General features: G+C 35.9%; 8 protein-coding genes across 9 annotated transcripts; 3 read left to right on the forward strand and 5 right to left on the reverse strand.

Moving 5' to 3' along the window:
* Positions 1-14,379: 14,379 nt before the first annotated feature.
* On the forward strand, positions 14,380-15,093 carry LOC110724477 (glutathione S-transferase T2-like). The gene has a single exon (XM_021903897.1). It carries the CDS (start codon positions 14,380-14,382, stop codon positions 15,091-15,093), a length of 714 nt encoding a protein of 237 aa, XP_021759589.1.
* A 2,146-nt stretch (positions 15,094-17,239) lies between these two features.
* Positions 17,240-19,909, reverse strand: LOC110724585. The gene is made up of 3 exons (XM_021904001.1): positions 19,511-19,909; positions 18,993-19,048; positions 17,240-18,545 (listed from the first exon to the last, which is right to left on the reverse strand). Exons 1-3 carry the CDS (start codon positions 19,515-19,517, stop codon positions 18,225-18,227), a joined length of 384 nt encoding a protein of 127 aa, XP_021759693.1. The 5' UTR covers positions 19,518-19,909; the 3' UTR covers positions 17,240-18,224.
* A 1,604-nt stretch (positions 19,910-21,513) lies between these two features.
* LOC110724478 (protein FAR1-RELATED SEQUENCE 12-like) lies at positions 21,514-24,642 on the forward strand. Its single transcript, XM_021903898.1, has 7 exons — positions 21,514-21,637; positions 22,208-22,580; positions 22,714-22,938; positions 23,065-24,067; positions 24,141-24,230; positions 24,316-24,387; positions 24,483-24,642. The coding sequence occupies exons 1-7, from the start codon at positions 21,514-21,516 to the stop codon at positions 24,558-24,560; spliced, it is 1,965 nt and encodes a 654-aa protein (XP_021759590.1). The 3' UTR covers positions 24,561-24,642.
* Positions 24,643-27,898: 3,256 nt separating this feature from the next.
* On the reverse strand, positions 27,899-29,095 carry LOC110724524. The gene is made up of 4 exons (XM_021903946.1): positions 28,933-29,095; positions 28,500-28,839; positions 28,330-28,401; positions 27,899-28,178 (listed from the first exon to the last, which is right to left on the reverse strand). The coding sequence occupies exons 1-4, from the start codon at positions 29,026-29,028 to the stop codon at positions 28,081-28,083; spliced, it is 606 nt and encodes a 201-aa protein (XP_021759638.1). The 5' UTR covers positions 29,029-29,095; the 3' UTR covers positions 27,899-28,080.
* LOC110724479 lies at positions 29,096-30,462 on the reverse strand. The gene is made up of 4 exons (XM_021903899.1): positions 30,368-30,462; positions 29,480-30,261; positions 29,279-29,345; positions 29,096-29,127 (listed from the first exon to the last, which is right to left on the reverse strand). Exons 2-4 carry the CDS (start codon positions 30,023-30,025, stop codon positions 29,096-29,098), a joined length of 645 nt encoding a protein of 214 aa, XP_021759591.1. The 5' UTR covers positions 30,026-30,261; positions 30,368-30,462.
* LOC110724480 lies at positions 30,377-33,484 on the reverse strand. Its single transcript, XM_021903900.1, has 12 exons — positions 33,414-33,484; positions 33,280-33,318; positions 32,469-32,639; positions 32,298-32,366; positions 32,160-32,210; positions 32,005-32,082; positions 31,862-31,927; positions 31,614-31,781; positions 31,292-31,536; positions 31,088-31,189; positions 30,628-30,810; positions 30,377-30,534 (listed from the first exon to the last, which is right to left on the reverse strand). The coding sequence occupies exons 1-12, from the start codon at positions 33,482-33,484 to the stop codon at positions 30,377-30,379; spliced, it is 1,401 nt and encodes a 466-aa protein (XP_021759592.1).
* Positions 33,485-50,641: 17,157 nt separating this feature from the next.
* Positions 50,642-56,046, forward strand: LOC110724586 (probable inactive leucine-rich repeat receptor-like protein kinase At3g03770). The gene is made up of 7 exons (XM_021904002.1): positions 50,642-52,434; positions 53,057-53,190; positions 53,353-53,593; positions 53,692-53,885; positions 53,999-54,045; positions 54,350-54,461; positions 54,751-56,046. The coding sequence occupies exons 1-7, from the start codon at positions 51,114-51,116 to the stop codon at positions 55,003-55,005; spliced, it is 2,304 nt and encodes a 767-aa protein (XP_021759694.1). The 5' UTR covers positions 50,642-51,113; the 3' UTR covers positions 55,006-56,046.
* Positions 56,047-56,252: 206 nt separating this feature from the next.
* LOC110724588 (cyclic dof factor 4-like) lies at positions 56,253-59,542 on the reverse strand. 2 transcript variants are annotated; one of them, XM_021904004.1, is made up of 4 exons: positions 58,925-59,542; positions 57,724-57,845; positions 57,115-57,457; positions 56,253-57,011 (listed from the first exon to the last, which is right to left on the reverse strand). In XM_021904004.1, the coding sequence occupies exons 2-4, from the start codon at positions 57,739-57,741 to the stop codon at positions 56,974-56,976; spliced, it is 399 nt and encodes a 132-aa protein (XP_021759696.1). In that variant the 5' UTR covers positions 57,742-57,845; positions 58,925-59,542; the 3' UTR covers positions 56,253-56,973. The 2 variants fall into 2 exon arrangements, with proteins under 2 accessions (XP_021759696.1, XP_021759695.1); XM_021904003.1 differs by having other exon boundaries at positions 56,253-57,457.
* Between the last annotated feature and the right edge of the window lie 7,468 nt (positions 59,543-67,010).

Here is a 67,010-nt window from a genome sequence, read left to right on the forward strand (position 1 = left end):
CACCAGGAGTCTCCGTTGTTTTGCAGGTACAGGCGTCCGGTTCCAGTCTCGGAATTGTAACTCTCCCGCAGGACATCAGAAAACCCCGAAACAGCCACCACTACCACCACAACCGCGAGCAATGTTTGACGAATATGATCAAGAAGGCATAATCTATCCTCATGATGACCCTTTGGTAGTCACGGTGAGAATTGCGAATTGGGAAGTGGATAGAGTACTAATAGATGGTGGAATTTCAGCTAACATGATCTACATCAGTCCATTCAAGGATTTGAAATTAGATAGAAAAGACCTGAAAAGGGTGAGTTATGAAATCACCGGGTTCAACGGATCAGGCCTCATCCCAAAGGGCATAATAGAGCTATCAGTCCGTGTGGGGGAAGGATCTCGGCGACGTGATTTCCGGACTGAGTTCTTAGTAATAGACTCACCCTCACCCTACAATGTGATCATGGGAAGACCGCTAATTCATAAGATAGGTGGAGTGGTCTCCACCTACCATCTAGCTATGGTCTACACCGCCAATGATGGAAGATTTGCCAAGCTCAGAGGAAGCCAAAAGACAGCACAACAGTGCTACATTACAGCCCTAAAGAAGCCATATAAAGCAAAGCCGCAATCTAGCTCGAAGCCAAAGCAAGAGGGCTAGGGTGAAAGAAAATCAAGAAAGAGAAAACGAGAAGAATATCCCAGAGAAAAAGATAAACAAAAGCTGGCAATGGAAAATTTTGAGCCCGCAAAAGAAGAGGGAGCTAAGCCATTACCCAGTGGTGAGCATGAAGTGATTGAGCTCACAGCGGGAGATAACTCTAAAACGGTGAAAATTGGAAAGGACATTGAGCCTGAAGTAAGGGTAAATCTCGTAGAATTTCTAATGAGGAGAAACAAAAGCATCTTTGCATTTTTAGTAGATGAAATGCCTGGAATTGACCCGGAAGTCATGGTTCACAGGCTAAATGTGAAAGAAGAAATCAGGCCAATCAAGCAGAAGAATCGAAGCTTCCATACAGAAAAGATCCAGGACATACAGGAAGAAGTAGACAAACTGTTAGAGGCCGAATTCATCGAGCCATGTGATTATCCGGAATGACTAGCAAATGTGGTCATGGTCAAGAAAGAAAACGGTCAGTGGTGGATGTGCGTTGATTTCACAGATCTCAACAAAGCCTATCCAAAAGACTGTTACCCGCTGCCACGAACTGATCAATTAGTGGACGCAACAAGTGGGTACGCATTGCTAAGTTTCATGGATGCTTTCTCAGGGTACCACCAAATCAGCCTGCACAATCCAAACAAGTAGAAAACCGCATTCATCACTGAAGGGGGAGTGTACAATTACATAGCTATGCCCTTCGGGTTGAAGAATGCAGGGGCAACATTCCAGAAAACAATGGATAGGATGTTCATTCATCAAAAAGGGAGAAATGTAGAGGTATATGTTGACAACTCGATTGTCAAAAGCATCACTCAGGTAGGACACATCTTGAATCTAGAGGAAACATTTGCCACGCTGAACAAGTATCATATCAAGCTGAACCCAAAGAAATGTGTTTTCGGGGTGAGCTCCGGAAAATTCTTAGGTTTCATCGTAAGCAAAAGAGGAATTGATGCCAACCCCGAGAAGGTAGAAGCAGTTCTCAGCCTCCCGGAGCCTAAATGCACTAAAGACATTATGCTCCTAACAGGGAGAATGGCAGGGCTGACCCGCTTCATCAGCAAGTCAGCAGAAAAAGCATTACCATTTTACTAGTTGCTGAAGGGAAACAGAGAATTCAAATAGGGTGAGGTAGAAAAGAAAGCTTTCGCTGGAATCAAGGAGCACTTAACCAAGCTCCCCACTATGATCAGTCCGGAGCAGGGTGAGAAACTTCAGTTGTACATTTCAGCCTCAGCATAAACAATAGGATCAGTCCTCATGGTTGAGAAGAACAAATAGCAAAAGCTGGTATACTTTGTGATTCATGTGCTGACTGACGCTGAACAGAGATACCCACTGGTGGAAAAGTTAGCTCTAGCAGTAGTAACAACGGCAAGAAAGCTAAAGCCCTACTTCGACACACATGTGATCCAGATTCTTATAAATCACCCGTTGGAGAAAGTCTTGTAGAAAATGGACGCTTCGGGAGTACGAATTCGCAGTCAAGCCAAGAGCATCCATAAAAGCCCAAGCTCTGGCTGATTTCATAGTGGAAGCCTCATATGAGGAAAGAGAAAATGAAATAGGAGTATGGAAGGTAGCAATGGATGGATCATCAGCATAAACAGGCAGCGGTGTCAGAACAATCCTTACCTCACCCGAAAGCAATGTGTATGAATATACCATTAAATTTAAGTTCAAGGCTTCAAAGAATGAGGTCGAATACGAGATAACCCTGGCTGGATTGAGAATTAGTATCGCAGCTGGAGCAAAGAAAGTACACTTGCAGACTGACTCCCAACTGGTAGCTGGCCAGTTGAAGGGGGAGTACGAGGCTAGAGAGCCTACGATGCTGAAACAACTAGAGTGAAAGAATTAGCAGCCCAATTGATGCACTTTCAAGTGGACTTGGTCCCCAAGGCAGAAAACTCTCAGGCTGACGCATTGTCAAAATTAGCCAGCTTCACTCTCTAAAGTCCACGTGGACAGTCATGGTGGTAGTCCTAGAGGAGAGTAGTATCGCAGAAAGTAAATAGGTGAATTGTACCACGCAACAACAAGCGTGGTTCTCAGACATATTAGCATATAAGATGCACGGTGTGCTGCCGAATGACACAGTGAAGGCCAAAAATGTCAAGAAGGATGCCAATTGGTACGTTGTGATGAATGGAGAGTTAAACAAGAAAGGTTTTTCCAAACCACTCTTGAGATGCATTCCAGAGTGGGAACAAGAGGGAATCATGGAAGAAGCACACTCAGGAATTTGCGCAAACCATATTGGTGGAAAAGCTCTAGGAGTCGAAGTACTCCGAAGAGGAGCATACTGGCCAACATTAATGCTGGATACTTCAGCATATGTCAAGAAATGTGAAAAGTGGCAAAAATATTCCCCAGTTATCAATCAGCCAGCTAACGACCTGACTCCGATCCTCAACCCGATCCCGTTTTCTCAGTGGAGAATGGACATATTGGGACCCTTCACCACTAGATCAGCGGGCAGGAAGTATCTCATAGTGGCAGTGGATTGTTTACCAAGTGGATTGAGGCTGAACCCACAAGGTGCATAAAGGCATCCCAAGTCAGAACATTCATATGGAAGAATATCATCACAAGATTTGGGGTGCCACAGTGCATAGTCTTTGACCATGGTTTCCAGTTTGACTGTGACACCATCAAGGACTACTTTGAAGAAATGAACATCAAGTATGCAAGTGCTTCAGTCTGCCATCCGCAGAGCAATGGCCAAGCAGAAGCAGCAAACAAGCTGATATTAACAGCCTTGTAGAGAAAGCTGGAAGAGCACAAGGGCCTTTGGGCCGACCTAGTGCCAGAAGTATTGTGGGCAAATAGGACAACGGAGAAGGAGGCTATTGTTAAGAGCTCGGTTACCTTAGCCTATGGAGAAGACGATGTTGTCCTAGTAGAAGTGCAAATTCCCAGCCTGAGATTCAACACTATGACCAACATGGAAATGACAAGGGCTTGCTGGAGGAGCTAGATTTCCTTCCAGAGATGTGACTGAAACCAGCTGGAAGCCTAGAAGAGCAGAATCTTGAAGGCTTTCAACAAGAGAGTTAAGCATCGAGATTTACTGCCAAGAGACTTGGTTCTCAGAAGAACCGCAGCAGTGGGAAGAGGAAATCAGCACGGAAAATTGTCAGCCAACTAGGAAGGCCCTTTCCTCATCCCCGAGAAAGTAGGACCAGGTGCTTTCCTCCTCACTGACCAAGAAGGTCAAGTCTTAAGGAACAGTTTCAATGCGGATGTGTTAAAGAAATATTTTGATTAAAGACATACGACCAAGTAAAAACACGGAAATAACTTTGTTTAAATTATGCAATGTTAATCAAGGCAATTTAAGCCATTTAAATTCAATGAAATACGAGCATCTACGTGAGGAGTGACCTACATAAACTTGTCTAAAAATGTTTATTTATTACATTATGCTTTAAGCATTATACACTAACATGAAGGAAATTTAGAATAAACTTAAAGTCACCATGTCAACGCTAAAAATAGCAAGGCAAGAAGACACATTGACACAAAGGGTTGAACTCAAAAATCACCCGGGCTCAAGAAGCAAACGTCATCACTGCCTAATTCAACCTGCCAGCTCAAAGTAAAACAGGGCACCACCTCGAGGACGCTTGAGGGGGACGCCTGGCACATTCAACTTGAGAAGGCAGGGGAGAATGAAAGACGAAAACAAAATTGAGTGGGCAACACCAAGGTACTCTTTGTCTCACCCAATTCGTTTTCGTGGGGAGTAGAAGGGATATAACACTGATAAGCTCTCAGAAAAACTAAGTGAGAAGCATAAGCAGAAATGTCATAGCCAACAGGCTGAATGACACGATAACAAGTCCTTACAAACTAAATAGGTGACATATACGCAAGCCCTCATCACAAAAGATGAGCAGCATAAACCTAAGTCCTCACCCAGGAAAGTGAGTGACAAGGTTAAAAGAGTCCTCAGAAAAACGAGAGACAAAACACAAGTAACGCCATGCAGAGCCAAAAGCTCAGCAATAAAGCCCCATAGAAATAAGTAGGGGAGCAAAAAGGTTAAACGTAGCGGAATACGCCAGAAAAGAATACACGTTTCCCAACTAGTGCAGAAACCCAACCTAAGTGGTTTCACTTGGAAGGAGTAGGGGAATGTTGAGTTAAGGTTTAGGTACTGCTATGCCGCAACTTAACAAAAACCTCGGCAAGGAGGCAGACATTATGAAACAAACAATAAACAAGGTAACAGTAGAAGTTATCAAAGTACGTACATATTATCAAGCTGAACCTCCACCCACTAGGGTGAAGAAACATTCAGCCAAGAGTTAAAGTATTCACAAACTGAACCCTCACCCATAAAGATGAGGAAACATTCAGTCAAAAGTTAAAGACATACGGAAACCAAGTTAAGCTGGACAGACCCAGCAAAGAAGGAAATAAAAAGTGTTAACTACAAACACGCTGACAACATAATCTTTGGCGGCTATACACCCCAAAGACAGAAGCAAGCACTACCTAGTAACTCCGAAGAACCAATAAAGGATGGGGGAGACAGTCGCCAAAACCTTTATTGTTCATCAACCAACATCTCCACTCCAATGGCTGCAGTAGCGTCAGGGTAGAAAGGCACCTCCAAATTCAGCACGACATGGGTAGGAACCTTGTAGTTGACAATGCGGGGGTGATTAGCAGGAAAGTTGTGACGGTCAGCATGCCTAACAAGGTCAACCTTGGCCCAAAAGGCATTAAAACGAGTCTGCTGCTCTTCACTTTCCCCATACAAGCTGCTAACACAGCGGGCTGCCACTTCCCAGCCCCCATCATGGCGGTAAGTAAGCAACCTGGCAATGTTTTGTGAAAGCACAAAAGACTTAAGTGCTTCCTTCCTAGTCGCTGCAAGTTCACCCTCGCGCCCAGCCTGTAGTCGGGCTACCTCAGCTTCCAAAGACTAGACCCTGACATGAGAAAATCCCAGCTCCCTGTCACAGCCTTCCAGTTTAGTCCTAAGGGGCTGGAGTTCCTCCAGCTGAATTTATAGGGCATCCGCTCTCTCCTTCAGGGGAGTCACCTCACCTGCAAGCGAATCCCTCTCAGAGCTGATCCGCTGAATTTCCTTGTCCTTCTCAATAAGAGCAGCACTCTGATTCTGATACCATTTCTCCACTATAAGCAAGGCATTAGCCAAGTCACCAATAGACTTGGTATGCTACAAAATGGCAGAAAGCAGGAAAAAACAACAAGTTAGAGAAAAAGGCATTTATAGGAGTTGCAAACTAGAATTACACATTACATAAATCCTTTTTATTTATTTTTTTGAAAGGACACACTACATAAATCTTAGTCATACTTTATCACGATTTTTTTTTAAAGTATACTTTATCACGAGTTTACATGTAATGTAACTACGAAGTACTGATTTTGTTTCCTTACGTCTTTAAATTCCTAGCTTTTTGGAGCCCCTTTAGATATATGTATACTTGTTTTTTATGCACGCGATGCGTGCAATAATATTAAAAATATATATAAAAAAAATCACTCGTAAATAATATGATTTTTTTTGAAGTATAAGTAAAAATATTAATTTGCAATCATAAAGTGTGAAGAAAAGTTGTTGGACTCGGTTCTGTAATATGTAATTTACCGCTATAACATCATAACGAAAAATTGCGCTTTTTAATGACAACTTTTTGGTGCCGAATTGCGAACAAAGAGTGTTTATTAAATGAGTTTGATTGAATCAATTTTTGTGTCGATGTATCAATACTAAATATAAGATGGTTTAAAACTACCTTTGTATTAGTTAATCAATGTTTTAATTAACTGTTGGTAAATTATGGAAGAAATATGTAATCCCCCGTATTTTTAAATATTTTATAAATGAATTTTATTTTATTTATAATATTTATTTGTATTTTTCCATAATTTAATTTTCAAATTATTAATTTGGGTCAAAAATTATTTTAGGCTAAATTATTTTATGAAGCTATATCCTACAATCCATTGTTATAAAAACAAAGCCTAATCCATTTGTTTATTTAATTGGCCCATTATTTTCATGAGGCCTAATTTTACCCTATAATTCTCTCCTATAAATACCCCATGAATCCCCAAATTTTCCCCCACACAAAAAGGTTAGTCTTATTTTCTTCTTCCCTCTTGTTTTCTCTTCTTTTGTTAATTCAACCCAAGTTTAAATCTTTATCAATTTTTGTTATTTAATTGTTATTGTTATGGTTTGATTATGTATATGAATTATAAAAGATTATAAATTTATAAGTTTTATTATGTTTAAATTACGCATCATAATTTCAGATTTATTTAGTTAAGAAATTAGGGTTTAAAACTTGATTTTCAAGGTTTTAGGGCTTAAAAACGTGTTGCTAAAGTTATTCAATTTAAGCATGATTATATAGTGATTCTACTATGATTATGATGATGTTTAATTCAAAAGCAAGTTTTCAATTTTTCGTAGTTAATTTATGATTTCCGTTCTTAATTTCTCTTAATCACGTTTTGACTCTGACTTGTCTGATTTTTGCAAAACAAATAGTGTTTTTCGTGTGTAAACGACGTTTAAATCAAAACTTACTACCTTAAGTACCACTCTCTCGTGGCCAAATTCAGCCTCTAAATATGATTTTCGGGCAGTTTTTGATTTTTAACGAAGGTTTAATGTTTAAAATAAATTTTCAGATTTTTATAAAGCTTTAAACTTGCTGTAATTTTATGAATAAGTATGTATTTTAATGTTTTTATGTAGGAAATTTTAAGAATGATATATAAGCTTTTAATTCTAGCAAAAAGGAAGGTTTTAAAGTGTTGTTTAATTGAATTTTGAAGGTTTGATTGAGTGTTTATGAAACTAATTGAATTCTAATTATATATTTTAAGTTTAGATTTTTGCATTCATACATTCTACTATTAAAGTAAATTTTCAGATTTTTAATCTTGGTTTTAAAGGTTTTAAATCATGGTTTATGATGGATTTTTAGGTTTTTAACATACTAACCTACTATATAATGATTATTTCAAGTAGAGATGTTTATGAGGTTGTTTTATATTCTTACTATATAATGATTATTTCTAGATTATAATCCTTACTTAAAAGTTGCTGGAATTTTATGTTATAAGCTATATTTTCATGATTTTAACATATAAACTTATAGTTGAATTACTACTTTGGCTATTGGGAACAATTTAAAAGCATTATTTCAATTATTTAAGGGGTTTTAAAGTAAAATTGGTATTGATGTAAATCATATTGCTTGGGTATTGATTGAACTATTGTTGCTTTGTTTAGGAGAGGACTTCGTAGAGGGTGACTTCTAGTTTTAAAGTGGCCAACCAACTCGTGTACTCAAGGTACGTATAAGAATACGAGGAACCTTGATTTTAGGAGCATGTTTAAGGACTTGGAAAAACTTAGAATCATTCTAGGGAACTTGTGGATGGGTCGAAACTGTTTGGTAGTGAGTTTGATTGATGATTAATGTGATGATTGGTTTGATTTATGTATGAGAAATTCGTATTGATTTTTCCTTATAAGCATTATTTATGGAATAATTTGCCAAGTGAGCTTAGAGGTAAAGATACAAGGATATATGGAATGAATTAATTTATTATCCACTAATATTGAAATGGAATGAGTAAAGGAAGAATTAAAAGTCTTATAAGACAAGGTCGAGGATTTGAGGTGCCTTATGCACTTAAGGTGTTTATACACCGAAGTAGTTAAAGGGTTCAATAATAAGTATTGTTTGCCACTAATAAATCAAGAATTGAATTGGAAACTTGAATTGCTTGAGTGATGGATGCTTGATTGGTTGTATTATTTTGCATTAGAGTCATCACAAAGTTTAAACCGGTAAATCACGTAAAGTGCAAGAAGTATGAGCAATAAACTCTGGATTTGTGCATATCTAGAGTAATGACAAACAGGGGTTGGGGTTCACGGGGTATTAGCCGTGTACTTTTTCAGAGGCTGTCTGATCTACGAGTCTCTTGTTTTCAAATACTTTTAAAATTGTAATGAGTTAGATGAGATCTCATACTAGTTATGGCCACGGAATTGCGCCCGTCTGCCATTGGTTGTTTATTAATGTCTTTCGAAAGGAGGCATAGGGTTTTCCTTATTAATGTTCCGAATGGGGCATAGGGGGACAACCCGGTCAATTGCTTAATCCAATCAAATTAATGAAATGATCAATGCTATTTTGTGAAAACTTAGTACTGTTAACAATTGAGTCATGTGTTCGAGTCAATGATTATATTGTGTGTGTGTACAGATTGATTTTTAGTAACATGCTAGGGCTCTTTGCTATATTTCGTAGCTTGTATGTACTCAGTGTTGCTGATTGCGTGCTTTTGTGTGTCTTTTTTTGGTCATGGTCTTCGCCTTTCAATGACCCTGTAATGATCCAATTTTTACACTTGTAATATTGGGGAGCAGATTAATCACAGGTTTTACCCAATCCGAACTTGCATCAGGGTGATGGGATTTTGAGTGGAGTGTTGGTTAACCTCACAGTTTATTTCATTTCATTTTATTTCATAAGTTTGGATTAATTAAACTTTGGTTTGATTTATTTACTACTTTTATTAGGTTTTGAGTAAGGGCCTTAATGGTTCCAACTTGTAAGACTAAATTTGGTTTTGATTTTTGGTTTTGAAACTTATTGATAACTGAGTTAGTTTTTCCACTGCTAATTTCTGAACCAGCCTTAACGTTTGAACACGTGACGGTAGCACGTCAGTAATTCTCTTGCAAATTGTTAAAGGTATTTACAGGTTTTTAAAGAGAGAATTATTGGGGTGTTACAAAATAACATTTCTCTCTTTCCTTATCTCATTTATTTGTCAAATTAAATTTGAGATATCCCTTAAAAAAATTAATTAGAGATAATTTAAATTTATATTTAATTGGTTAATTGATTACCTTTCCTTTTTTTAGTTATTGAATTGACTTTTAAAAAATAAAACTAATTACTCTTTATTCTATATGTAAGGGAAGAGGGGTATTTTGGACTTTTCATGTGGACACCGTTGCCACCGTCACCACCTCCCCTCTTCCCTTATATAATAGAGATTTCCAAATTATCTTTAGAAACAATTATAATGAGATTTTGGTAGTAATTTATCATCTCTAAATTCCTTTCACAAATATACTTATGTATAAATTTATTCAATATTTTAATCAACTAAAATTCATAGGATTTAATCATCATATCATCATCATATATATACTATACTAAAGCAGGGTCCACTTGAAGCATAACTCGCCAAATGTCGCGTTGTGGTTAAAAAAATTCCCGCTCATTTTCCCTACCATTTTTTTAGCAAGTAAATCAATAATTTTATGCAATAAATAATCTCGCAATATTCATATATTATTTTATACTTATCTACTTGTCAAAATGACATAGGTGATAGCTTTTGGAGTATACTCTTTAATTGGCAAGTTATCACCTTTGACATATGATATTTAATTATGTCAATTTATTTTTGCATGTAAAATTAATTTATTGATAATCTTTCAACAAATACACAAGTAAGACAGATGTAAAAATTATGTGATAATTGCTAATTTACTTTCACGTATAGCTAGCTAATTATGTGATACTTATTACTCACTATACGATACTTATTTACTTTGCTAATTATATGATACTTATAGCTAATTATATGATACTTATATTTACACACTATAGCTAATTATATGATACTTATTTACTTTGCTAATTATGTGATACTTATTACACACTATATACCCCGTGCAATAAGAGTGTGGTAATTCAATTGACCAGGGGTATTTAGGAATTTATAAATATTGTATAACGGAATAAAAATTATATATATAAAAAAAAAACAAAAAAAAAAAAACTAACATATCAAAATCAAAATTTAATTTAGAAAATTAAATACAAATAAAAAAATTATCTTGTAATGTAGTCCACTTGCTCCATACTCTAATGAAGTGTGCATTTACTATTAGGGTCAAAAGGCAAAAATAGATTGGAAAGAGAAGTGAACTGCAATTCGACGCTCCCAATTTACATGGTAACGCTCCCATTTAAATGTGAAATTACCGTTTTGCCATTGTGTTAATTTGACCTATATAAGGCTCTACCACTTTGTCACATAGTATACCGAGCAGTTTAATATTATTCCCGAGCACTTTGACCCACCACTTGCATTTAATCAATTATTTAAAAAATATTTATCACAACAAAAAAAACCAAAATTACATAACATTAATTATGAGTAAAAAAAATTTAAGCACGAAAAAAAAAACCAAAAAAAAACAAAAACAAAAAAAAAAAAAAAAAAAAAAAAAAAAAAAAGGAATTTTAGGGACATCCGCCTGAAATTTCCGGATGTCCCAGGGAACATCCAGAAATTTCAGGCGGATGTCCTTTGGGACATCCAGAAATTTCAGGCGGATGTCAGAAATTTCAGGCGGATGTCCCAAATTTTCAGGTTTTTTTTTTTTTTGAATTTTCAGATTTAAAAAAAAATCCTGTTTTTTTTATTTTATTTTTGAAGATAATTAGTTTTTAGAGAGAAAGTACGAGCGTAAAATGTGTTGTAACTGTCGTGAGTTATTTATATACGGGGGCAAAAACGTAATTTCATGAAAAAAATGCGAGCGACGAGTTGTAATTTGGGAACGACGTTTAACAACACCCGTGTAAATGGAGAAAAAAATAAGGAAAAGTAAGGAAAAATGTGAATCCAACCTTATTAAAATATAATAAAAATGTGTCCCAAAACGGAATAAAGCAATACGTACATATCAATAGAGAACATCCAAATGAGGAATATGCACACTTCATTAGAGTATAGAGGGAGTATAAAATATTAATACTATACGAATACGGAGTACATCATATAATTAAATTACATCATTTTTATATTATTTACTAGGTTTTTAAGAAGAAAAAAAATCAATTGATTTATTAACACCTACTTCATAATTTTCATCTATCATTATCATAAATATTTAATGAATCTTTATTATAAACAAATTTTACAAATAAATTTAATAAAACCGTGTATCACGGGGGTTTTAGGTGTTTGGTTGAACATGACAATTTGTAATTAAAATAAGAAATTCTATTCATTAGGAGTCGAGAGTTTCACAAACCTTCCTCATTGCAATTAATCCAATTATTATAGGCTATCTAGCTAATTAGAAAACATTATCGTTGAGTTTCACAAACTTTTCTTATTAATATTCAAGGCACTCCGTTGGAGACTAGCTAGAATTCTTAAACTGATTAAAAATCTTTTAGAATTTAGCTAAGCTCCATAGTCCATACTCAGCACTTTCTTTTCAAGTTAAGGAATGATATGATATGATTTGGATGGTGTTGTTTGAATTTGAACATATAGTATTGATAAAAACTTAAGGTTTGTCTTTTTATGGTCGTGATAATTTGAATTGAGGCTATGTAAAGTTCATAGCTGGAGATTAATATTAGCACATAATTTTGGTATAATCGTGCATCTCACGGAAACTAACCTAGTAATTTAACTATTTTTATAAACTTGAGGAGAACTTGCCAAGCATTTAGCATTTCCTCATGCTTGGCACCATTGAGTATTTATTTTTGAGCGAAACAAAAAACACTCTGTATTTTTCATTCACCATTTGAAATAGTTCGTGTAATGAAGTTATAAGGCACGATACTTTGAATTCGATATGAGTTTTGTTTTTATCCCTGTAAATATTACATTATTAGTTTCAAAACATGCGATAGTGTTCAAAATCTATTGTTATATGTGATGACTTTCATGGCTTCTTCAGGCGAGGTAAACCATCGTAGAATTGGTGTACACAATGGCATAACTTAATTGTCAACGATAGTTTATTCTTTGTCAACGAATAGAGGGCGCCTCCATTACTCACTGTGAGAAACGAGTGGCAGTTTCGTAAATAAAATGTACCACTTTAGTCACGGTGGTACATTTTATTTACGAAATGGATGATAAATTTGTACCACTTTAGTCACGGTGGTACATTTTATTTACGAAACTGCCACTGTGAGAAACAAAAACGTTTCTCACAGTGAGTAACAGAGATTTACTGGTTTATTTTTGAGCAGAAGTTTGATCTGTCCTTCTGATCCAAATTTTCCTAGTTCTCTTGAATGAGAAAGCATGAAACCTGGTGGGGCTGGACTGCTGGAACATGCCAGGGTCCATTATTCCATATCAGTTTCTATGCAGCTTATGTCATTGTCACTTAGGTTGAATTTTTCTGCTCGCTGTGCTATAATTGTGTAACACTATGTTCTTATGGCTGTATTCTATTTCTTCATCTGCTTGAATCATTTTTGGGCTCTAGCTTTAGTTTCTCATTGGATATATAAAAGTAATAAAACCATAAGATTAGGAGAAATAGTTACATGATTGGGATTTTGGTAGTTGGATGTGCTAGTTACGAAGAACTCCAGTGTAAGTTACTCCTTTCACCCCGTAATAGGTTTCACACACGAGTTTGGCACAAGAGCTTGTACCCAACCTTAGCCTGAAGGTAGTTGTTCTGTTCTCTTTCTGCTGATCTGTTTGTAAATGGCAATTTAATTATCGGATCTTTTTTATCTTCTATTTGTCATCTACAATTAAAAAGTTTCATCTCGTAATTACTGAACTTGTTATTTGTTTTGTGCTAAGGCACACGATGGTGGAGTTGTTGTAGAATTATCAACAGTGCCTGGTGGTGCTCCGTGCTCCACAGCTTATTACAATTGGTGCAGATAAAATATTGGCTGTATGGGATACAGTCTTATTCAAGGTCTGAGATTGCTGGTTAAGTCATTTAGGGTATTCTGAACAGAAAAGTTGCTTCAAAATCAAAGTTGTTGCTGTAGTTGTTTGTATATCCTGACACTTACATTGGAGCTCTTGTTTTTAGAATGAATGGAAAATATAGATGAGAGTTAGCATTTTCTTTAATGGATGGTGCCCTAGATTTACTCTATCACATGATGGCCTAGCTTTTTTCTTCCTTTTCTTCAGGAGATGCGGCGGATAAAACCAGTTCCAAAGATGACTTGCCATAGTGTGGCATCTTGGTGTCATCCTCGTGCTCCCAACCTTGATATATTGACCTGTGTGAAGGATTCACATATATGGTAATACATTTGCACCACATATTTGGCTTTCCCCTCATTCCCTAACATTCACTTATTCTATCTTATGATTGAATGTGCTGTAGCGAATGGCTTGGAGCTTTTGTCTGTCATGATTAAAAATGACTGCAGCCTTATTTTCTTAAATGGTGATTTTTGACCTTTTGACAGGGCCATTGAACACCCAACATATTCAGTGCTGAGAAGGCCATTATGCGAGCTTTCCTCCATTGTTCCTCCGCAAGCTCTCGCACCAAGCAAAAAAGCTTCGGGTATGTTTTTTATGTGTAGTAAGACCAGACTGTATTCTAAAGTAATGTATGAAGGTGATTTGAATTGTTTGGTGAAGCTGAGCATTTTGGCTGTTTCTTTTCTTCTTTTGTGTTAAACCCTGTTTACTACACTTGATTTTGCCGAACTTGAAAGTTTCAATCACTTTTGCCTATAAAAATTAAAAAATATACTTTACCGATAAAAAATGATTTTTATTCGTTGAAACTGATTTGCCAGTAGCTTATGTCTCACAAAGTTGGCCGTCCAGTTACTGTATGTACTATGTAGAAAGCAACTTCCCTATGGCGCAATGTACACGCAGCATTTCAAATGGCTCATGCGGAGAAGCCGCATATACCTCCACCAAGACCTATGAAGAGTCTGACGTCGCATTGGAGAAGGTTGGAAGCAGACACACTTCAGTGGATATCTTGCTATGATGAAGCGGGTAGACTTCCGGAGGGAGGGAGTGATTACAACGAAGCTGACCGTATAAAAAGTACGTCGAAGCTTTTTCATCTCGCCCAAGGTCGCAATTTCACTTATCCTCACGCGGTTGAAATGCTTAATAAAGATCCAAAGTGGGGGCCAAAGCTGAGATGGTCCTTATCAAAGAAGGAAAGAAAAGCTGCTTGTGATGCTGAGGAGCAAGGTAGTGCTGGAAGTGGGAAGAGGTCCAGAGATGATGTAGAGGATGAAACCCCTACGGATGGTTTTTCATCTGGAGGAATACAACGACCCGAAGGTGTGAAGAAAGCAAAGGCCAAGCGTAAAGGGAAAGAAGTAGCTACAGAAAGTGGTTCGTCTGACCTTAGCGAACGAATGAAGGAATTCGCTACAATTTGCGAAAGGGAGGCCATTCTGAAGGAAGAGAGGATCAAAATTGAAAAGGATAAGGAACAGAGGAAACGGGAGGAATTTGACATTCATAAGATGAGAACCATGTTTGATATACTGCAAACTCTGAAGAATTTGCCTACGCCACTCACTCCTGAAGAAGAGTCGTACAAGAATTTTTTACTGGGTAAATTACAAGGCTTTTAAGCATTTTTGGTTGTAGTAGGTGTACGCTTGTATTAGTTAAGTTTTTAATTATGTGCAATGTAGTCTTTTATGTTTAAGTTGTATTATTGGTGTGTTTAATTTAAATGTCAGATGTAAACTTGTATTCTGATTTTTCCAATATTGAATGACAAGTTGTTTAACAAGTTGATTTCAGTTGTCATTGTTACCGACATAATTGCATTCAGTTGTTGTCATTGGCTAATCACTGTTTTCTGATTTCACTTTAACTTTGGGTCATTGATACCAACATAATTGCAATAAGTCTTTGTCATTGTGTAGTCACATTTTTCTGAATTCACTTTGTCAATATGCTTTAACTTTGGGTCATTGATACCGACATAATTGCGATAAGTCTTTGTCATTGTGTAGTCACATTTTTCTGAATTAACTTTGTCAGAATGCTTTAACTTTGGGCAAGTATATTGCTTCTATCACAAAGATGCTCAAGGGAGGTGCTTAATTGATTTCGTGAGTCACAAACAGTGGATCGTACTCATTTTAAGAAACACATACTATTTGTTTTCTTTCCATTTTCAGTTTTTATTTTTTATTTTATTTGGTGCTTTCTTATGTGTTCTGTAATAAATGCTCCAATGTATACTTCTACTTTCGAAAAAAAAGGTTATAATTTTGCATTGTTAATTTGTGATGTTTATATGGAAGTTTTACGCACAATATGCTATATTAGAGTAAATGCTGAGTACTTTTTCCACCACTAATAGTTCCTTGTAATGTTGTCCATGTTCTTGTCAAAAAAAAAAAAAAAAAATGTTGTCCATGTTACATATGAATAAGACAATTTGAACTGAACTATGTCTTTCATCTTGAGGAAGCATATAATGCAATCGTAATACAGTAACTTACGTATGTGCAATTTGCTTTCCCGTGATCTTCTTGTCTGTTACTTAACTCTACGATCCTTTGGTGGAAGTAGGCCAAATGGAAACAAAAATTATTTATCTGTAAGTGTTGGTCTTCTATACAATAGGTTTAGTTCACCACATTTAGTCAAACTTAATCCAACTAGCCGTTGCACCACGCGCATCGCACGGGCCGGACGGTGAGCAACATGGTAGTTCTAGAGTGATCGATGAACTGAGACATAAACTATGTAGCAGGAAAGACCAAAGTTTGAAGTTCTTTGTTCAGGGCTACACAAATCCGTATTTGAATATGAGATATGTAAATTGTGAAAAATGTCTTTTTATTCCCAACTATGAAATTTTAAATATATTAAATCATGGACTTCACATCTTTATTGATCAAGCTAATTTTTTTATTTTTTTGCTGAACTTGGTAAAATGGAGGAACTCGAACACAATACTCCAAATACTCTATCAATTTAGGTTTTGCAGATTAGGGGTGAACATAAACCGGTCCAGACCGGAATCTAGACAGGACCAGATTTGCTATTTTGCGTGGACCTAGACCAGACTAGTTATAATTCTAGTCCAGACTGGACCGGACCTGATGAGATGAATTTTTAGAACTTGCATGTGCTACACTCTTTCAAGCAACTACCATGTTGCTCACCGTCCGGGGCACCGTACGCGGTGCAACAACTAGTAGTTGTAAATGCAAAATTGCAAGCAAGCAATTGACATCCTATCGCTTAGGGATCAGAGTACTTTGATGACTTAACCATAGAGATTAGTGATTCTCTATGGTAAGGACCTCGCTAATGCATGACTAATCTCAAGTTTAATATCAGTACATAGTAAAAACAAGCAGTGAAAGGATATAAATACTTATCACATACATAGTCACAACTCACAAGTTTAAATCCCCTTTCCTAAGTAGGCGAAGATGGCCCCATATTTACATTGTCTATTTTTTCGCTCATACATACACTAGTACAATATTGTCCGTTTTGGGCTTAACCCACACCCAAAAGGCTTTGTGTTAGTATATTGAGCAAAACTGTATTAGTATATTATTTTGTATTAGTATATTGAGCAAATTTGAATTCTCGTAAACTTGACTTTTGATATATTATGAATACAAATGAGCAAAACTGTATTAGTATATTATTTTCTTTTGTATTAGTATATTGAGCAAATTAGAATTCCCTCAATCTTGTGACTGGTTCATACTCTTGATATTATGAATACAAATGATCCATGATAATGATCACAATACTATTAGATTGGCAAAACAGTATAAATCCCAGTGACGATCCAACATATAAGTCTCAATTGATCCATAACCAAAGTAGGATGCTGCATACAAGTACATGAAAGATGCTGCAATATAAGTCACAAACTAAGTCATTATGAGAACAAATTAAAACTCGAGTACATGAAAGAAAATCATAATAAAGCAACTACGAATGAAGTGGATGAATTTGTTCTTATTTCCAATCCTCTTCAGATAGTTTCTTGGAAATAAATTTATCATCTAAAGGCTCCAATAACACAGTCTTGCCATAGCGTTAGAGGTGTCCCAATTCTTCTAACCAGGTTTTCTTGCAGCGCAAATAGGGATTCACCTCAAGCATACGAATGACCTTGCAAAAATCAGGGGCAGGGGCAGATGAAGGGGCTTGGCCGTCAAAACGCTTGAGCTCATGCAACTGAGAAGGCCTCAAACCAAGCCAGGCAATTTCCACAAACTCATACTCATCAATAAAGGATGTTTCCTCATCATCAGCATCCAACCCTAGATGCCAGCCATAACAGTTGATTACAGACAAAGGAGGGGTGTCGAGGAATGTGAAGAGGTCAAGGTGGTGGGGATCTAAATCGGTGACTGCAACAAAAGGCAGTTTAGGATAACGTAGCCTGAGCCGCCTAAGAAACACATAGGATAACACATCCCAACTGACACGAAGAACCAAGTATTTAGACAGAGTGGCTAGGCAAGGAAGACAACACAGTGTTAAAGATGCGGATATTTGGAACTAGAAGAACAACAGAAGCAACAGTGGAAAAGGAGTTGGCAAAAGTCTCAATCTTAGAGACAACAGGAACATGACTCCCAAACTCAAGACAGCCACCATCAAATAATAGGCCTCCAAACTGAGCAAAAGGGAGTTGTCCATTGACTTTGGGTCTCTTCTCTCTAGACAAGGACTTAACCCCCTCCTCCTCTTGTCGTGCTTCCTCTTCCTCTCATACGTGGGTGCAAATGTCCAGCCATCGTAGCTCCTCCTCAGACTCCTCCTGCCATCGTGTCCGAGTAATGTCTGGAAGTAGATACATTCTGTCGAGAATGGGCGAATAAGGAAGAGATCCTAGAGTCATGTTGTCCTCCAACTTGTTCAAATCCCAAATCAATTTTGCTTTGTCAAGATCAACTTGTTCATGCCCAATATCGGTTGCTAAGCTGCAGAGCTTCAATTTTAGTTCCTTAATGGTAGTGTTATAGCTCAACCCTTCTTCAATAACTACCTTAGGCACATAACCATCACACAAGAATAGATATACAGTTGCCTGCAATTCATTCATTTTCAAATAAATATGATCAATTTGCTAGTCTACGACTCTAAGAGTGGAAAAATGACTAAACAATCACTGTGATGCAACAACCAAAAAAATCACAGCACAAAAACTCATCCCATATTACCAAACACCCCCTGGTTTGCACATGAAAAGACCAAACTATCCCGTAGCTTTCCAAATGTTACACCAAAATACCCCGTGATTCAGTAAGCTATTGAATCACAGTTTTCTACTGGGAAGGCCTCCTAAGAGTGAGTATGCATCAATCAATATTATAAATTAAACATCCCTCTGACCATCACTAGTTCTGAATGTATGTTAATTTAATGATAAACACGCATAATCCTTCCTAACAACACGTAAAATCAAGAGCCTAAGCCATATCTGATATATTTAGTAAGTACGGAGTACAATATAAATTATAAAAAATTAACTCACCTTGATTGAGTAGTCCTTGTTCGTATCCATGGTCTGATAATTATTCTGTTTTCGATCTGATGAAAAATTGAGAAAGAAAAAGGCAAGAATCAATTAATTAAGGTGATGGATAGAACAAAAGCCAAAGTTCGGTTTCCCCAAATAAATAAAATAAAATTGAAAAAATAAATAAATAAATAAAATTGCCACAAAATCAGTCAAACGGAGGAAGTATATTCTAAAGGCTTGAATGATTGAAATATGTTTTGAAAAATGGAGATGCTTTGTTCAGGTTGTATGCAAGATAATTTTGCTACCTTCTTCCTTGACCAGGAGAGAAATTTTCAATATAAACAACAGCTTTTGTTAAAACGCAAACATAGTGTTGTATTTATGTCATAAACAAACATAACGCAAGCTATTGCCAATAATCAAACTACAATGAAACATAAACCAAATCTGTACACTCATGGATTTATTAAAGCATTTAATCGTTTCGTTATTGTTACCAAGATTTTTTTTCATCAGTGTATGTATACCTATCATTGCATCTCACCATTATAAAATCAAAGTTTACAACAGTGAATGCTGGTGGAGGATGGAAAACTTTGAATTGTTTTTCGTACTGATTATTGTAGTGTTGCTTTAATTGGAATACAAACAAATTCAGACAATTCGAAGCAGAAACAACACAGCAGCAACCAACGCCCAAATTCAGCCCCAAAAGTCTGCACAAAACCACCCAAACACCAATAAGGTTGTGTTTGGATATACTCAATTCATTTCAAATGATAGATTTCAATTTCAGAATTTGAATTCTTAGTATTCAATACCGAAATATTTGTTTGTGAAATAGTAGAATTTCAATTCCCGGATAATTTTTAATTGAAGGAACGAACAAAATTAAAAAAGAGAAATTAACAAACAAAATTGACTAAGTTATAAATGTACTGACTATCAATTTACGTTTTGGAACGTTTAATTATAGTCAATTTCTTCCAAAAAAAAATCAATTTTATGCTATTTTAATAATTTTGTTCTGTTTTTTATTTATTATTAAAATTATAGTTTGATTGTTTTATATGAATCCAATTTGATTATAAACCCTAATTTTTTCCCCAATTTGATTATTAGAATGAAAATGATGAAATTACAGTAACTTAATTTAGATGAAACTAAAGCTTCAATCGAACAAAACAATCTTGTAAACAAAGTAATGATGTATTTGGCGGCGGCGCCGCTGTTAGGGTTTTTCTCCTACTAGTACAAACTCTAGTACTACAAGATGTGGGAATAAAATAGAAATTACAATGTATAATTATAATCAATTACACACACAAACCAAGCACTAACTAGTTTAGTAAGTAAATTACAGAAAATTTACAAACTAAACTACAAGTATAAAATAAAACAACTTGCCTTACTCCAAGCCCTTAAAACGATCAAGAACATGAGAATGAGTATGACCACGTAAGTCTTCAATACTTGATACTCGTCTAAGCGTGAATGCACTTTCCTAAAGTGATTATTTCCCCCACAACGGTGCTTGGGTTGAAACCGGAAAGTCATTTTGAGATACAATAGACGACACTACGATCTTTGCACTAAGAATCGTAATAAGATTATTAAACTCTCAAATGTAAACTTAATTGATAGAGATTTCAAGGAAGAGATTGCAAGTTTCTTCAAAGAAAGTGTAGAGAAGAGAGAATATGGAGAGGAGAAGAAAAACTGAATTCATTCATCTCACAATCCGCCTTTTGAATAAAAAGAATAGAAAATCGCAAAACTGAATCGACGTCGGCGCTCCTCCACCACAGCGCGGACGCTCCTCCACCCCGCACCATTTTTCATTCCAGACTTCTTCTAACGATCCAGAGAATTGGCGCGATTTTGACGCGCTTTTAACACGGGCCGCCCCGACCTTGCGCGGGCACGCCACTTTGACACTCTAAATCATCAACAGGCGCGGCTCTACTACAACGGCTGCGACGGCGGAGGTGGCTTAGGCGGCGTTGCTATGGAGTCTGGTGATTGGACTTGGTGGTTGAAGTATTTAAGCGATGGTGGAGAAGGGAGATTCGTGGTAGCAACTATGATGATTGAGGGCAGTGGTGGTGAGAAAAAACAGGATTCGAAATAACGTCGATTGTATTGGAGTTTCAAATTCTTAAAGCTACAGTTATGTTTGTAAGGGCTTGGATTTGGGCTAAATACAAATCCAAATTATTGAGTTATCCAAACAACTTATTTGGCCCAATTCCAGGATTTTAATACAAATTTTTGCCTAGACTCTAGGGTAGCTAGCTTCTCCTACACCCTCATGCTATTACGTCGTTTTATATTCAAGCCATAAATAATCATTCTGCTATTTTGTTTTTTTTTTCTTCATCTTTTTTCATTTTTGTTAACTTTCTATTCAAGCAACTATATAATGATTTTCTTAACCTAATTTCTATTTTATTTCTCTCTTTTTTTACTTATTTCATTTTCTCTCTCCTGCATTTTTTATTTTCCCCCCAATTTTTCTCTCTCTTCTTCCATGGAAATTTCTAGCTCAATTGTGTTTGATCGTGACTGTGATTCTAGCTTAATTGTTTTTTATCGTGATTGTGATTCTATTTTTCCTGCTGGAGTTGGTTTAGTCGACTCGTTTTCGCAACAATGTGAGTAATTTTTCCCTCAATCATTCGATTTTGATTATGCTCTGTTTTCGCATGTAATAGTTCGATTTTGATTTCATAATTTGATAATTGTATGAACTATAGTTTATATAATGCTCAATTATAATTTTTGGTTTTGTAATTTTGCTTATTGTATGAATTAAAATCAAAATTATGGTCGATTATAATATTTGATTTCATTTTTATTTATGATTATTTTAATTTATAGTTTGTGATGTATTGTTGTGATTTTATTGTTTTTCTTTGTAATGTTGTTATTCGATTGATGTTTTTTCCAGTTTTCTGCATTTTAATGATTGTCTATAGTTTTATAAAATTTGACATTCAATTAATGCTCATGTATGTTAGATTATATGTACATTTACGTTAACATAGGTGTAATTACTGTAATTCACATTTATCTATGTAATCATAAATGTTCATTTAAATGTTTTATTATCATTTTGATATATGTTCATTTATGTAATGATAAATGATCATTAACAGTTTACATGTGGTTATTGTACATTATTGCTATTATTTGTGTTCATTTGTTACATTTTAATATTGCAGTGGAAAAAAAGAATGCTATTTTATTTGAGGAAGCAGCTAGTTCTGAATTTTATGGGAAACAATTTCCTTCTGAAGATGTGGCTTATGAAATGTTTAATGAATATGCATTTAGAAAGGGCTTTGGAATTAGAATTGGAAAAAGTAATAGGCGAAGAGATGATTCATTCTCTATGAAAAGCTTTGTTTGTACAAATGAGGGTTTTAAAGATGATAAATGCAGGAATAATAGGCTGTATGAGAGACTTAACATAAGGACTGGTTGCTTAGCTTTTGTGCAGTTTAGTATTGACCGTTCAGGTGTATATACATGTACAAGACATGAGATGGTTCATAATCATGAAATGATTCCTGTTGACAAGAGACATTTAATAAGGTATGATTTGTGCTCCATTTGTGGGTATGAATCATCATGCAAATAATGTGATGTTTGGCATGGGATTTATACTTAATGAAAGAACATAATCATTTGAGTGGTTATTTGATACTTTTCTAACTTATATGGGAAGGAGAAGTCCTATTACTATTATGACTGATCAAGCTCAAGCAATTGCAGCTGGGATAAGAAATATTTTCCCCAAAGGTGTTCATCATATATTATGTGTGTGGCATATTGAACAAAATTCTAAGAAACACATTGGGGCGTTGAGAGCTTTGGATGGTTTCACTGATTTATTTGGTTATTTACTGAAGTATTGTGAAACTCCACCAGAATTTGAGCATTATTGGAAAAGGTACTTCTGCTTTATACTTGTTTAGCTTCTTAAATAATTTTTACAGAAATGAACATTTAGTTTTTTATAAATGTTTATTTATAATGATCATAACTGTTATGCTTAATGATCATGTTTCATTTACAGAATGTTGTTGAAATATGACTGTGCAAATGTTGATTGGTTGAATGATTTGTATAAAATCAAAGAGATGTGGTGTCCAGCTTTTTCAAAGAAATTTTGGTCAGGAGGTGTGCTTTCATCTCAACGTAGTGAGACAACTAACAAATCAGTTTCTCAAAGGCTTAACAAGACACAAGGTCTATGTGATTTCTATCAAGTGTTTCTCGATGTGGTTCAAGAGTGGAGAAGCAAAGAAAAAGGGAGAGATTATAATACAATCAAAGGTAATCGTCATTTGGCCTTTGCATACATTGGGATTCTTGTTCATGCTAGATCATTGTATACTATTCAAGCTTATGTGCTTTTTGAGGAAGAGTTCATTAAGGGTACTGCTTGTGATCATAAGGATGCTGGTGTGAATTTTCCTGAATATTATTATCATTTGTGGAGACCTGGGAAAGATATGATCAAGCACGAGGTTGTTTTTAATAAAGAAACACATGCAATATGTTGTACATGCATGTTGTTTAGTGAAATGGGTTTGCTTTGTTGTCATGCTCTTCGAATTTATCATATGAATTGTGTTCATAAGATTCCAGATGACTATATATGTAAGAGGTGGACTAAGGCTGCTATGTGTAGTCATGGCCTTGATGAACCTACAATGAAAACCAATGTAGTATCTACAAGTGTTTGGAGGACACAAACACTAAGGAAATTTGTTAAGTTGGTAACAAGTTGTCAACACTCTTTGAATGCTAGAGCAGAGGTTGAATGTTATTTCAATCTTTTAAAAGAAAAGATTGAGAGTGTTACTGGTACTATTGATTTTAATGAACCGGTTGAAGGTATTGAAATTGTTGATCATGAAGTTAAGAATCCGGCAAAATCAAGACCTATTGGAGAGAGGAATTATAGGCCTAAGAGTAATTTAGAGAAGGCTTATAACAAAGCCAGGGGTCAGTGGTTGAAGAAAAAGTCAGTATACACTCCTTATAAAAGATCTAAAGGTCAAGCAGTAGTTCAGGTAATAATGCACATTTATGTTTTTGTTATTGATCATTTATGTTCAAGAATTGAACATTTTTGTTTTGCCTTAGGAATTGGACGAGAATGGGTGTCCTATATCTTATGCTAATTCTTTGGCTGATCCTAATGAGTTAATTGTGATTGAAGATCCAAGTGCTCAGGTAAAAACTTATTTTCTTTTTTTTTATCTGTTTTTATCAAATTCTTTAGAATATAAAACATTTTTACTTTTAATTTTTTTTCAAGGTTTGTAATAAAAAGACTGCCATTGTAGAAGATATCCCTTCAGATGATAGTGTTTCAAATGACTTTGAACAGGTATTATGTAAATGATTATGTATGTAATTGTAGTTGTTCATTTTAGTAGTTTAAGTTGTGATTATAATGTTTTTATAATTTTCATTTTATTATAGGAATATGGATATAGCTCTATGCAATCAAACGTTACTGTTGATCCAGACATATCTTCTATTGTTAAGGTGAAATATTAATCATCTACCTTTTAATTTTGTATAAGGTCATTATGAATTTTGAATTTGATCATTAATTATTTTAATTTTGATCATTAGGTTAAAATAGCTGCAATTGCTCATGATGTTGATAATTTTCCAACAAGTTCTCAATTGCCACCAAAGAAACCAAGAAATGTACAATTTCCCACAGTTGTGCATGCTCAAATCAATGCTCAAGCTCCTTCTAAAGTTTCTAGCATTGTTCAAAATCCTCTAAAAGCTCCAAGAAATGTTCAAGTTCGTTCTAGTGTTCCGAAGAAAGTTCAAGCTCCTTCTAATGTTCCAAGAAGTACTCAAGGCTGTTTTCGGAATGTTCAAGTTGATTCTAGTATTTCAAGAAATGTGCATGATGTCCTAATGTTCCAAGAAGTACTCAAGGAAATTTAAGGAATGTGCAAGTTTCTCCTAGTGTTTCAAGGAATGTTCTACTTTCTTCTAGTGTTTCAATGAATGTTTAAGGATCTCCTACTGTTTCAAGAAGTACTCAAGGAGGTTCTCCACAGATTTCAACCAAATATGATAGGTTATTAGCGTTTTTTGATACTAGTGTGGCTAAGAGATTGGCTACAAATGGTAAATAAGAGAGTAAATCAATATGCAATTATGTTTTGGTGTTTAACTATCAACATTTTTAGTTGTCTCAACTTTATAGAGATTCAAGTGCTTTAAGTTTTTTATATTTTGATTTATTAAGTAATTTGAATCTTTTTTTTTCAAACTATTCTTAAATGTTCTATAAATGATTATTTTTGCTTTTGGAAGTGATCATATACTATTTTAAATAGTAAGAACCATTATTAAATTGGAATAATTATATTAGATGATTTAAAACTGGCAATTATAATGTAACACTTTACTATTTGTAAATATTAAAAAGATAATAAATTTTGTCTTTACTTGAACAACAACAAAAACTTATGTCCATACAAATACTGAAAGCAAGTATGATCATATATATGTCTATATATGAACATATTGTATTAAGCTTGTGCAAATCTTCTTGCTGCTCTTCTATTGTTCTGTGACTGCATGTTTCCTTCATTCAGCATTAGTTCAGCAGTGTATTGTACTCTGAGCTTTCTGATTTGGTTCACATGTTCCAAGAAAATAATTTATTATAAACATGAACATTAATGGGATATAAATGATCATTATGTATTATAAAGTGATCATGAAGTATATTTTTTTGTTTTGTTGAAATTTACTTACATTGTTTGGTTTTAGGTCACAAACCCATTCTTCATTGGGATCAGCAGTGAAAGTTTCCATATGTTTCATAATGTAAACTCCACAGTTGGTGTATCTTCGTTGCTCCTCCACTTCATTTTTTGCAAAACCACCTTATATTTCTCAATAGAATCTGCATCTTCATACCCCAACCCTTTCAAATATTCTGCATATCCTTTTAACTGCAACATATATAGAAAAAAAAATTCAAAGGATCATATTAATATTGATCATTTTAATTTTCAATATTGATCATTTTGTATAAACAAATTGATCATTTATATATCTATTAAACAATATACTTACCACCAATTGGGGTTGGTTTTCATACTTTGTTGCAATTGTTTGATGTTTTGGCAGTTTCCTGTTGTCAATTATATGTATTGTCTCATTGATATGATCAATGCATAGAAGATAGAAAGGTGCATATATGGCCACTGGAAAAAAAATCTGTACATAGTACACAATATTATTATATATACACATTAATGTAAATGAACATATTATAATTCCATATTGTTCATTAATACCTGTTGATATCCAACTGCACTCTTGATTTTGTATAACCTCAATTCATTTGTTATTCTTTCTTTGAAGTATGCAATTCTAAGCTCCATTGATGATCCTTCAGGACACACTGTATTTGCATACATAATTTGCTGCAAATAATGCACAAGGATCATTTTAATATTCATAATGATCATCTAGTATAAGTGAATTGATCATTTTAGTTCACCAATGTATACATGTGTAATTTCAATAAAGACTTACATGTGGAAATGTTGAAAAGTATAACTTGTTCTTTGACCTTTTTTGATTCAGAAGTACTGCCCATGAATCGATCACATTGTTAACTACTAATGTATCCCCTTCAAGAGTTTTCATCTCTGCCCTATTGATCGAATTCACTCCATCATAGTATAGTAGCTCACTGAAAAATATCAATTTTTTAAATTTTATGAGTTTACAACAAACATAATGTTAAAGTTTTAATGAAGTAAGTGATGTATACCTTTGATCTTTTCCACTATAAGCATAGTCTGTTACAAGTTTGTTCATTGTGTCTTCATCTTTGAACAAATCCTTGTACTTGACCATGTATGGAGATCGGAAAGCAAGAGGAACATTTGGGATTTCCCTTTGTGGCCTAGTTAATGTGACCATATATTAATACAAATATGAATTTTTTTAATAATGAACAAATAATTTATATAAAGAACAAATAGTAATACCTTATCTCTTTTTCCTTTGCAATCTCAGTTTTTGCCTTCTCAGCTTCTCTTGATTTTTTTCTTTCCAAAGTCTTCTCTTTGTCACTGAATAAATATTGAATTATAAATGATCATTTAGTATATTGATAATGAACATTATAAATCTATACACATGTAAAGACCATTTACCTTTGTCCTGTTGTGTTTTTGGAAATTTGAATCTTCTCTGTTTCAATTTCTTTTGAATCCTTTTTTGTCTCACTGAATATAAATATAGTATAAATGATTATTCAGTTTAATGAAAAAGAACATGTATATGTGGAATAATCATTTACCTTTCCTTCACATTTGAAGCATATATCTGTTTGTTCTTGTCTTCTCTGAAATATTAATCATGGTTAGTAATGAAGAGTAATTAATATAAAAAAAACATTATTCTCCTTTTTTGAACAATAAACACTTAAAATATTACTAAGACATTTAAATTAAAATACATAATTTACATATCTTAAATTGTGCATTCCTACCCTAAAGCAAAATATTCCCTTCTGATTTTATAATACATATCCATTACTAACTTCATAAACAAAAACTGTCCAAAATAATTACACTTTATAACGAAATTTATTCTACATGTCCATTCAAAATTATATATTTTCTAACAAGATAGATCTTCCATGTTTACCCCATGCTTCCTCCTTTCTTGTTTGATTTATCAAGGATATCTTCCATACTTGAACATGCTGGAGATTTCAAGATTGTAGAAATATCTCCAGCAGCTTCCCTATTTTCAGTTGGTGTCTTGGGATCACCAACTTTTGAATTAGATGCTGCAAACAAAATACATGAAAGAAATTTTATATAACTAGAAATGAACATTATACTTAATAATTTGATCATTTATTTGTAATATGTGAACATTGTACCACTCTTTGAATTTCCTTCAACATTTTCTTCTAATGCTTCAGATTTTGAACCTTCACCTTTGTTTAATGCTTTTTGTATTAATTTGCATTCACACATATATAGACTTAGTATCATTAAAGAAGAATATTTTACAATCACAAATGTTCATTTAATACTATATAAGTGAACTTTTTACCTTTTTTTGAATTTCCTCCATCTTGTGGTTCTTCAGAATTTGAACCTCCAACTCTTTCTGTTGATTTAAAATATATGAAATTGTTAATGTAAATGAACATTTGTTATTCTGAATATATACTTTTTTGAATATTTAGACTAAACAAACTTATTATTTTATAAATGAACATTATACTTTTCATAATTGTACATAGATATTAAAGCTTTACCCTCTTCTGGCTTAGAAGAAACATTTGCATCAGTTGTTGTTGAAGTTGTGGCTGCAACATTAATCTGTGCTTCTGTGTTCAAATAAATTAAATTTTAATTCTTTAATTATATTATACTCTTTAAGTAAGGATATTCAAATTAATGACAGTTTTTAATTAAGCATATTTACCAGTTGTTGGAGTTGGGGGAGTTAAGTTGCAACCCAAACTGAATGCCTTCCTTATATCATATTCCTTCTCATTTCCTATTTTCTTTTTTTCTGCTTCACTTGCCTCCATTAGTTCCTTCTCAATTTGAGCTATGGCATTCAAAAAATCCTCTGATCCAAATATTTCTTCATCTTGGCTGAGAATTGATGGTTCTCTTGCCATCTTTCCCAACACTTCATCTACCTTCTTGACCAACTGATTCCCAGGGAAGAGCTCTTTTGCCTTAACCAATTTGGTAGAAAGTCTTGCCAAAGATGCACCAACTTCTTGTACCATTGATGCAAATTCATTCATAAAGACCTGTCATTTATAGAACATATAAAAAAAAATCATATAAGACATTATGTGTTTTGATATTGAACATTTCATAATTTATAAATGATCATTTTGTACCTTAGGATTGTCTTCAGGCTTTTCTTCTATTCTTGGAAGGACTTTTCCATATCCATAGTTCAAATCATTTTCTGTTTTTATCCTTTCAAGTGACATATCCCTTTTCCAACAAGAAATTATTGGAATTGTTCTTGGTTGTTTTTTGTTCAATCTTTGAACTCTGTCAAAGTAGAACAGCTGCACCAAAACCCATTACTATAAATGAACATATAATATAATACAAATGAACAATTAATATAAAAGATTAAAATTTTAGACAAAATTGATATTTAACATTTTGTTAATGAACATTCATTGTTACTAAAATGAACATTTTATAATTTACTATTGTGTGTTGTAAACTTACCATCAGAAATTGCAGTGGTCCATTGTAGAATCCTTTTCCTCCACTCTTTCTCCATGTCACATGGCAACTGATGAGAGAGTCAAACACGTACTGACACCAATTCAAGTTTTTTATTTTTTCTTTGTCCATCATAGAAAACAGAAACTTGAAATGGCATTGGTTGTTTGAAATACACTTCATCAAACAATTCACAGCAACTACCAAAAAGTTGGTGAGAAAATATTCTTCTGCTGGCCTTTGGTTTTTGAATTTATCACTTGTATATTGAGCAATAATTTGGTTTACAGATGGTGTTTTGCCTTGCCATTTTGACCTCCAATTTTTTATAAATACACCAAAATCTTCACTTGCTCTGTCTGATTTGGCTTCAACAATGGGAATGTCTCCCATTGGCAAACCATATACAATTCTCACATCCTCCACCTCAATTTCAATTTTCTCACCTTTAGGCAGCTCAAAACTACAACTACTGACTTCAAAGCTATCTAAAACCCAATGGCTGAATTGTTTGTCAAGCTGAGGAAATTCTATATCCAACAACGACCCCAGTCCTATTTCATGCACTAATTTCTTCTGTGTATCACTCATTTTCTTAACCCAATGCATGAATTTGACATGGCCTCCTCTTGTCGAACTTCCAACTTCCTCTTCATTCTTTTCTTCCTCCTCTTCTTTTTTTTTAGCCACTGAAAATTCAGTTTTCCTCTTCACAATCTTTTTTATTGGTTCCCTCTCATACAGAACCATTCTTTTTTCTTCAGCTTTTGGTTTTTTCAATGTTGTTTTCTTTTCTTGAACTACTTCCACCTCCTCACTTTCTTCATCTTCTTCTTTTTCAGCATCAAAAGCTGGATCCTCACTGTCTGATCCACTATCAGTATTACTTTTATCATCTTCTTCATTTTCCTCCTTTGATTGTTCTTCAATGATTTTTGTTTTCTTCAAAGGGCCTTTAGCTGATGCAGAAGGCCTCTTCTGGCCACCTAAACATTTGATCAATTATAATATGTAAAATGAACATATATATATATGAAAGTGTAAATTGCTAGTTTGTATTTGAACATTTAACTTTATTAATATGTACATTACCTTTTTGTTCTACTTTTTAAGAATTTTATTTTCTGCAGGAGCAGAACTTGTTGCAGGGACTTCTTCTTGTTCTTCATCCTCTGATGGTTTATCATAAGGCACTTGATCTATGACTTTTCTTTTTTTTGCAGGACCTTTGGCTGATGCAGCAGGTCTTTTCTGACCACCTAATTATTTGATCAATTACATTAAGTAAAATAAACATTTTAAAAGTGTAAGATTGTAATTGAACATTTATTGTTTTAGATATGTTCTTTTACCTTTTTGGCCTGCTTTCCCAATAACTGCAGCCCTTGTACGCCCTGTTTTCTCAGCAGGTTTCTCTGCAACTGCAGTTGCAACCCTTGGACGCCCAGGTTTTTTGGGTGTTGTTGCTGCTGGTAGGTTTTCAGCAATTGCTGCAGCAGCTGTTGCTATAGCTGATATGCCAGGCAACTTAACATCTGCAAATAAACATTGTTATATAAATATTAATATAGTTGTAATATTTTATTTAATATGATCATTGTTATATTAGAAATTGTACATTTTATTTACCTCGTGATTTACTTCTTGTTCTTCTTGTTGGTGATTGTTCATCTTCCTGTTTTTTCTGATTTTCTTCCAATTCTTTTTTCTTTTGATTTTTCCTTGCAACCATTTTCCTTCTTGGTTGCTTTGAATTTTGTGAAGATTCTTCACTCTTTTGAGACAAATTTAACTCTTCAACAGGTTTTATACCTCTCAATATTCTTGTCAACTCCTCATCCCTTTGCAATTCTTCTTGTCTTTGTCTTTCCAATTCTTCTTCTGTTTCATCCTCAATCTCAATTTCTTCACCACCTATACATTTAGATCATTTACAAATTGGTAAATGAACATTTTCAGTATAAGTGTTATTGATTAAAAAAATTTAATATTTAATTTAACAATTATGTACATTACCTAATAGGATTTTTTTTAATTTCAGTAGGGGCCTTCTGTTGTGCATTTGCAGAACTTGCTGCATGGGATTTTTCTGCAGCAGAGGACTTTTAGCTGGGGCCATTTCAGCAGCAGTGGCTTTTCCAGCAGTATCAACAGTTGTAGCAGGGGCCTTTTTAGCAGCAATGACCTTGCTAACAGGAGCATTTTTCCAGTTTTTTGTCAGTTTTTTTAGTATTCCTTGAGTTGAAACTTTTAATTTTTTCCTGGCAACAGATAATTTATGATCAATAATATTGTAAATGTGGAATAGAAACATTTAATAAGTTATATATGTTCATACTTTTGCATTATGTATGAATGTGTTTCTTCAACTGCTGCTGGAGGCTCATCCTCTTTTGGAGGCTCTTCCTCTGCTGAAGGCTCATCCTCTGCTATAGCCTTCACTTGTTGTGTAGGCTGATCCTTTGCTGTAGCCTCTTTTGGAGGCTCATCTTCAGTTGATTCATTTCTGAAAATTAAAAATTGAAAATGATTAAAAATGTTTATCAACTAATATGAAAATGAACATTAGTTGATTTCTGAAAATACCCTGCTGCATCCTTTTTTGGTTGTAGTTGTTCAACCTCTCTTGTGTCTTTCTTAGGTGATTGATTTCTGAAAATCAATTAATTTCAAATAATTAAAAATGTTTATTAAGTAATATGAAAATGAACATTATGGGAATCAAATACCCTGTATTCACTAATTCTGATCCAGCCTTTTCTTGTTGTAGGTGATCAGTTTTTGCTTCCTCTTCAGTTGTTTTTTTTCTGAGAATGCAAATCATTAGATTATGTATGACAACTAAGAAATAAATGAACATTAAACACATTGAGGTAGAATATACCCTTGATTTGTTGATGCATCATCTATTTTTGAAGTTTCCTTCTCTTGTTCACTAAAATTTTTCGAATGTTAATACATAAAAGTATGATTATGTAACTGTATAAAAATTAATTATTGAATTTTTATTAAGTATTTATACCTTATTGATTGATTTTTCTCTGGCCTTGATCTTGACATTATAAATTTCACTTTCAACTTTTTTGGTTGACTAAAATTTTACAAAATATTTCAATTATGAGATTAAGTATTGAAGTAAATGATTGTACATTAAATATTACATATATGAATATTTGTAAGTATATCAACTTACTTGGGATGTAGGTTGTCTCCTAATAAATAGGGTTCCCACTTTTTTATAACTTCATTTCTATCCAATTTGTTGTCTATTTCAGAACATTCTTTTCTCTCATGAATTATAGGATAAGGATTGAACATTCCATTGTCAAATTGCATCAAGTGTATCACTTTAAATGGTACATCTCTACAATGTAAATTAATATTGTAAATCATAAAAATTGACATGATGTTTCTATGTTAGACAAATGTACAGAATAGTTCATATAAATGATCAATATAGTTGTAGCAATGAACATTTGTATACACATATATGGATATATATAACATAATATGAATTTTGACAATATAGTGTTTTGTAAATGTTCATTTTACTACACAGATGAATAAAGTATATGTTTTCTATTTGTACAAAATGGAATTTAGAAATGAACAATTAATATGTCAGTAAATGTATACACATAAATTTAGAAATGAACAATTTAGAAACAAACATAAATTGCATGTTGTACACATAATATACAAATTTGAACATATGTACACATATATATGCACACATATATGCACACAATCCAATTTGAACATATACTGTTTTGTATTTGTTCATTATATTTCACAATACTATACTTTATATTTTTTTTGGTTGATCATTTAATCAAAATTATGCATACATTCCAATATTAACAGTAACTTGTTTAAATTTTTATTATCGTCTCAAAAATAGAGGAAAATTATGTTTATTTTGAAATTAAACAGTAACTTATTTAAATATGAGCAAATTTAAATAAATTTATGCTTATAATTCCAAAAAAAATAGTAATACTTACTTTGATTGTTCTGGAACTCCAGTATTTTCAATTTTTTTCCTGAAGCATCATCAAAAAGAAAAAATACCAAAAAATTAGGGTTTTGTTTCGCAATTTTCAATTAATTTTACACTAAACATGTAAAACATACTTACTCATTAGATTTTTGGTTTGTTGTTGTTGAAATTTGTCGAGATTGTGCAATTTCGTCTCTTATGTCGGACATTTTAGACAATTTTACTTGCTAATTGCATGTACGAAAATGGAGTAGAGAGAGAAAATGGAGGTTGAGTGAGAAATTGGAGAAAGAGGATGAGAAAGAAAATGCAGAGTAAATGTGATTATTTGAAAAGTTTTTTTTTTTTAATTATATATATATATGGGTGGGGTAGTGGGAAGTTACTGGCAGTTTTAGAGGGAAGTTACTGGGATGTGTGGGGGTAGTGGTACGGTGTCGTTTAGGGGGGGTGTGGGGATAAATGGCTAAACTAGAGTCTAGCCATAAATAACTAGGATTTTAAATGAAATCCTTAAATCCAAACAGAACACAGAATTCAAACAAAAATCCAAAGAAACTCGGGATTTCAACACGAAATTGAAACAAAACTCATAATTCCAACAAAATTCAAACAAAACTCAACCAAAATTAGCAAAATAATTCAAACAAAACTCAATATTTGAACAAAATTAAAAATACATAAACAATTCTACATAAAATGGGGGGGGGGGGGAAGAAGAAGAATACCTTATAAAAGCGAAACCCTAACAACGGTATTAAGAGCAACTACAACGCAGCAACCACGCAACAACAATAGCGGTGTCGATTGGGGCCACAACGCAACAACAGCAGCACCGCAACAACAGATAGAGAGAGACGTCATCGATTGGGTCGAATAACTAGAATGACCCAAGGGGTTTGGAATTAAGAAATATTTAGAGTGCGGAAATCAACTCCGGAGTACAATCTAATCTAATTATAAGTTGTTTTTTTTGAAAAAACAACAACAACAACAACAACAACAACAACAACAACAACAACAACAACAACAACAATAATAATAATAACAATAATAATAATAATAATAATAATAATAATAATAATAATAATAATAATAATAATGTTAAATTGTTAAGTTAACAAAGTTTTTTTAAAAAAATAAAAAATAAAAAATTTCGAAGATTTTAAAAAATACTTCTCCTAAAAAAAATGAAACTTTTTTTTTTTTTTGAAATCATCATATATCTCTATACTATAAGGGAAGGGGGAGCAATGGTGTCCCCCTATGAAGTTATATACTTATATTCATACCCTTAATAATTACATACAAATTTTTTTAAAAAGAAATTCAAACAACTCTTAGTCAAAAAAAATATAAATCAAGCCATCAATTTCTCAATCAACCAAAATTAATTGCTTTCATTTTCCAAAGTCACAACTAGCTTCCAAAATATAATATTAATTTTTCCTAAAATATGAAAAATTATAATCATTTCCAATTATATATCAATCAATCAAAACACAATGAATCGAGACACTAATTATATAACTTATAACAAATTGAAGACTAATCATATAAAATTCTTTTCTTTTTAGTATGAATGAGCCAAAGAGGTACATAGTACAAATGAGAATGAGAGATATCACAAGCCCTTTATCTTAATCACTAGATCAAAACTTATCTCATCGGTATTATGTGTATATCTTTAATGTATATATTTCTATATGTATTAATGTATATATTAATCTTAATGTATGACGATCATCCATGTACATATCTACATTATAGTGTAGTTTTTTTTTTATTAATAACAACTTCATAAATTATAATCACTCCGTACAATGTTACTATTTCCTTACATATGACAACTCCCCCTCCATCTATTATTCCATTTAAATTTTCAACAATGTCAAAGAGAGGTTTCGATCCTAATTTTTCATTTTGTTAATAATTGATTATGTTCATTTTTTTTTACTAGCTTTTTTTAGTAGTCAAAAAGTCATGGATGATGTTTATATAACAATGCTATAAATCTTGGAAGAAAATTTACCTTAATTTTTCAACGAGCGAAAATTTTTTCAATCTCTTTTAGGTTGGATTCGTACCATCATCTCCGAATATCCAGTCATGGTTCCGGACCACTATAGAGTTAGCGATCTATGTGATCGTGAATGGGGTGTAACCTTCACACTCGTGAACAGTTTACAAGTTCCTAAAACTTGTTGGCGACTCTTTATCTCTAGCTTTCTTCCCTTTGGACGCCACCACACTTAAGTGCATGATCACAGTGGGGCTCAAAGTTGACTGTTTGAAATATTCCTTACACCCGCAGGCTGACCAAGTAGGACTCCCCTTAAAGGAGATCGTACACCTATAAATAAGGGATAAAGTACAACGGAAAAGAGGTTAGACACACAAGCTATTGCACTCTCTCTCTATTTAAGTACACTTTCTCTCTCTAAACACATTCTAAATTAAGCATCGGAGGGGGGATCCTCGAGCCACCCCCGAGGGCAGTCACGTGTGTTCCCTTGTGCAGGTTACCAGCTGGACTCAGCCTGTCCCAGTCTGAACCCTTGGATCCGTACCCGGAACATTACCATTACCTGGCCTAAGGGTAATGGTTTCCACCCATTGATACGTATTGAGATGGTTATTGCTTATTTTTGATTTTTTCCTATGAGTTTTTACCTTTCACTTGAAAGAGTTTTTTTTTTTGTTTTAGGCCTTAGAAGTTTATTTTAATTATTAGGATATATTTGTTAGTTTAATTTGGTTAGTAGAAGATAGCTTAACTTTAAAGATTATATTTGCAAAATATTATCGTTACAAGTTAGGATAAGTTTCCTAGTTAGATTAGATTTTTTTCTTCACGATTTTAGGCTAATTATTTAGCTTATAAATACGTGGTTAAGAATTAATAAAAATCAGATTTGAGTTTTGATTATCATATGAAAAACGTGAGCTTAGCTTGTGTTTATGGTTTGTTAAACCTTGCCGTTGTGCTAAACTTTGATTCTTGAACCGAGCCTTGATGATATCGGCTGGAAATTTATAGCTAAGTATTGGTCGAGTGTTGGAGACATATAGTTCTAGCTTTTCACAAATTTTTAGCAATTTTCGACGTGTTTTGCTTAATTGGGTTTTGGTCTGAAGTCCATCAAACATGGTTAATCAAGGCAAATTTGCAGCTTTGTTGGATGAATTTAAGAACCTTAATGCTCGTATGGATAAGACAAAAGAACGCCTTTAACAAAGGGACGATGAATCAGCTTCCATTGGGTCCATTCTAATGTCAATCCAGCAAGAACTCAAGGAACGTGAGTCTTCTCCACAACCATGCAGTAACAAGAAAGAAGACGACCTTAAACTTGCGGATTTACCTCCTTTGACGGTAATGATGATGCTGATGCTTATCTTGATTGGGAGCGACGCATGGATAGGGTGTTTGACTATAAGAAGGTTAGTAGACGCTTTGATTATGCTATTATTAAACTTGCGAGATATGCATCTCTTTGGTATGAAAGTATGCAACATAAAAGAGAACGAGATAGGAAAGAAAGAATTGATGTTTGGAGTGAATTAAAATTAAAGATGCGTAAACGTTTTATCCCACGTTCATACAAGCAAGACTTATATTTGAAGTTGCAATCTTTTAAGCAAAACGAATTGAGGGTAGAACAATATATTAATGAGTTTGAAAGGTTTTATATGGCATGTGAGTTACATGAAGATGATGAGCACAAGATTGCTAAGTTTCTCTTTAGCTTGAATCCATATGTCACACATACTCTTGGATTACAACAATTTACTACTTTTGATGAAGTATGCAATTTGGCTAGTAAAATTAAAAGGCAACGGAAGCCCAAACCACGGTTTTCTAAACCAAATTTCTCAAGTAAACAAGACCTACCTACTGCTACGCCTAGTGAGAATTCTATTGATGATGTTAACACTAAGAAAGTGGAGGAAACATTCCAAGAGAAGCTGAAAAACAGGCAGCAACTTAAAGAGAGTTTGAATAGCGAAAAGATGCGAAAAATTGTGTGCTTTAAATGCCAAGAGCAGGGACACTTGTCTCTAAATTGTCCAAATAATTTGATCATCACACGTGAGGAACATGTTGCTTTGATGGTTGAACGGACGGAGGAAAATCAGGGAGGTTTTGAAGAACGCAACCAAGCTCTTGTTTCTTTACAAGATAAGGAAGTTGGCCATGATTATCAAGCACTATTTAAGGGACCATCTTATGGATCAGAGGAAGGACCTAGCTTGATGATTCTACGATGTTCTTTGATTGCACAACCTTTGGACAAAATTGAACATGAACAACGATCCAATCTTTTTCATACGAAGTGTTTGATCAAAGGCCGAGCTTGTAATTTGATTGTTGATTCAGGTTCATGCACTAACGCTTGTTCACTTTCTGTAGCTAATTCATTGAAAATGCCATGTCGTGACCACCCAACTCCTTATAAGCTATCGTGGTTTGATAAGTCTATTTTATATATATATTTATTCCCCGTCCCGTTATCATAGTTAGGAGTACTTTTGGCTCTTTAGAGCCAACTTTATTACTAATACGCGTTTTCTAGTGTTTTCGTAGTTGTGACATTATTTTACAGGAAATTGCAGATTTGGTGCATTTCCCGGCATTTAGTGGAGCCACCGCGAGCATTGGAGTTGAAACGTATTTATATGATCGTGTTTCGAAGCCCAAGACCGTAATTGATGATTCAATCCGGTGATTAAGGGCTCAATGAGGAGATTTGGATCTTGGGCAATTCGATCCAAGAAGGATGACGAATTGGGCTAAGGTAACAAGGCCCAAAGGACGAAGAAGAGTAAGCCCAAGCATCCGCCCGACCGGGCAGTGCCCCCGCCCGACCGGGCGAGAGGAGAAGACCATAGGTCAAAGGTTTGCCCGGATGCGCGCCCGACCGGGCGCGAGCAAGGCTTTAAGTGTGAAAAGGCGCGCCCGGCCGGGCGATGCCTCGCCCGACCGGGCGCGTGTTTACGTTAGGATTTTTATTTTGTTTTAACTTTTTCTTTGATTTAGTTTTTTAGTTTAGTATAAATACGCTTTTGTTAAGTGAGTTTAGGGGCGTCTTTGACACGGACGACTTTTCTTTCTCTCTCCCTCTTACTTTCTCTCTCTACACTTTATCTCTATACACACTCTTGATTTATGCAATTAATTATTCCTTTTAATTTTGGTAACGATTTCTTCCCTCTTTACTTTCAGTAACTCCATTGTTTTGATTTAATTATTCTTTCTTTAATTGCTTTGCCTAGTTTAATATTAAGTATGTGTGAGTAGTTTAATTCTAGGGTTATGGGGATCCATGAATAATACGAAGGGGTAATTTATTATTATTTATTATTGATGATTGGTTGATTTCCTATTGATTGATTTAATGCTATGCAATTAGATTTGCGCAGGTTTAATTGTATGAGTTTTGCAATGTTGATTCGAGATTCGACAGATGAGAATTGATGTTTAGGCTTAGTTTCAATAGGCATGTTAATCTATTAATGGTTAGATAGAGATTCGAGAGATGAGATTTAATACCAGTCGATTAATTATGTGATTACAATACGTAGCGACATCCCTTTATAATCTGGTTAATTTATGCATTGATATTTGATTGTATGTTTTACCCTGGAGTATAATTTATTGGTGAACATATACCCTGGAGCTTTTATTATTGATTATCTCCTTAGATTTATTTGTTTAGCTTCTTTATTAGTTTAATTCCTACAAATTCAAATTGGTTACTCTGTAATTTAGATTATAATAATTAATTAGGAGTAAAAGAACACTGTTTTCCTGTGGATTCGACCCTACTTCCTTATCTACTTTAGTTAGAGGACTTAGGTTATTGATAAGCGCACTTTAGGGCGTGCTTTAGAGCATATAATAGGATGATATTGGACGTATTTAGGACCGTTTTGGTTATTTATTGCCTTGTTATGCTTATATCCCTTGTATTACGTGCTTCATGGGTTTCGGCTTGTTTTTGATGTGTTTTCAGGTATAATTAACCAAGTTTAGTCGGGTCCCGAGCCATTGGTACGTGATCGAGCCAACCTTGGTCGTATACGAGGAACTAAGGGGTTTTTCAAGAGATGCACAAGTAGCACGGCCGTGCCACACTTGGCACGCCCGTGCCAGGTAGCCCCGGCAATTCTGATCAGTCAACACGGCCGTGCAGAGATGAAGCACGGCCGTGCCATTTTCCATGCATCAGCACGGCCGTGCCAGATTAAGCACGGTCGTGCCAAGTCAGGCCAGTGCCCGTGTCAAGTCAGGCCAGTGCCCGTGTCAGCCAATTTCCATGCCCGTGCCAGTGCAAGATTCAGCACGGCCGTGCCAGATTCAGCACGGCCGTGAAAGGCATTAGCACGGCCGTGCCAAATTCAGCACGGTCGTGCCAAAATTGAAGATATTGCGGATCAGCTGCTGCCATGCTTGCACGGCCGTGCCACTTATAGCACGGTCGTGCTGATTTACGAAGGGCAACCTGCGCAATTGCTTTCTAAATTAAAACATATATATATAACCCTATTGTGAGGGTTAAGAACAGACAGATTTTGAGGTAGATTAGAGACGTAATTTTCGGAGATACTTTGTAGAGAGATAGAGAGCACTTCCGTAGTTAAGGTTCCATAGATTTGATCTAGTTAATCGTAGTTTTCTGGATTGATTCGAAGCAAGATTCGTTGGGATCCTTTGTATTATTCATTGACATCGGATATCAAAGTTCCAAACTTTGTCATTGATTCGCATCAATACAATTGGTATTATTCATTCTTGTTTATTAATCAAGCTTTATTATTCCTTAATCAGAATTCATTTTTAGATCTATTATGCTTTTGGAATTCATTATTGCTTTGATTATGAATATGTGTGAGTAATCTCCTAGCTAGGGTTTTGGGATGAAACCCGGCCTAGGTAATCTATGTAATTGAGGGTTGATTTTGATAAACGGATTGTGATTAAATTGATTATATGCGATTGCATGTTAATTCATTATAATAGGAGTAGCTAACCTAGAATCTTGAATTTGATTGCATGATATTCTTGATTTGAACAAGAGATTGTGAATTGAGTATTTCATTGTTGAATGTGGTTTGATTATGTATCGAGTAATGTTGAGTGCATGAGAAATCCAAGCTTAGTATCGCCCGTTGTCTTCCTACCACATGATATTGATCAGACATATAGTCTTTGCATATCCAGTTTGTCTCTGTGATTCCTTTTTGCTTAGTTACCAATGGTTAGGCGGATTCCCGTTCTCCCTAGTGTCTTAGTTTATTGATTTTTTCATCTTATTAGTAGTATTTTAGAACACCATCTTCCATTGATTTCGAACTAGCTTAGGTTTTAGGATTGATTAGCAGTTACTCCCGTTCTTCGTGGACCGAACCTTTATTTGCCATTATACTGGTTATAGGGTGTTCGTATAAATATTGTTTGATTAAGATTTAGATTGTAGAGACCGATTTAACGCTTGTCAGTTATTATTTTTGATTAGGTGATACGACTTAAGCCTGTCAAAATTTGGCGCCGTTGCCGAGGAAACGGTTCTATTTCTATTTCTGATTAATTACTGTGGTCTAAATTATTTTCTTTCGTCTCAGAGAACGCAATTTCTTTGAGACAGTTTCTCATACGTGTTTGTTTAGTTCTGTGTTTATGCCCAGGAGTTCTAGATCAGGTTACATTCCATTTGACCCTGAGATTGAACATTCTTTTCATAGACAGAAGAACCTTTTTAAACAGGTACGAGCTACTTCCGAGGGTATTATACCTTTGAAACCACCATCTGATTCTAGTGATACAGAAGTTTATTCAGAACTAGAAGCAGAGATGACGCACCAACCACCTCGCAAGCTCAGCGATTATTCGCAGCCGTCCCTGGCAGATTTCCAACATCTTACTCCTCCACCTGATCTTGACGGAGTACAATTTGAAATCAAGCCCCAATTTATTACTATGATCGAAAGGAAGCAATTTAGCGGAGCTAAGGGTGAAGATCCAAATCTTCATATTTTAGATTTCTGCCAATATTGCAACACCATTAGGCAAGTTGGGGTCACGCAGGACCAAATCAGGGAGATTCTTTTTCCTTTCTCTTTATGTGGTAAAGCTATATTGTGGTATAATGGATTGAATAGAGCTGCTCTTGGTATTACTAACTGGGATACTCTTGCCTTAAATTTCTATAATAAATATTACCCTGCAGAGAAGACAGCTTTGTTAAGGAGTAAACTCCTAAATTTTTCCCAAGAAGCGGATGAATCTTTATAGGAAGCTTGGGAAAGATTTAAGGATTTGCAGAGAGAATGCCCTCATCATGGGCTAGAAAAGTGGCAGATAATCCAAGCCTTCTACAACGGGATTGGATATAATTCAAGAATAATTTTAGACTCTGCAACTAACGGAAGATTTATGAATTTAGATGTAAATATAGCGAGTAATGTTGTTGAGGAGATAGCCATTCATAATTCCCAATATGGGAATCCAAGGGGATTTGCAAATAAGGGAAAGCACCAAGTTGATTCTATATCCTTTTTGCAAGCACAATTGACTGCTATTAGCCAGAAACTAGACAATATTAATAATTCTAATTCATCTTCCGTTGCTAACATTTCTGCTATTGGTACTAACTCTGCAATTAACTGTGAAAATTGTGGTCTTGTAGGTCATTGGGCTCAGGAATGTACTAGTTCGCTTGAGAAAATTAATGCTTTTCAGGCTTATAAGCAAACTAGTCCATACTCTATCACCTACAATGCATGGTTGAAAAATAACCAGAATATGTCGTACAACAGTACGAATGTGCCTAACCCCCACCACAGGTACAACAACTGCAGCAGAGGTACTACCAACCTCCACATCAGAGACCACAACAGACTGTTACTCCCCCTTCTGATTCTGGCTTATCAGAAATCAGAATGATGTTAGTTGATATGCAGAAACACATGCAGAGTAGGGATGCACAAATTGATTCACTTTTAGCCCATAATAAAATCGTGGACAATCGAATTGCGCAACTTTCCTTTGCTCTACAAACTCGTCAGCAGAGAGCCCTACCATCACAGCCGGTGCAACCTACAGATCACGTGAATGCAATTACTCTGAGGAGTGGTTCACACTATGATGGACCTCCCATGCCCAAAGATGATGAACCTGTCATATCTAATAATGCTAGCTCTGATTATGTTGTTTTAAATGAGTTTGTTTCTAGCCCTGCAGGGTTGCAGGGTAGAACTAATACTTCAACTGATAATGCATTGCAGGGTAATACTAAACCCAAAGGTGGAGATGTGCAGAAACCAGTTATCAAACTACCATTCCCAAACAGACATCTTAAGAGTAAGTTGGATAAGCAGTTTGGTAAGTTTCTGGATGTTGTCAAGAATTTGCAGGTAACAGTTCCTTTCACAGAATTAATTACTCAAGTTCCTGCATACTCTAAATTTATGAAAGAAATCTTGACTAGGAAAAGATCTATTAGTGAGGTAGAGACAGTTGCTTTTACTGAAGAATGTAGTGCCATATTACAGAATAAGTCTCCCCCTAAACTAAAAGATCCGGGTAGTTTTTCTATTCCTTGTCACATTGGTAATTTGATGATTGATAAAGCTTTATGCGATTTGGGTGCTAGTGTAAGTGTTATGCCATTATCTGTGAGCTCTAAATTAAATATGGGTAAATTAAAGGCTACCAATATTACTCTGCAAATGGCAGATCGTTCCCTTAAATATCCCTTAGGTGTTTTAGAGGATGTAACTGTTAGAGTAGGTAAATTTTATATACCTGTTGATTTTTTTGTCCTTGATATGGTGGAAGATTTGCAAATTCCAATTATATTGGGTAGACCATTCCTTCATACTGCAGGGGCAATAATAGATGTGAAAAGTGGTAAGCTTACGTTACGTGTAGGGGATGAAAAAATTATTTTTAATCTACATAATGCCCCTAAAAGCCCCATGTTGGAAGAAAAGTGCTATAGTATTGATGTGGTTGATGTAAATAATTTTTCTAATAAGCCCCAAGCTCTCGTTAGAGATCCCTTGGAGGCGGTATTGTGTGTTGCATCTTCCACAGGAAAAACCACTACATGGAAGGATGAAGTGGATGCTATAGAAAGGGCTTTGAATTGTGTAGGGCTTGGGTTTAAAGATGAACAAGTGGAGAAAAAAGAACAAATTGAGAAAAATCGGACTCAAAGTGCTGCAGGGCGCCCGACCGGGCGCGAGAGGAAGTCCGTATACGAGAAATCTCGCCCGACCGGGCGCGAGAGAAAAGAGGATTTTCTCCCAAAACCATCCTAAAGGTCGAAAAAAGTGTTAAACTCGCCCGAAGGCGCGCCCGGCCAGGCGGAGCCTCGCCCGACCGGGCGCAAGAGTGCGACAGCAAAACTGGCCAACTTCAAAACGCCATAACTTTTGCGTTTCTTTACGGAATTTTTTGTGTGACCTATCTTTGGAAAGCTTTTCAAGTCTACTTTCAAATGCAATTAGAATAACTGCATTATCATTTGTATAAAAAAAGTTATGAACGAAATAGTGAGCCTGACTCATTTTTACCTCTTTTCCTACTATCACTTTGTTTCTTTCTTGTCCAGAATTGTACCAAGGTGATGCATTGCAATGCTTGGGATGGTGGTGGATACGATTTTAATGATGAGGGGTAGTTGTCTGGGTTACTTTCCTCCCTTTAAGTCAATGAGGACATTGTCTGGTTTGGCTTGGGGGGAATTTCTTGTATATACAAGTACTCTTTCTTCCCTTTTCTCTTTTTTTTCTTTGGTGTGTTTAGTTTAGTCTAGTTTTATTGCTTTATTGGTTAGTTTTTATTGCTTTTGAAAAAAAAAATACAAAAATACGTTCCAATGAATTATAAATCATGCTTCCCTGTGCCCCGTACATGAAAATTGTTTTGATTCTTGGTATATGATGATGAGTATTGTGGATAGGTTAGCCATGATTTGATTTTTGATTGCTTGGATGCCCTAACATGAGTCAATTTTGTCCAATTGCTTGTGAATATAGTGCTTGACTAGTTGATTTGGTTAGGAATGTGTGTTAGTTCCTGGTATGTCAATGAAGTTGAGTATTGGTTTATAACTTTGAGTAATGTTTATATGACTCGTTATTATGCACATTGAGGAGGACGAAGGCATTTGTTCTTTTAGGTGGCCTTCAGAATTATTAGATACATTTGTTCCCTTCTTGCTACCCATGTTGTTGCTTGTGCCCTTTTATTTTTTATTAGCCACATTACAAGCCTATTTAAGCCCCATTGGTTACTAGTCCCAAGCTTGGCTTGGGGGATCTAATAGTGAGTGAGGTGAGGGAGTTGTAGTGTGCACATAATTTGCACAGTTTTGGGTGGATTTGAGAAGTTGTTTATTTGTTCTTATTTTTGTGGATTGGAAAATTGAGAAAATTGTTGTTCAAAGTTGAAATATTCCAATGTGAGATAAAAGAAAAAAAAAGGGAGCAAAAGAGAAAAAATTGTTTCAATGTTCAAGTGTTCAGAAAAGGAAAAAAAGAGTTCAAGTTTGTTTGTTCACTCAAGTTCTATAGTGTTATATTTTGTATATATGAGTGAAGTTGTAAGTGTTGGGAATTTTTAATATAATTGGATGTTTGGTGAATTTTTGGTAGAGTTGAGTTGTGTTGGAGATGATTTGGTCATTATTTAATTTTGACCTTGGTTTTATTTGTTAGGATTGGCTCCCTTAAGCATGGCTTTACTCTCACATTTTCCCAAATATTTCCTACCTTTTACCCTAACCCTACATTACAAGCTTTGAAGACCTTCCGACCTTTGTGCATAGAGTTGTGTGAATGTGAAATTAGTTGTTTATCAATGCAAAGAATGATTTGATGAATTTCGAGTCGACTAGTAGGTTGAGTGCATGTCTTTTAAACACAAGAGTGTTGTGAGTTTGGGAGGGCATTGTTCACATTAAAGGGGTTGGATGGAGAGCGATTGGATACATTTTATATTCGCCACATAAATGAGAGTTGAGTGTGTGAGCACTAGTCTTGAATTCTATATGCTCTTGTGGTTTGCTCTATTTGACAATTGTTAGGAAGGATGAGTACTTAGATGAATTTGATTGGTTAATTTTGATGCATATTTGTTGGATTTGCCCTGAATCGGTTATGTTTGGTTTTGATTGATTAATGGGGTGAAGTATGATTTGTTTATCCATTGATGAGCTCTTTGCTTTGGGACAAGCAAAGGTTTGGCTTGGGGGAGTTTGATAAGTCTATTTTATATATATATTTATTCTCCGTCCCGTTATCATAGTTAGAAGTATTTTTGGCTCTTTAGAGCCAACTTTATTACTAATACGCGTTTTCTAGTGTTTTCGTAGTTGTGGCATTATTTTACAGGAAATTGCAGATTTGGTGCATTTCTCGGCATTTAGTGGAGCCACCGTGAGTATTGGAGTTGAAACGTATTTATATGATCGTGTTTCGAAGCCCAAGACCATAATTGACGATTCAATCCGGTGATTAAGGGCTCAATGAGGAGATTTGGAGCTTGGGAAATTCGATTTAAGAAGGATGACAATTGGGCTAAGGTAACAAGGCCCAAAGGACGAAGAAGAGTAAGCCCAAGCATCCACCGACCGGGCAGTGCCCTCGCCCTGAGGCGCGCCCGGCCGGGCGAGAGGAGAAGACCATAGGGCGAAGGTTCGCCCGGATGCGCGCCCGACCGGGCGCGAGCAAGGCTTTAAGTGTGAAAAAGGCGCGCCCGGCCGGGCGATGCCTCGCCCGACCGGGCGTGTTTACATTAGGATTTTTATTTTGTTTTAACTTTTTCTTTGATTTAGTTTTTTAATTTAGTATAAATACGCTTTTGTTAAGTGAGTTTAGGGGCGTCTTTGACACGGACGACTTTTCTTTCTCTCTCCCTCTTACTTTCTCTCTCTACACTTTATCTCTATACACGCTCTTGATTTATGCAATTAATTATTCCCTTTAATTTTGGTAACGATTTCTTCCCTCTTTACTTTCAGTAACTCCATTGTTTTGATTTAATTATGCTTTCTTTAATTGCTTTGCCTAGTTTAATATTAAGTATGTGTGAGTAGTTTAATTCTAAGGTTATGGGGATCCATGAATAATACGAAGGGGTAATTTATTATTATTTATTATTGATGATTGGTTGATTTCCTATTGATTGATTTAATGCTATGCAATTAGATTTGCGCAGGTTTAATTGTATGAGTTTTGCAATGTTGATTCGAGATTCGACAGATGAGAATTGATGTTTAGGCTTAGTTTCAATAGGCATGTTAATCTATTAATGGTTAGGTCGAGATTCGAGAGATGAGATTTAATACCAGTAGATTAATCATGTGATTATAATACGTAGCGACAACCCTTTATAATCTGGTTAATTTATGCATTGATATTTGATCGTATGTTTTACCCTGGAGTATTATTTATTGGTGAACCTATACCCTGGAGCTTTTATTATTGATTATCTCCTTAGATTTATTTGTTTAGCTTCTTTATTAGTTTAATTCCTACAAATTCAAATTGGTTACTCTGTAATTTAGATTATAATAATTAATTAGGAGTAAAAGAACACTGTTTCCCTATGGATTCGACCCTACTTCCCTATCTACTTTAGTTAGAGGACTTAGGTTATTATTTTTGATTAGGTGATACGACTTAAGCCTGTCATGGTTCAATGACGATGGTAGTGTGTGGGTCAAGAAGCAAGCCTTGGTGGGATTTCGCATTGGTGGCTATCAAGATGAACTTTGGTGTGATGCAATACCTATGACTGATTGTGATGTACTCCTTGGACGACCTTGGCAAAGTGATCGAAATGTTATGCATGATGGGAGAGAGAACATCTATTCGGTGTTGGTTAATCAAAAACGCATTTGCTTGAAACCTCTTCCCCCTAACCATCTACAAAAGGCGCCTAATGTTGTCCAAGGTGACCAACATGCATGTTTGCTACTCTTCTTGTCAAGAGGAGCTTCTAGAAACTGCAACTAACAAGAAGGAAAGGCGAGATCAAGTTGTACATATGCGTCGTGGCACTAATTTGCGTGAAGGGTCTAAGGTATGGTTATCCTTAGGTGCTCAACGGTTGCATATGGATCACAAGAATGGTGAGCCAATGGATGAGGGACCATTTGACATTGTTGAGAAAATAGGATATGAAGCGTACAAGGTTCTTCTAGGGAATGGTGTTTGTGCTACTCTTACTTCTCCTGACTTAATCCCTTGCTTTGAGGACGAAACTTGAGGACAAGTTTTTTTTCAAGAGGGGGAGTATGATACGTATTGAGATGGTTATTGCTTATTTTAGATTTTTGCCTATGAGTTTTTACCTTTCACTTGAAAGAGTTTTTCTTATTTTAGGCCTTAGGAGTTTATTTTAATTATTAGGATATATTTGTTAGTTTAATTCGGTTAGTAGAAGATAGCTTAACTTTGAAGACTATATTTGCAAAATATTATCTTTACAAGTTAGGATAAGTTTCCTAGTTAGATTAGATTATGTTCTACATGATTTTAGGCGATTTAGCTTATAAATACGTGGTTAAGAATTAATAAAAATCAGATTTGAGTTTTGATTATCATATGAAAAACGTGAGCTTAGCTTGTGTTTATGGTTTGTTAAACCTTGCCGTTGTGCTAAACATTGATTCTTGAACCGAGCCTTCAAGTATCGCTCTAGCTCAACCGAGCCTAAAGAGTTCTATCATTGTGTCACAAAAATTCTTTAACTCGTTTTTCCTCAAGAAAAACGAATACATACCACCATATTCGTAAATAAACATATCAAAATCTATGAAAGGTTTAAAGATTGTTTCTTTTATTCAAGAACCTCAAAATAGTTGTGTAAATATGCATCACCCATGCATGTGTTACTTCTCTAAAACCTAATGTAACAATTACCCTTACCCTCCTTAAACAAGAATAAAGGAAAATAAGTTTAAGTGATTCCTTTCCATGACTAAACCAAACAAATGAAAAGGTAAGAGTTAAATGATTCTTTTCCTCTCACTTATTTGTTTCAGTTCCACTCAATTTCCATTAGTCATACTAAACACCCCCCTAAGAATACTAACCAATTTTCCAATCTATTATCTCTAATACTGTAATATAGGGCCATTTCTTTTTTGAATTTAATTTCTTAAAGGGATTAGGACCAATATTATCTTCAACACTATATAAGAAAAGATAAAATATCTCTAATCAATAATGTAAGGTCCGTGAACTAAATTGGATTAGGGCCAATTGTTTATTTGGTTTTCTTAGCTAGTACGTTTTTAGGTTGGCATTTTGCAACTCTAAAGTGCTCTATTATTGTTTTTGTTGAACTTTAGTAATGTCACTAGTTTTTCCTGAAAACAAATAAAATAAATAAAGACAAAACTAGTTTATGTAGTGTGAACTTCTAAGAGGTTGCAAACAAGTTTCTTATTGTTTTTGTGTGATGAGTCATTGAGGTTATGTTGGTGGAGTTTCATATTTGTTATGTTGTAAATTAGTTTATAACAGATATAAATCGAATTCAGTCATATTTTTGCATGCATCCAAATTCGTTTGGATCAAGATCAGATTATTAAATTTTATGTAAAATCTGAGTTTAGAGCAAGTCAAACTTAGTTCTCTTATATTGCAAGGTATTCTGAATTTCTGATATGTTCATAGGTATCTTCTAAGTTTTTGTCTAATCTCGTCTCATTATAACAAAGATACCTAATATTTAGGTCTTGTTCACTTTACCTTATCTTTGCTGAACTAAAATTATTTTTACTGAGCTTACTTTACCGAACCTTTATTATGTTTCTTATTTTAAAGTTTCTAATCTTTTACTAAACTGAAATTATATTTATTAAACTGATATTATTAACTTAATATATATTTTTTAAAGCTAAAGTGAACATGACCTTACCGGTTTCCATTTAGACTTTTAGTTCACCTCTGATCTAATCTAAATTTTAAATTTTTATGAATTGGTTGTTTGATTTAACCAAACTTTAACTTTATATGTATATTAAGTCGTAGGGAAATATTGTATCAAATTGGATCTTATTAGACTTGTATTGATGAGTATTTAACAAATATGTTATTTTATAAAAAAAAATTCCAACTAAAATTAAAGATATTTAACAATAAAAATTCACACATATAGCAATAAAGTATGGTCCAAATTTATTTTTCCAAATATGATATGAACTAATTAGTTTATCTTTTTAGATATGAAATTAACTAGGTTAAAGGTAATTAACTAAGGTTTACTATTATTTGGACAACTTCTTTTTGGCTTAATAAATTACAGAGAAAAAGTAGCTCCATGTGAATAACATACTAATCACATATATTATATGATTAAGGGAAGAGCTTAGAAAATGTCCCCGTTTTAATTTATTGACACGGTTTAACTTTTTTTCACTATTTATATACTACTTTATTCTAAACATGCAAAACATCATTAATTTAGATGGAAAAACTAACTCTATTAGTAGTTTCATTTTTTTTTCCCTCTTCAATTCAACCTCATTAGCTAGCTCTCTCTCCATAATGGTGGATTTAAGGCTTTTAAGTAATGTCTCTCTCTCCTCCTCCTCCTCCATTTTTTAAAAATTCACATAGGTTCTAAAATTGGGTCCAACCTTACATTTGAATGTCTTTACAATCTAAAGACCCAATTTAAAGCCTAACATTTACAATCCCGCAACATCCAATAATATCAATTTAAATATAAAATCAAAAAACATATATGCGACATAAAAATAATATAAACCAAATTTGTATTAGGAAAAGAAACGAAGACCTAAGAAGATTAAGAGTTATTTATCTTCTTTTTTTTTATTTTTTTTTTTTTGACAGGAGAGTTATTTATCTTCTTTCTCTTTTCATAAAAACTATTTTAATTTAAAATTAATGAAATTAAATAACGGGTACCATGATATTGTCCATGTTTTTTGAGTAGAACAAAATCTTTGAATCATTCAAATTGGTTCAATTTTACAAAATCATAAAAGACCAAACAAACTTAGTTTTCCATCACATTGTGAGTGATGTGACTATATAACATTTGCAAATTTACAATGCTAAAATGCTTTCATTACATTTGTATCTTAGCTTAAATTCACAAATGACAACAAATAATTTATGATATTTGCATCGGAAACAGAGCAGTTAGTGTGCACTATTAACCCCGTGAACTATCAGAAACGGGCGTTGCCGCCAAAGAAAACAAAAAAGCACATTAGAAAGGTGAAAATGACTTTATCCTTTTGTTTATATCTACACAACCAAATAAAATAACATTATTTGATCAACAATTTTCCCTCCACAACCACATTTTAGCAAGTGGTTTTGCTGGATTCACATTTTTGACAGTAAAAGTTGCCATTTTCTGACACATGCACAAACAAATGTCTTTGCTCATTTCATTTCTCCTTTGCATCGCTGCATTTTTCTGCACCCCTTCATTATTTATTACTGCACTAATGCCTAATGGTATTCCAATCTAATAAGTCCCCAAGTCGAAAAATGTTTGATTGATCCTAAGCGTTAAGTCTTACCCCGTAGGCCTGTACTATTTACCAGTTACTACTATTTACTATTTCAATATTTGAGAATTTTTTTTTGTTTAATACGACGATTGTGAATCACAGTGTTAGAGTCGTTATCCCTCGGCAGACAACGGTCAATGTAAAATTGTCCTAGTATTCCCTTACTAATTTAATTTACTATGTTCACTCCACAGAAATTCCTGTCATAAACACCTTAGAAAGTCTTAACTGTTTGGAATTTTTTTGCCAACTTTCCTGGGGAGCTCAGATGGAAAAACCTTTCAAGTCTCCATTTTTGCTCCTCTTTTTCATGATTTTGCTACAAACCCACTTCTCAAATCAGATGCCACAATCACAATTACAGGCATTTTTCACAATTCACCAGATTCTAAACTACCCATTAAACATAAACAGTTTAGACCAAAACATTGATATTTGCAGCTTTGAACCAAGCCCATATCTTACAATTGCATGTTATGAAGAAAACATTACTCAAATTCATACTCAAGGGTTTATTGGGTTTGTTCCAGTTTCAGGTAATATTTCCATGGAAGCTCTATTTGGTGCTCTTGCAGCTTTACCAGGCTTAAAGGTCCTATCTTTGGTGTCCTTAGGTTTAAGGGGTCCTCTCCCTCAAAGTATAGGTAACTTAACTTCTCTTGAAATGTTAAATCTTAGTTCAAATCAGTTGAATGGTACTATTCCTGTGGAATTGTTGGGTTTAAGAAATCTTCAAACTGTTGTATTGGATCATAATGAGTTTATTGGAGAAATACCCTTTTGGATTGGATCACTTTCTGAGTTAACTGTTCTTAGTTTAAAGAATAATTCATTAAATGAATCATTACCCACTTCATTATCAAGGTTGGAAAGCTTAAGGATTCTTCAACTTTCAATGAATAATATAAATGGTGAAGTTCCTGATCTTAGGAATCTGACTAATTTGCAAGTTCTTGATTTGGGGAACAATTCTTTAGGACCAACTTTTCCTACTTTGCATAATAAAATGGTCACTTTGGTACTAAGGAGGAATAAGTTCAGGTTTGGTATTACTGATAATATGAGCTCCTTTTATCAGCTTCAGAAGCTGGATGTTTCATATAATGAGTTTGTTGAACCGTTTATGCCGTCATTGCTTTCGTTGCCTTCGATTGGTTATGTCAATATTGCTGGGAATAAGTTTCATGGAATGCTTCTTCAGAATATGACTTGTGGTGCAGACCTGAACTTTGTGGATTTATCATTCAATTACTTGACTGGGGATTTGCCTGCTTGTCTGAAATCAAGAAATAAGAGTCGAAATGTCCATTACCGGGGTAATTGTTTGTCGAATGGGAGACAAAGGCAACATCCATATGCATTTTGTCATAATGAAGCTTTGGCAGTGGAGATTTCGCCTCACAAAGGGAAAGAAAAAGGGTCTAAAGTTGTGGTAGCCATGAGCATAGTTGGAGCAACTTCACTTGCAGGTCTTATGGTGTTGGGTGTTGGACTTGTATTCTCTAAACAATCTTGTAAAAAACCTCAAACAAGAGTTATACTTGAGAAGGCAACAATGATGTACCCTTCGAAGCTGCTTTTGGATGCAAGTAAGCAATTTCTTTATTGCTGCTTTAGTTATATAGTTATGAGTTGTTTCATTGAGAAGAAAACCACTGCATGTGTCGCTGACCTTTCTTTGAAGTTAAAACCTGATTTTCTGTTGTCAAAGAGCTTAGAATTCTTCTTTAATGAGTGCTAATGATCAGTTTGGTTGGTTTTGATGGTAAAAAATTTTATATGTGATTATGCAAAGAAAGTCTATGGTAATGTTTCTCACCTCTAAAGTGTATGTTTACATAATTTGTATTACCACTCAATAGCAACTACAGAAGTATACATAGTAATGGGATGTAATGCAAATTTATACCGAAAGATATTGGGAATAGAGTTCTATAGCAGACATTAATGTTGAGACTTTCCTTGCAAAAATAGATACAAATTATTACTATTACCAGACATTCAAATTGCCTGGAAAACAAGCTGTAAATGCATTGGGCTCATAACGTCCGCTATAAAGGGTGATAATGTGATGTGTGTGACAAAAATGAACCAGTCATTATAAATATTATCCTATACTATAAGAAAATGATCAGTGAAGAATTTGAGTTTTGAATGGAAGGTGGGAACCTCAATTCTGATAGCTACAATTTTATTCACTCATTGTTGCAGGGGAGATCTGTCAAATGGCAAAGCTGGGACCCCTTGGTCTTCCTGCTTATCGCAACTTTCTCTTGGATGAGATTAAGGAGGCCACAGAAAACTTTGATGCATCAAATTTAATCAGGGAAGGTTCTTCTGGTCCGGTAAGAATCTCTCGACCTCATCAAATGGTTTCTCATATCAGAGTTGTTTCTGAGATTGTATTACTACAAAAGCATAATTTGCAGTTATTCTTTGTAAATAGGAGTAAATTTGTGAACATTATTTTGTTTAGTGACACAAGTATGTCCTTGATGAATTATCAGGTGTACAAGGGCATACTTGCCAATGATAATCTTGTTGCCATTCAATGCTTGAAAGTGAGAAAACGACGTGGAACACAAGCCTACACTCATGACATAGAGCTGTTATCAAAGCTTAGACATATTAATTTGGTCAGCGCTCTAGGCCATTGCTTTGAATACAATACAGAAGACTCAACTGTTAGCAGAATATATCTTGTGTTCGAGTTAGTTACAAATGGGAACCTAAGAGATTTCATCTTTGGTAATCACTTTAACACAATATGCTTAATGTTGTCAAAGATGCCTGGTAAATCTGCTTGCTCACTCACTTGATTTCCATTAAATTTGTCATTCATTAAGGACAAAAGCCTACCTGGGCAAAGAGAATCACTGTTGCAGTTGAAGTTGCGAAAGGTATTCAGTTTCTCCAGACAGGGATGACGCCAGGTTTGTATTCAAACAACATCAAGACAACCAATGTCTTATTGGATCATAGCCTTCATGTGAAACTAAACAGCTTTAATCTGCCTTTGTTAGCTGAAAACATGGATAAGGTATCACCCCAAAGTTTATCTTTATTGCGTCTAAACTCTCAAGCTTTCATTTTGACAGGAAATTAGGCTTAGAGCTGATAGTCTGACATAATTCACTATGATTATTCTTCTAGGTCAATATGCTTCCATCCTCTGGATCCAAAGAAAATGGTAAAGCAATGTAAGTACCCAATTTCAGCCTGGCATCACATTTTAGATTATGCCATTATGGTAAAGAAACTGGGCCGATAATCATATGCAACTACTGCATGAATATTTGTTCCCCAACCAAAATCTGCAGATTTTGTTTTTTTATTCATAAAAAATAATTGATGAATAAAAAGCATCACATCTCAAGAAATTGTTATTCTGTGCTATGGGAGCATAGATGGTTAGAGTATTTTGCCACGATATTTAGCCTTGTGTTGCCTATGTTTGTATAATATTTCATTTTCTATCCTTTTTGATTTCTTGCATTCATGCAGAGTGAAGCAAGACGAAAAGAGTGATGTCTACGACTTTGGAGTGATTCTCTTGGAAATCATTGCTGGAAGGGAAATTACATCTGATAATGATATATCCGTTGTAAAAGATTTAGTAAGTGTTTCTGATTTCTGCAAAATAAATGATTATGTTCTTTGTTTTTTCTTTTTCCTATGCTCTATGTTACTTGGACTCCGGTACTTTTGAAGGACACGAGTACATGTCCAAGTGTCCAAGTCCAAGTAACTTAGAGCAAATAAAAAGAATTGTCCATGGTGATGTGTCGAAGGGTCCAGCTTTAGTACTCAAAGGTGAAATGAAAAGTCTGAGTAACATAGCCTATGATTCTTCCATGATATATGTTATAGAACACTATTTATGGATGCTTTGTTTTTATCTGCAGTTTGAAGTTGGCATTAAGGCAGACAAGATAGCCCGAAAACAGATTTTGGATCCGGCAGTACACAAAGAGTGTCCAGACAATTCGGTGAAGACACTGATGGAACTCTGCATAAGGTCACTTTCAAACGACCCTAATGATAGACCGTCCATTGAAGATGTACTCTGGAATTTGCACTTCGCAGCTCAGATTCAGGAATCGGGCCAAGTAGATGGTTCAAGTGACAGATCCTTATCTCCTGTTTTCACTTCTCAGTGAGAATCCATCTTGAACTTCAACATTATTTGTTCTTCCTGAATCCTGACTAAGCATATATACTGGTTTTCTGTACATCATTTTCTGTAATGCTGTATATACTATCTAGAACAGAAATTTAGTAATCTAGCAACTGAAGATATTGTAGTGCCAATTTTCTGGAATGTGAAAGGAATAATTTACCACTTACGAGTTACGACGGGAAGTAAAGAGTGGAGGAGGGATGTCGTAATATTCATGACAGCAATTCTATAAGCTTGCAGTTAAATGTATTGTGTAGTTCTTGTTTTTATCCCCCTTCCTCCTTTTCTAAAATTTATCACCTTTTTTTCAAGCAATGAGCTTTGCTAACTCATCAGTAAAACTGAGGATCAATCTGTTGCAGTATTTGTTGGTTAGTGGTGTGCTGGGCAGACAGCCTGACAAGAATCACTCATCATATCCAAAATGTGGATCACCGATTATGCGACTCAGACCCACATACTCATGTCCGACACAATAATTTTAAAAAAGGGAAGAACAAAAAAAAAAAAAAAAAAAAAAAAAAAAAAAAAAAAAACCGAAATTTCTGGTTTATAAAGTTGTAAGTCATCACAGTTGATACTCAAGTCAGAGTGTTTAGGGAGCTGAGATAGGTTCTTGAGGTTAAGTGAAGAGTTAGAGTAACTGATCTCCTTAATCTATTTAAGGATAATCAACACTTATGGTTTATTTGGAATCATCTTTGTAGTTTCTTACAAAGGAAAGAGATATTGAGTTTCATATAGAATAATAATGTTAATTACAATTTACATTTAATCAATAGGAGTAGACTAAACGGAAGAACAATGTTTTCCCTCAACAATTCAATACTCCATAGTAGTTAAAAACTTAATACGCCATGATAGATGAGAAACATAAAGGCGTTGAGAAAAAACTTAACAACCAGCCTTTGTTCCGAAATACTGTTAAAATTCAAACAAGTGCTCAGACCTCGGTGCAGTGAAACTGTAGTACTTGCTAAGGCATACGCCAGACATTAGATATGGTTCAAAATACTACTTGTACAGAAAATGTGAATTGTTTTGACAGTGAGACGATTAATGAAGCATGACAAACAGATAATCTAAAGGCATGTTTGAAAAGGGGTATTAATAACTTAATAAGGAAATTATGGAGTATAATAAAAGGTGGTAGATGGGATGAGGTGGTCGTAGTTGGAGGAGCAAGGGATGCGGGAAATATTATTATCAGATTAGAGATAATGTATCTAACCTTGCGAGGTGGTGCTGTGGTGGAGTATTACTACCCTTGTTTGAAGGGTAACAAGTCCACCACTTCTTCCTCTATCACTTCCACCACATTATCCATTCATTACCTCCAATTATCCAGACATGCCTTTAAAAGAGTCACATTGTTAGTACATAGAATGTGGACTCACGAACTACTGTCAATATTCTCAAGTTGAGAATCACACTATCACAGTATATTTTTAAGTGCTTTCACGGTATCTCTGTGATCTTGAAAGAGCTACAGGATTTGCCTCCAATGCCCTCTCAACTTCTAATGTTTCAGCATTTTCTTCAGGCCGGAATTGAAAAGCTCTAAACATATACCCATTCCGAATGCTATCAGCTTTACCAGATTTAATTCCCAATGTACTCCGTATAGAACTTTTTGCAGCCTCCTCAGGGTCTATAACTATTCTCAATGTCTTTGTTAGACACTTGTCATATTACTCTTCATCCTGTGAATTTAGGTCCCTTGAATGCTTCCTAAAACATGGAGAAGTATACCCGGAACAGTCACTATTTTCAGCAGAGTTTGACAGAGATGAACTGTTGCTAAAGTTTGGAATGCAAACCCCTGGAATCAATCCCATTGTCGGAGTGTTCCAAGGAACTAGCAAAGCTTTGTCATTCCAATCAGGATTCGAAGGATAAGGAGTTTCCGGAGGACCCTGCATAGAATGTTGAACTTCGTTGTTTCTCATCAAACAGCAACTCGATGAAACAAGTCTAGTTCTTTCTCTGCAGGCAATGGAAAATGTTTCTGAAAGCTTTCCAGGCGCTTCAAAAGCTAGCTTATCAGACGGTGTAGTTAAAGGTAGGGGATGCAAAGATGCATGTTTACCTTTGCATTGACCTGATCGAATGGAAAGATTTTTTGTAGCTCCTCCAATTGTCCAGTATCTTTGGCAACTCCAACAAAAGTGTCTAGACTTGTTTATATTGCTATTGTTGAAGTAGCAAAATTTTGTTTCCATGCTGTTGCAGCGTGGGCAAGACACGGGTTTATCAAGCTCTATCATGCTAGCAGCTTTGCTTGCCTCTGGACTTTTGTCTGCGGCTTCAGCATATTGTCGTGCAGAAGATGTGATTTCTGGATACTCTAAGCTTAAAACTCCATTTTCATCGCCAGAACTTTCACTGGTGAAGGTGTTTTCTGGTATATTGATTGTTCCAGGGGATGATACCTGATGTTCAAGAGTGATCATCTTATGATATAAAATGATATAAACCCATAACCATATACGGAGCATAATGTACTTCGTATATTACATGGAAAATTATGACGATCACGCTTTGTTCAATGTTATCAAATGTATACTTTTGCTATGCTTCCTAATTTCTTATGCATAGGATTCGGAGCAACAATTAACATTTCTCATGATATATACTTGTATTTAAGTATTTAACATTATAACTTCGAAGAATGCTATAATCTAAAAATGATATATACCTTATCCTGGATTACCATCTTGACAAACCGAATTACTGGTTCTGGAAATGATCAGAGGAAACCATCGAATAAACGTAACAAACGAGCACAAGTTCAAGGACTTTGAGAGCAATGTCAGCAAACTGCAGCAATTATATCGTGTCAAATACAACTCAGACCACACTGCAATTGTTATAAAGATCTCTGAATTCAGAGAGAAATTAACTTCAAATTTTAAACAAAATCAACAGATAAAACCCATCAATATACACTTCTTGCTGAAATTTAGTTTTACTAGTACTTCTACTTCCTAATGGGAGAACCAGATATGAGCAGAAGACGCGACATTTATGGATATGGCAAGCCTAGTCCTGATATGGAAAAGGCTTCGAAATCTAGAAAATTACAAACACAAGGCTTCAGAGATACAAAACCTTAATGATCAAAGGAACAGAACACAGCTAGAAGTAACTATTTTCCAATCATTCATTTCTCTTTTAGTTATATACGAGTATATCGTAACCAAAGTTAAGCCAAACAACTTCAAAGACATCCATGTGCAAGCAAGATACTTCACAAGTTCACAGGCTAGTTTCTAACAACAGATCACTGTCATCAGACTATGTTCGTTGAAACGAGCCGTGCTCGTATACAGCCAATAATTCATTAATTCTACCATCTTACTAGTACTAAAAAAAACAGGTTTTCATCCAATTTAGAGACTGCAACTCTTAAAGCTTAGAATTCACTATCAATAGTTGTGCATATTTTAGATGATACCTCAAGTATAAAATATATAGTCAGAATTTTGGAATAACCAAAAAAGAATTAAAATTTCGAGGAACATATCATTTAGCAAGCAACTAAACATATAAGCCCTGCTAAACGTCACTATTTCGACGGTGAATAAAGAAAGTAGAAACCACCCTAAACTAAAATTCATAATATTCAAAAAAAAAAAAAAAAAAAAATCATAGGTATTCACAATCAAACATTGTCAACTTTGAGATTAACTTCTTAAGTTATATCAATAAAGAAAAACTCCAAATTTATAATTACAAATATCTTATAAACATAAATCATTCATCACAACCCAAATTTTTTTTTTTAATTAATCATACTATAAAACAATTAATACATAACTCCGTACTCCGTATATCGTTAAAGAGCATGTGAAGTAAAAATCATAAGCATAATTAATGAGAAAGGAAGATAAACTTACCATAGAATTGAATCAAGCTTATGACAAAAGTAGATATGATTTCCAAAGAAATCAAAATAGCAGGATAATGGGTTTATATCAATCTTTGGAATTTATAATCCAACAACTAAATGTAATTTTGTCAAGAATCTTGAATATGATGTGAAAGAATTTTTTATTGTTGTAAACAATAACAGCCTGTCTCTAAGTTTCAAACAGAGGAAGTCTATGGTGGCAAACTCACTTGGTTATTTTTTCTACTGAGAAAGTCTGAGGTGGAAATGTGTTACAAAGTTTTTTTTTTTTTTTTTTTTGTAAGTTTAATGTATTTTGATTTATTACAGAATAAATAAGTTTTGATGAGTTAATACAATTTCAAATAAAATTTAAGAAACTACCATCTTTCATTATCCCATTTTTTATACTCTATATAAAATACTCGTTTTTATTAAAAATGTGGTCAAGGTTTAATGTATGAATTGCAATTTTTATCAGATATATTAGTTTTAAAGAGTTGTAGAAAATATAAAATACAGTAGAAGTCAAATCTCAAAACCAAAGTGATCCACAATCCAATAATTAAAATTCGGTCATGCTTAATCCCTCCGTCACCAATTGTTTTCCTCGTTGACATTTTATACTTGTGAAATTGATAAGAGATAAAAAAAAATAATGGAGAAAAATGTATTTGGTGTGAGAGCAAAGATATAAACTTTATTATCAAAAATAAAAACAAGACATTTTTTTAACGACATTTTCTAATAGAATATGGAGTAAAATAAAAGGGACGGAGAAAATTAAATTATGTCCTAAGCACTACAAATTGAGGTGAAATTTTCAATGTGTAAATTATTGATTTGAAAAAGAAAAAATAAATATACGGAGTAGTAAATTAATAGAAGTACTATCCGAATGAATCAGCAAAGCTCTAGAAAGAGGCCAGATGTGCAAGTGAGTCAGCAAAAAGGGTGAAAGCTAGGCCACATAAATTTTTGTGGCTGAAATTTAGTGCTGACGTCAATTTCTTGGACACTTTTTGGCGATGTCAATGTGATGCACGATCCCCACTTTTTCAGAAATTTGGATACTCCTTTTAGTACGACTATTATTCTTATCCATATGCTATTTTTGAAGCACGGCTGTGGGATAATTTGAGTGCTATTAGGCAGGGTTAATTGTTATATTTACTTAATTTTTTTTTTGTTTTTTTTTTTTGTTACAGTGGTATTTTTAATGTCTCAATTATACTTACAATGGTATTTTTAATATACTATTATACATGTATTATATATTACTAGAGTAAAAGTTGTTTTAGTAGTACTATTTATAGTCATTATAGGTAATAGTGGTACAATATTTGTACCACTAGAAGGAAAAAAAAATAATAATTCATCACTCTTTCGTCTTATGAGTTATAGCAGCTATGCGACAATACTTAACCGGATAATTTAGAATGACTCAAATTTGAAGTACACTGGAGTAGAGGTGTCAAAACAGAACCGATCCGAAAAAAATCATCCATTTCGACTGTAATCGATCCGATTTGATCCGAGAAATTCAAGACCCAAACCTGATCTGTAACCGAACTGAACTCAATTCGGATCCGAATTTGACCCGATTTGAACGTAACTCGACACCTATTTAACCCGATTTGAACTCGACCCGAAATCGATTTTGTTTTGGGGTTTTCTGATGTCCTGCGGGAGAGCTACAATTCCGAGACTGGAACCGGACGCCTGTACCTGCAAAATAACGGAGACTCCTGAGAGCTCCGCCTCCAACGGTCAAGTTAGTACCTGATTAAGGAGTAATTAATACAGAAATTAAAGTAATAAGGTCTCTCTAGGTGAGAGTATTTAATGTAGGTAATCTGCTTTGCTAGCGAGATCAGCCGGTTATTAGTGTGTTCCGTAATGTTTCTCCTCCGTTCCGTTAATTATTCGGTCCCTTGATTAATGAGGATTAATCGAGTATTTATAGCCTTGGGAAGCGTGCAACTCTCTAGGTTTAAGGTAAACCTAGGGCCGATCGGGCTTCTAGACTGAAATGGGCCTTGATGGCCGGTTGTCCCATTTGGCATGGGTGGACACGTGGCGTGTCTTAAGTGGTCCGTGGAGGACGCGTGGCGGAACCTGGTTGGTCCACTTGTCAAACGGCGCTTGGTGGATAAAAATCCCCTAATCATTTGCCCCTCACAGGTGGCACGCGACTGGTCACGTGTCGCCTGTGACAGGCGTCGCACGGTGACAGGCGACGGCCCGTTACAGGTGTCACCTTGCAGACGGCCGGGAGACTCTCCCGCCCAAATTTGAATTCGGAAGCGACCCTTCGCCTTCTCATTTTGCCTATAAAAGGAAGTGCTGACTTCGGTCATTTTCACATTTGAGAATTTTTGCGAGAACATTCGGACCCCTGAACTTGCTCTGACATTTTCGGACTTTTTCTGCCTACCGCCTGTTCTGACAAGCCGACTGACCCGAACTTTCAGGACTTCATCAACTGTCATCCATTCAGGTAACTCAGTTCTCTTACTCTTAATTTTCTTTTTATTTTTTGAAATGGCACCATGGAAGCACACGACACGCCCTAAGTTAGTGATCAGCCGGTCACCGGGGACGGCTGAATCTAGGACTAGGAGTGCCGCCTGCCCTTTTCTGGACCCATCTTTGCCCTTTATACAAAGTCCGACTGAATCTGTGTCTATGCAGAACGTGATGGCCAGAACAAAAAAGACTGCTAGAATATCAAACTCAGACGGCTCCTCCCAAAGGGTACTCCTTAGCGAAACATCTGACCAGGCGCCAGATGTGGAACGAGGCGACTGTCAAGCTGACAGTTCTGAGAGAGGGACCAAGGTGTTCCCTTCTCATCTAACCGTGGACATGTCTAATTTACCTTCTGCTCCTTCTAAGGGAGAGGAGGCGGGCCCCTCTAGGAGAGGGGAGGAGTCGTCCTCTTCGGACTCGTCAGGGGACGAGTCCGATTCCAGCTCTTCTGACCATAGTTCTTCTGACCATAGTTCTTCTGACTCAGAAGAAAAAACATAACCGCCTACAAGAGGCGAGAAGTTCCCATGCAGTGGAGAAGGGGGATAATTGGGCAGAGCCGTCCGCCTCTTACAGAGAGGAAAACACCCCCTACTACTGCAGGGTGCCCCGGGGCCGGATCGCAACCATGCGAGACAACGTGGCGAGCTTTATTGCTAACCACAAAATGAGCCCGGAGTATTTACTGTTTGTGCCGGATCCAGAAGATACTGTCGTCTGGCCGGCTGGTACCAGCTATGGTGACGGCTGTTTTGGCTGCTATGTGGCGGCCATCAAAGCTGGTCTGCGCTTCCCATTACATCCGGCTGTTCAGCGGATTTTAGATGGGTATGATCTGGGGTTATGGCAGTTAGCCCCCAACTCTTGGGTAAACGTACTCGGCTATGTGGCCGGGTGCGAACTGAACGGGGTGGAGCCAAGTTTTGAGGCTTTCGCCCACATGAACTATCTCAGCCGGACCCCTAAGTCGGGAGGTACCGGCTGGTATCAACTAACAAGCCACAGGGGTTACCTCATGACGAGAGGTAAGGCAAACAAATGGAAGGATTGGCGGAACACCTTCCTTATTATCGAGAGTTCAGACACGGAGCTGAACAAACGTTTTAACAAGTGGAACAGGGATCCGCCTCTTCTTGCAGGCGGCCGCAGCATGCCGCCTGTTCCCCCAAAGGCTAAAAGAGAGATCCTAGACAAAGGACTCTTCAAAGTAGAGACTAGGGTGAACTCTACTTCAGGGGTACGAGAGCAAGTACCCCTACACTGCGTCCCGAGCTTCAAGTGGCTCTATGATGAGTACTTCTTGGCCGCCTGTGGCCTCGGCAGTCGGTGCTCTAGAGGTAGCCGGCCTGACGAATACTCTGTTTTCTCACGCCTTGTTTACTTGGGATTTTTACTAACTTTGCTGTTTATTTCTTTCAGCCGACGCCATGAGTAAAATAACAGCATCTAAGACTGCGGCGGCCATGCTGCGGGTTTCGCTAATGAAGCAGTCGTACGCCGACTCCCCAGCAAGGAAGCACCCTTGGTAAGCTTTGAAAACTCTTCCCCTTTAAGTTGTATTATGCATATACTAACTCTTTTTGTTTTCAGTCTGGCACTCCAAGGGCTTCTTCCTCGCAACAGCCGGACCCCAAGGCCCGGAGAACGACTGTTGCAAGCTCTCCTGGGTCTTCCAGGAAAACAGTGGCGGCTGAGAAGCAGCCGGCCACTTCCTCAAAAACCCAGGCGGGGCCGCCTAGATGTATGGACACTTGCTTGTAAAAACTCACTCTTGCTTCCTTCTTGATTAGGTCTAACTTGTTTTTCCTTTTGCTTAATGCAGCCGGCCCCCAGGGACTTGACTTGGTTGAGGTAGCCAAGTCAATGGTTAAAGTAGTTCCTCCCTCTGACAGGGAGGCGGTCAAGGGTGCCGGCACCCTTGACCTCGATGGAATTTCGGGGATCCTAGCTGAGGTATACCCTTTTGAAGTTCCAGGACGCCTGTTAACCCTTATGATTGGAAACTGACGCCTGTTTTTCTTTGTACTTAGGCCCTGCTCCGAGTCAACAGCCTTCGCAAGCCGATTGATCGGAAAAACAAAGAGGTAAAGGCCGCAAAGGCTATGGCCGCCTCCAGCTGTGATAAAGCAATGTTTCAAATTGCCCAAAATGAAGTACTGACCATTGATCTCCTTTATTATCAGGCGCAGGCGACCGCCGCTGTTCGGGCTCAGCTAGAGGCGGCCCAAAAGAAGGTTGACGAGCTGGAGGGGACCGTCACCAAATTTAAAGCCGAGCTGAAACCCCTTCGTCAGAAAATGCACTCTTACGAAGCCATGGAGAAATCTTTGGCTAACGTAAAAGAACGCCTGGTGAACCAGGAGAAGAGTCTTACCCAAGAGCTCTCGGACAAGGCCGAGCAAGAGAAACAAGAGCTCGTCCGGGAGATGGTGGAAGACTCCGCCCAAATCCAACGCATGACCTGGGAACGACTGTTCCCCAGTGCCGACTTTGCCTCATGGGAAAGAACGTACCGCCAGTGTTCGGAAATATATAATCAACAGATCCTGGCGGCTGCTGAAGAAGAGGCGATGGACGTTGCGTTGGAGGAGGAAGAGCCGGTTGTGGCGCTTGTGCCACTTGGGGGTAAGGCATCAAAAGATGATGCAGCTAAGGCCGAGTCCAGCAAGAAGAGTGCTGACCAGGCGGCTGCTGCTGATACTGAACTGCCCCCTTCTTAAGCTTTAAGTATATTTTTTTTTTTTTTTTTTTTTTTTTCCACGGCCTGCGTGCCGTTTGCTTTGTAATTACCCGGCCAGGGGGCCGGGGTTTTGAATATTCTGCTGGTCTTTTATGGCCGGCTCATTTTAATCAAATTTTTTGTTTTTGTTCAAATTTGTCTAAGTATTTGAAATTTGCTCACTAGACAGACTGTTGTGCATGGCCGAACGTTAAGACAGGTACAAATAGTAAGTATGCCGCCTATGCCCCTGGACGACTGGTTGTCTGTTTCCAGGATAGATGATCAGTCGGCCATTTAATCAATCGGTATTCGAACTCTTTATTCAATTTGACCAAGTAAATAGAATTACCAAGTAGCCAAGGAATTTAAGTAGGAAAACAAGCGGCGGGTACCGGTTGTTTCCCTTTATTGCCAATGTTGGCCTCTAATTTGTTATTTGTTAACCTAGCAAGAGTATTGGTTGAGAGCCTTTGTTTATTAAAAAACAAGTGGACGACTCGTACCTTTTAGGCTCAGTACTAAGTTTGAGTGACTATTAAGTTAACATAGGAGTTACTTAGTCTTCGTCACAATCTTGATTGAGTAGTAAAGGTATCAGGCGGCGTAGGCCGGCTAGACCCCTTGATTCACCAATGTTTGTTGGCTATTTACTCAATAGGTTATCCAGTAGGAATAGGGGTTCGAGTGCCCTTGTTTGTATAAAACAGGCGGACGACTCAAACTTTTTAGGTTCCATACCAAATTTGAAGGAGTGACTATGAGTTAACTTTGGAGTTACTCAGTCGCCGTCACTTTTGTTTGAGAAGTAGAGGTACCAGGCGGCGTAGACCGGCTAGACCCCTTGATTCGCCAATGTTTGTTGGCTATTAACTCAATAGGTACCCCCTGCATTTATCCCAAGTAATACAGGCGGTCATCTGACTCAGATGTCAACTGCTACCACTGGTTTGGTTAGTGATAGAGTTATCCTTGTCTCAAAAACGGCTACGTGGTTGCCCTTTGGGACAGTCGTATAGGTGCCGTGTAATTAGTTTATAGAACAATGTTCCACCCAAAAGGGAGCTGCTCTCTGCGACGAATTTCATCCGAATGGATGCCGCCGGACGCCTGCTATAATGTTGGGACAGGTCGGATTAGTTTTTAAAAGTTAGATCAGTTGACTAGGCGCCTGGTCTGATCATTCGGCCAGTGGCCTTGGTATGTTCTTGGTGAACGTATGTGCTAAGTAAAAGAAGGGTAGCCGCCTGTTAGTTACAGGATCGGCCAGGCCCTAAACTTTTTAGCTAAGTATTGTGAGTAAAATACTCGAGGGAGAGTAGCCGACTGTAATGGAACAGACGGCATGCCCCTGTAAAGATAAAGAGTGAAACTCAATGGAGAGTAGCCGACTGTAAAGGTACAGACGGCATGCCCCTCGTAATACAAAATTGAATAGTAAGTGCCAACTTTTTTAAGTAGCTCTTTACTTTACATCATTCAAAAGAAATATTTCTTAAGGTTATCTACATTCCAAGTTCGAGGCAACGGTTGTCCGTCTGGTGTTTCCAGACGGTAGGTACCGTCCCTGACTTCCGCATAGATTCGGTAGGGTCCTTCCCAGTTGGGAGTTAGTTTGCCAGACTCGTTAGCCCTACCAACTGCTTCCATTTTTCTAAGTACAAAGTCCCCTACTTTGAGTGGACGCCTGTGCACTTTTTTGTTGTATGATCTAGTCATTCTCAGGCGGTAGATTTCATGGCGCAAAACAGCATTGCCCCTCTTTTCAGGAAGTGAGTCTAATGCCAGGCGCATAGCTTCCCAGTTTGCCTCTTCGTCATATAGCATTACTCGAAGAGTCGGCTCGTAGTGTTCTATTGGAAGAACAGCTTCTGCACCATAAGTTAGGAGGAATGGAGTTTCTCCAGTCGCCCCTTTTTCAGTCGTCCTAATGGCCCAAAGAACATGTGGTAGTTCATCTGCCCATAGGCCGCCTGCTCGTTCAATTTTTTTCTTGAGACCGTCTGAGATGATTTTATTAAAGGCTTCTACCTGGCCGTTTGCTTGTGGACGGCCGACAGATGCAAAGTAATGTCCAATTCCTTGGTCTCCCAACCAGCTTTTGAGAACAGGCGTCTCAAATTGGGGACCATTATCAAAAACCATAGACATGGGAACCCCGAACCGAGTGATGACGTTTTTCCAAATGAATGAAATTACATCTTTCGTCTTGATTCCCTTTACAGCCTCCGCCTCTACCCATTTAGTGAAGTAGTCAACGGCAACAAGTATATACCTTCTGCCGCCTGTAGCAGGCGTATATGGACCCAGAATGTCCATGCCCACTTAGCAAACGGTAGTGGGCTGTGAATGGTAGTGAGGTCAGTAGCCGGACGGTGAATTAATTTGCCAAACCTTTGGCACTTGTCACATTTTTTCACCATCTCCATTGCATCTGCTTCCAAAGTAGGCCAAAAGTAGCCCTGCCGCCTTGCCCTTTGAGCAAGCATCCTACCACCTATATGGGAAGCACAGAAACCAGAGTGAAGATCATCTAGTATCTCTCGTCCCTTTTCAGGAGTAACACACTTTAAGAAGGGTTGAAGGTGCCCCCTCTTGTGCAGTTCCCCCTGTATCATTTCAAAACAGGAGGCTCGTTTTTTCAGTGATGCCGCCTGTTGAGGATCATCCGGCAGTGTACCGTTTGTCAGATATGCCCTGATTGAATCCATCCAGGTTGAGCTTCTGTCTAGAATTCCAATAGGATTTTCCTCGATGCTTCTCTTCTCCATTACTTCCCAAAACACAGTTCGAGGAGTATCGGAGGAGGCGGATGATGCTAATTTCGAGAGTGCATCTGCCT

This window comes from Chenopodium quinoa, unplaced genomic scaffold, assembly GCF_001683475.1.
Source record: "Chenopodium quinoa cultivar QQ74 unplaced genomic scaffold, ASM168347v1, whole genome shotgun sequence".
Classification (NCBI taxonomy): domain Eukaryota; kingdom Viridiplantae; phylum Streptophyta; class Magnoliopsida; order Caryophyllales; family Amaranthaceae; genus Chenopodium; species Chenopodium quinoa.

Bases quoted from the DNA above. Each gene is read 5' to 3' on its own strand.
- LOC110724477 (XM_021903897.1), top strand. From the start codon at position 14,380: ATGGCTCATGCGGAGAAGCCGCATATACCTCCACCAAGACCTATGAAG.
- LOC110724585 (XM_021904001.1), bottom strand. The intron at 18,546-18,992 runs GTGAGTTAATTT...AATGAATTGCAG, and splicing joins ACAAGGACTACTCAATCAAG to GCAACTGTATATCTATTCTT.
- LOC110724478 (XM_021903898.1), top strand. From the start codon at position 21,514: ATGGAAATTTCTAGCTCAATTGTGTTTGATCGTGACTGTGATTCTAGC. The intron at 22,581-22,713 runs GTATGATTTGTG...TTATATGGGAAG, and splicing joins GACAAGAGACATTTAATAAG to GAGAAGTCCTATTACTATTA. The intron at 22,939-23,064 runs GTACTTCTGCTT...TTTCATTTACAG, and splicing joins TTTGAGCATTATTGGAAAAG to AATGTTGTTGAAATATGACT.
- LOC110724524 (XM_021903946.1), bottom strand. From the start codon at position 29,028: ATGTCACTTGAAAGGATAAAAACAGAAAATGATTTGAACTATGGATAT. The intron at 28,840-28,932 runs GTACAAAATGAT...TATAAATGACAG, and splicing joins AGCCTGAAGACAATCCTAAG to GTCTTTATGAATGAATTTGC. The intron at 28,402-28,499 runs GTAAATATGCTT...ATTTGAACACAG, and splicing joins TCCCCCAACTCCAACAACTG to AAGCACAGATTAATGTTGCA.
- LOC110724479 (XM_021903899.1), bottom strand. From the start codon at position 30,025: ATGGTTCTGTATGAGAGGGAACCAATAAAAAAGATTGTGAAGAGGAAA. The intron at 29,346-29,479 runs GTAGTTGCTGTG...CTCTCTCATCAG, and splicing joins ATTTTCTCACCAACTTTTTG to TTGCCATGTGACATGGAGAA. The intron at 29,128-29,278 runs GTAAGTTTACAA...GTTCATTTATAG, and splicing joins GACCACTGCAATTTCTGATG to TAATGGGTTTTGGTGCAGCT.
- LOC110724480 (XM_021903900.1), bottom strand. From the start codon at position 33,484: ATGTCCGACATAAGAGACGAAATTGCACAATCTCGACAAATTTCAACA. The intron at 32,211-32,297 runs GTATAAATACTT...GAAAAATTTTAG, and splicing joins GAGAAAAATCAATCAATAAG to TGAACAAGAGAAGGAAACTT. The intron at 32,083-32,159 runs GTATATTCTACC...TTGCATTCTCAG, and splicing joins GATGCATCAACAAATCAAGG to AAAAAAAACAACTGAAGAGG.
- LOC110724586 (XM_021904002.1), top strand. From the start codon at position 51,114: ATGGAAAAACCTTTCAAGTCTCCATTTTTGCTCCTCTTTTTCATGATT. The intron at 53,594-53,691 runs GTAATCACTTTA...TCATTCATTAAG, and splicing joins CCTAAGAGATTTCATCTTTG to GACAAAAGCCTACCTGGGCA. The intron at 54,462-54,750 runs GTAAGTGTTTCT...TTTTATCTGCAG, and splicing joins TATCCGTTGTAAAAGATTTA to TTTGAAGTTGGCATTAAGGC.